Below are 60948 nucleotides of genomic sequence, written 5' to 3'. Positions count from 1 at the left end.
ATTATTATAATATAAGCAAATTGTATATTACAGTTATTCTTTAAACATATTTATTAACAAAATTTATCATGTATGATTTTGATTATATATAAGAGATTTAAAAATGGTTTTTAAGAAACAGAAATATAAATATAGGAAAAGGTATATATAATATTTTGTAGTTATTAAGAAGATCACATAAAATTTATTACATAAAATATTTTTAAAATTATTTAGGATTTGAAGGGTAAGAGTGGAGTGCATAAACATACATACAAAACAAGTGAGTGAGTGTTATGTTTGGTGAGAAAAAACGAGAGGTTGAGTAGATTGAAGGAAAAGTAAGAGTAAGATTTAAACATAGGAAGAAGTTTTGAAGTTTTAATTACAAAATCCAAGTTAAGAAAGTTAATTTTCATGTGATTGTGGGATGAGTATCGATGTGTATTGTCATGTTTTGTGTTATAATGATTAGACAAGTTTGAGTATATATCAATGGGTACTCCTAAATGTTTGAATATGTCCCCATGACTGTTACCGTTTTTGCAAGTCTTCATGACTGTTACAGTTTGGACAGGTTCCCATGATTGCTAAGGTTTGGGTAGGTCCCCATAACTACTACGGTTTGAGTAGTTTCCATAACTGTTATAAATTGGACAAATTCTCATGACTGTTATGGATCGGACAGGTCCTCATGATTGCTACGTTTTGAATAAACCCCTATGATTGGTACAATCTACGCAGGTTCCCATGATTGTTACTGATGGCGCTGGTTCCCATGACTGCTATTGATTTGGCAAGTCACCATGACTACTACTAATTGGACTGGTTTTTAAGACCGTTACGGGTTGGGCAGGTCTGTTATTGAATGATTTGTTGCGTGATATATGTGAGATGATGCTTATTATATGGATGATCCATCCCTTTATCAATCCATAGTTGGTGCTTTATAGTATATCATTATTACCATGCCATAGTGTGCATAAAGTTTGTCAATTTATGGCTCAATCTCTCATTGAACATTGGAAGGCAGTCTAGGGTATTCTACTCTATCCAAAAGATCTATCTCTTATGGTTTGCACATTCAACATATTTCAATTGTTCTCAACAGATACACTATCCACGCATATTGTGATGCAAATTGTGTGGTGAAGCTGTGCGGTTGCAATCTCTTCTTCAAGTCCTGAAGCCAAATACCACAACCTTGGGAGTAATGTTGCTGAAACTGTGTGGTTGTGATCTCTTCTTCAAGAACTTGAACTCAAGTGCAATACCCCTATTGTTTACTGTGACAATCAAAGTGTCGTAGCTTTTAGTCATAATCCAGTTCTACGCTCTAAAACAAAAGACATGGAACTTGACAATATTTTTGTTCGAGAAAGAATGCTAAATCACTCCTGACTTGTTTGTCATGTCCATGTTGCTGAACAAGTTACAAATAGTGACCAAATCCCTCTCTCAAGTCTTATTTTCTTCTCTAAGACACAAACTCGTGATTGAAAAGAATCGATCACATTGAGTTTAAGGATGACGGTTATTATCATATATATATATATATATATATATATGATAATATTGTATTTTGCTTTCTTTTTCGTATGATATGATGTGATAATACAAAATATTATGCAGTGATCTCTCTTCTTTAATTACCAGTTCCTTAATCTACCAATCAAGGTTATAAGTTTAATGTGAATCTCACATTAGAAATAACTTCAATAGCAAGACGAGTTCAGTGAATTAAAAAAAGAATCATTATTCATGCTTCTCAACATTTAGAAAAACAAATAATGATTTTAGAACTTCTAAATGGGAACAGAATAAGCGAATTGCTTGCAATAAAAAACTAGAACAAGAATAAGCTTTCCTCAACAGCGTAAGAGACATGGTGTACATGCACTGATTCAAACCTTGGTGCAATAATTAAACTGTTCTGGGACGCCATATCTTATTCTGCAAACAAAAACCGCTACACTACTTTTTAGACACTACTACCACCAACATTAGGGTTCAACAAAATTATTCCCAATAAGCAGGTTTGCATACTTAACCGACACAAAGGAAACTTAAAACGCGGCAGCACTAATCATCACAACTTATTGTTGTACCAAAATACACCTTTGTTCTCAGTACCGTGATCTGGCTCCACGTAAAGACACTCTCTTGCCTCTCTCCACATTGCCTTCACAAATGGAGTCTCGTCAAGTCGATAATACTCTCCCAAAATGGGCCTAATTGCTTTTGTAGCCTCCATTGCATGATAATGCGGCATTGTGGAGAACAAGTGATGTGCCACATGAGTGTCTGTAATATTATGGAAGACCTTGTTCAGAATTCCATAATCTCTGTCAATTGTTGCCAAAGCTCCTCTCAACCAGTCCCACTCAGAGGAATTGTAGTGCGGCAATGCAGGGTGAGTGTGCTGCAAGAATGTAATCAACACCAGAAATCCATTGACAATTAGCAAAGGAACTCCATAAACACACACCACCCAGGCAAACCCTTTTGTCATGGCAAGATGGTAAAGGCCATAGCATACTGCAACTATTCCAGCATCTGATATATAAATTTGAAGTCGTTCACGATCGGTGTAAATAGGACCATAAGGATCATAGTGGCAAGCAAACCTTGGATAAGGCCTGCCTGACACATTAAAAGCCAGGTACATGGGCCAACCAAGAGTGAGGGTGACGAGTAGTGTGAGGACTCTGCCTGGTGGATTGTTAAGGTATTTAGAGAACCACTGCATACCGGACTTCTGCTTTGGCACAAATACTTCATCCCGCTCAAGAGAACCGGTGTTGGAGTGATGACGGCGATGGCTGTATTTCCATGAAAAGTATGGGACTAGGAGAGCAGAATGGAGAACAAGGCCAACGATATCATCAAGCAGCTGGTAGTCACTGAATGCATGGTGGCCACACTCATGAGCAATGACCCAAACGCCAGTGAGGATACAACCTTGGAAAGCCCAGTAGATTGGCCATGCAAGGAAAGACAGAGGATGGGGAAGGGTGTGAAAGTAATGGGTGGCAACATAATAGAGGCAGAAGGCTATGGTTAGATCGTAAATCACATAGGAGAATGAGCGGAGAACAGAGCGCTGGAAACAGTGAGGTGGGATGGCCTTCTTGATCTGGCTGAGGCTAAAAGGAGGTTTTTCACATGGCACCCGCTTTAGAGGGTCGACTTCTGATTTCCTGTTGGAAGGAGGAACAAAGGTTCGGCCACCAGCCCCCATCTTCACACAACCTGCAAAAGTCAACATCAGGGCATATTCTTACAACACTTTCCATGAACATGAACGAGACTCATATCTCAAGCCAAGAATTATCGGCAATACCTACCTAGTGGGTTCTAAAAGCACACAGCATTAGAATGGATAAAATGTGTGATCTTCAGAGCAAAAACATGCATTATTAAAATAGTGCATAGTGAACATTTCAACAAAAGTAGGTAACATGTTCCTCTCATTATCGTTTGTATTTCATACGTTTCATCTCTATACTCCTATTTGATATGGGGGGAGATAATCCTACTTCTAATACTAATAATAATATGCAGATTAAAAGCGAATAGAGAAACACGCACTTACCTATACAGGAATAGAGATTGCTGGCAATACACTCTAATACTTTTAGTAACAGAAGATGTGGTAGATAAAACATGCTAACAGAGTATGTTGAAACCACTAATCACCCTGTTATATTTTTATTTTCTTCTTACAATGGACTTCAGCATGGACCAACCATGGTATAGATGTACACCATGGACACAAAACAAAAATGAAATGGGCAGGGTGATGTCTAAGCTATGATTTTATAATTAAAAGAGAAAAAGCAATCCACACGCAAAAGTAAACGTAAAAAAGATTCATTCACAATTCAGAAGAATAAACATGCAACATTATTCAAATCTATAAACAAATGGGAAGACTTTTCCAATGAGAAACAATAAGCATAAATAGCTAGATATGACACTACATTAGCTTTCCATAACTTTCCCCCTATGTCTCACTAGTGATGATCATCGTGACAAAAGGTAGAACCGTGTCAACTACTAAGCAAATGATACAGAAACTCAAATTGATTTGTAGAGTGTGTCATGCTTTACTGTTTGTTTTAGAGTGAAAATATTGCAATCGAAAACGAAATACAGTTATTTTCTATAATCATAATCCTGAGCTTCCTGTAAAAAAATACCAAGTCTAATGATATAAATTAAAAAAATATAAAAGGCCATATATCACTTTCTATACATATTAGCTTAAGAAAAACGAGCGGCCGCCATCCTTCAAGGAAGTTCGACGTAAGTTAGGTAGGTCAGATTTTCAACCATTAAACAAAACAGGTGTTTATATCTCAACCAGAGAAACTTATTTACTGTAGGAGTTTTGATTACAAGTTGTGTACATTGCATCAAAAGAATTTATCATAAATAAATACAACTCAACCGGCTTCAAGTTGTCCCATCTTTAAACAAAATTATTAAGACAAATACAATTTGCAAAATCGTCAATCAATCTAACTGATGTATACATTTTGTTGGTATTATCTACAACAACGATGAGTCAGGGGGGACCCACCATAAACATGGCAATATATGTATAAATGATAAATGCGGTCGCGAATAAAGTATCGTGGACAAATGGGATTTAATTATTCCAGTCGCTTTCACTATATAGACATTAATGAACATTGAATGCAAGAAAAATCATTTGAAATAAAAATTACTAATACGACATGTTTAAAAATTTCATAACAAAAATCATTGTAAGTCCAAAAGAAAATATTTTTACTAAGTTCTTATTCTTTTATAAGGTCAAATTAAACATAATAACAACTTGTTCATTAAAAAGTTTAAAAACTTAATACAAAAGCAAAATTTAAACATAATATATTAACTAACAATTTAAGCTAAATATAAAAATTGAAGTTTACAATTATTTAACATTAATTAAAATCATAATAAACAATAAATAACCGAGTAACATAGTAACACGTACATAATTCTTTAATATATACTATTTATTAATTTCAAAATATCTGAAAATAAAAACTTGGTAAAAAATCATAATAAAATTTATCGAACCAACTTTCATTCAGCTCTAATAAATTCTATTTGTCTCTTCATTTTGTCGTTCCAAAAGGAGATTAATTTAAATAAAAACGAGAAAGCTTATAGCGAGGAAAATGTTTTAAAAAATCACTTTCTCGAGTTTTTGTAATATTAAAAACTTATACTAGTTATATACGCATATATATATAACTAATATAGCAATTAATAAGAAAATAATATTCACACTTAATACTAATACATTAAAAACAATTATATATATTACATAGCAATAAACGACTACAGTCTTTGAAAACATAGATACACCCCTCTTCATAGGCGTTAAATTTAATTATGATAGAGAAAGTATGCAATAAACCGATATCATATAAAAACATAAATTTCCCCCATGTTTTTTTTTTTGAGATTTGATTTAAGAAATTTTCTATATAGCAAAGTATACAATAAATTATTTCAGTTTTATTAAAATATTTATAAGACTTTAATTTACACTTTTTTTTTTCTTCATCAAAATAAATAAATGTATACATAGACATAAATTGATAAAAATTTAAACATATAAAATATAATATTGTAATCGATATGATTTTCAATTCAACTTCCAAATAGCAGTTAATAAAAATAAAAAATAAGACCTGTCTAGCTATACTTTTATTATTTTCTTCAAATAAATAGGAAAAAAAAAAGAAGCATAATGAATAAGTCACATTGAAACGTAGTCTATTTAATTTTCATAAACATAATATTTATTAAATCAGGTTCCCTAGTACTATAAATAATCAATGGAAGTGAGGATTCCAATTTTATAATGATATGTTTACCCATTGAAATTAAGATAAAGCGACTCCTACTTTGTTAAGATCGCATATCCATACATAATTACACTCAAACAAGAAGCATAGACAATCAAATCCAAAATCTCGAAAAGAAATTACTAGTACATATTACTCAAAACAAATGATTAACAAAATTTAAATGAAGAAAAATATACAAATATTACATATTTTAATCAAAAAATTATTAAATAATATCAGAAAAAGTCCGTCTTATATAACAGAGTACTAAATAATGATCCTACATAAATAAATAGGCCTAATAGGACTGGAACACAAAAACGCTATGAATTTTTACATTATCAGTTAACACATGTGAAATAAAACTTAATAAACTTATCAATTCAATAATAATAATAATAATAATAATAATAATAATAATCTATGTAAATTAAAATTATTTGAAATACAGAGAAAAAAAATCAAAACTAAGTAGAAAGGTTAAACGAAATTTTAAAATTGATAATAACTCAAATTTTATTCTTCCTTGTACGGTACTAAAACCAAAGCCAAGACGAAGAGATATAAGATTGAATGAATAGTGAACTCTACCATCAATAACACGTTTTAAATTAAATAACTAGCAACATATACAGGCAAATAGACATTGTCCAAGCATTCATAACTATTAATTATTTGAAAGTAATATAACTTTTGGGAGGTTTGGTATATATTTAAAATAAAGGAAAGAAAAGTGCAATTTAAGAAAAGAACATGAAGAAGAAATTTCCTTCCTCCAAACAACAGCAAAATTTATCGTCTTCGAGAGTTGCAGAGATTTTTTAACCCAAGTTGGGCAACGAATCGGAATATTCTAACTCACCAACCATCCAATTGGTCAACCAAACTATTCATTAAGCACAACAGTAAATAAGCGCAGACACCAAGAAAAAATCAAAGAGGAACAACCAGTGAAATCCTAACTCCTGATAAGCCGTGTGTATCCAGCTCGACAACAACAAACACACAGATTAACACAAGCGAATAAACGAGATCTGAAAGAAAACAGAGGTGGCCGGTTACCTCGCGCAAAATTTGTTCCAGATTCACTATAGTCAGGCTTATTACAGAAGAGAAAAAACACAATGCTGTCGTTTCCCGGAGTATTAACACAAACCAGAAATACGACAAGCGACAGAGAGGTAAAAGAGGATTCCTCCTTAGATCCGATAAAGATGCGTCGTAAAACAGAGGTATAGAGAGGGATTTATATATACATATAGATAGCAGAGAAATAGAGTGAGAAAATCAAGCAGGACATGTAAGAATTGGCCACAATCAAATCACGTTGTACGAAAATCACGTAAAATAAAATAAGCGTGGAGTAGTTTAGAGTGAATCGAAGCGCGGAGAGCGGAAACAGTTAGATCGAGCGAGAATAGGGAAAGGAAAGTAAGAATAGGAGAGAGAAACTTACATAGATAGATAGCATTGGGAAAGAATATGAGAAGAAAGAGATAACGAGAGAGAAAGTTACCTGAAGGTGTGAGGGAGAAGGTTTGTTGGTGCGGTGAAGAATGTGTGAAGAGGAGGGAGTGAGAAAGGGGGCAAGGGTTAGAAGAATGCGGGGTGCTGTATTTAAAGTGTGTTTGGCACCGAGTAACAGTGGAGGTGCGGCCTCCGTCCAATGAAGGTAGGGCCCACTGGATTTTTTTACACGTTCTTCTGCTAATGCCAAAGCTTGTTTATGGCTCACCTTACCTCTTTCCTCCTTCATCTTTTTAAGGCCCACGGCCTATTGCATCTATCATGTTTAATATTCTTGTAAAAAAATGGTACAAGATGGTTACGGTGAAAATTTTGCACCACTCCCATGTTCACTAAATTTTAATTGTACCTCCGCCACTGGTTTGAATGTATTTAAAAATAGGATAGATATAAATTTTAAACGTGATTTGTGATTTATGAATATGTTTTGTATTTTTTTTTGAAACGTGATTTAAAAAAAAATTAAAATATTGCATTGAAAAGTCGGATTTTCCGATGTTTTTTAAGCTGGTGATGACCGTTCAATTAAGAATGAGAGGATAAGGTCTCACAATATGTATGGCACAAATACACATACTTTCATGTGAATATTTTGTGATATTATTTTAAGAGTGTGATGCAAGGGTTCAAGAGCTGTTATAGAAATGTGTAAAAAATATTATTTTTTTTTAACATGTGTCTGAAGTTCATGTTGAGAAGGATGAATGTGCATGTGAGAAAATTAACACCATCTTATAAATTAAACAATTAATTAATTGATATTATCTAGTTTTATCCATCTCATTTAAATTTATATTTTAAAATTTAAAATATGGTTCTTATACATATATAAGAAATTATTAAGATCACTATTACGCATAAAATAAAAGCTTATTAAATTAGTTGTTAGACGTAAAATTTCTTTCATCCTATCTTTATCACTATACTTTTACGTGCATTATTTTATTTTGATTTATATTTTTATATATATAATAACCAAATTAAAAAGGTTATAAATAAATAACGATGACCAAATTATTAAAATTTATATGATAAAGTCTTGTTTTATAAGTTTTTATTTGTACAAATAAAATTGAAAATTTTATACGGGAAACTAACTAAATATATCTTTCAATTCTTGAATTATCCTTCCTTAAAATTTGATATGAAAAAAGAATGCAGTTGAAAGTAGAATCCCAAGTAAATAAGAATGTTTTATAAAATAATGTCATTATATTTAAAAATAGGTGAGCTTTATTTGAATATTCGATATCAATATATTTTTATATTTATATTTGATATACCAAGATAGTAAAAATGTTAATACTATACTTACCTTTTTTTCTAAATTTAAAAAAAAAAATCATTCTTGAACTTAAATAGAAACAAATATTGATTTTCAATTCACAAGTTTTTTTGCTATTATAAATATGATAATAAATAAATAAATAATGCATTTAAGAGATTGTGTACAAAAAGAATATGTTGATAACACGTTTGTTTGTCATTAATGAAGTCTTTTGGATGAATGGACGGTGACCCCCTTGTTGATGCTTATAATATATGGTTAGTACCATATAAAAATGTTAAACCCGTTTTGATAAAAGATATAAAATAGCTTTACCAACTTTAATGTAATACAAGTGACTTTTCAACTTGCAATAGATATCTTCATTGTTTAATAATACCTACATTCAATAAACTTAGTCCTTTCTTTAACCAATCTATGCATTCACATGTTTACCCTCTCTACCGCATATTCTACCTTTTCCTACCCAAAATATCTGGGACTCTCACGTGGCTACCCTTATCTTATGGTCATCCATGTTCCAACGAGTCACCAACCGATTTAACTATGACCAAACGATTCAGAATCGTTTTTAGTCAGTCACAGAATATATATAATTATCAGCCACATGATTTAGAACCCTATGGTACAGTCTCCGTGTTTCTCTTAAACCACTTGTTTCGATACGGCTTGAGTTAAATGAGACAAGTCATGTGTGGACAATTTTTAATCAAGAATTTTTCCGAGATAAATTTAAAAATATACCAACAGTAAAAATCTGCAAAATAACATGATTTTGGAATACACTGAGAATCGTAATAGTTAAAATATGAGCTGGTAGTTTAGGTTTCATAAAATAGAAAATTATATAAATATAAAGACATGTGAATCCATTAATTTAATATTTTGAATTAAGAGTGATGTTAATATTTTATATGGTTAAACTCAGATTTAATTGATATTATATCTTTAATAAAACTCTTTTTATATACATAAACGATATTAACGTTGATGATTAAAATTGATTTAGATAAACATTGTAGATTGATGTATTTAAAGTCTTCCTAATAAACATTAAAATGAATAGTAACTCAAATCTATTAATATTGTATCCCCGGTGAAAATCACTCTACATAACTACGTCAACTTCTGAACAAACATCAATGTTCCATAAGAGAGTGAAAAGAAGCTAAGTTTGTTCTAAGAAATCTTCTTTATTTAAACCTTTTGAATTCACTTTTTTTTTTTCATCATAATGTATAAGATCTTGCAATTGGTTTGATGATGATAAAAAATAGTTTAAGAAAAACAAAATATGATAGTTGGTCGAAAATTTTAGCTTGATAAACTAGTTTATTTAATACAAAAACTAATACAGAATGGAACTTTAAGAGTTTAGATAGAAAAAATACAAAGAAACTATATTTATATAATATAATTAAGTAAGGCAGAGAAAAAAATTAATATATTAAAATCTTTTTAATATAAATAAAAAAAATAAATTTTCAAACTTCTTTTGAAAACCGAGTTTTTGAAGAAGACATCTTTATCATTAACTTTTGTTTTAGAAGTGTCTAGTAGATCTGGTCCAGAGTGTTTTGACATTGATGGATGAACCCAAATCCTGACCTGGGAGACCAGCTAATTGTTCTACCAAAAATTTTCAATGTGATTGACTAGATTGGATGGATACAAGAAAAAAAAAAGTAAGAAAAAAAGTTATTTCTACTATGAATAAAATAAATGCAAATTTTAAATTAGTTGTAATGATATAAAAATAAATACATATATTATTTTAAAAGTTTTTAATATTTTGAAAAGAATTTTTTTCATTCTTGTTTATAGACTTGTCTAGAGTAATAAATTTGTACGTCACTCAATAACTCATTTTTATTTTAGATTTTTAGTGATAATATTACTTATCCAATGATTTTTCTATTTTTATTTTATTTTACTCACTCGCTGAAATAACTTTTGCAACAATTACATCATATACTTAATTTGTATAAATTAATAAATATATCAATTTGGTATTATTAGATTCTACTTATATTATTCTCCTTTTAACTTTTCTATATAGATATTGCCTATTTCTAAAATTACTTATTTTAAGTCAAATAATTTCAAACTCACAATTGTCATATCATCTAGACCATCATTTAGAGCTTCCTTTACACAATTACAAAAAATTCTTTAACTATCAATTGGTTCATATGATACATTTAGGTATTTTTATCCATTCTTTATAAAAAAAAATTCATTCAGTTTATAATATATATATATATATATATATATATATATATATATATATATATATATATATAACATAATCAATTGGATCAACTAATATATATATTTTAATAACTTAAACTCAAAATAGTTTAAAAATCTCCTAAAAATTAATTTTTAGACAAGAAACTTTCAAACCAAATCATCTATTTCGTCAAATCAACCACAACAACAAACATGCAACATTATCACATCTCATCACAAAAATAAAAATCACACAACATCAAGAGAATCAAACTCATAAATAACAATTAAACAATTAACTTTCTTTACATGAACTTAAACTTATTTCTTTTCAAACTCCACCAATTAGGACTCTCACAAGAAGTTCTACTATACACAAGAAACATCTATCATTTAGAGTTTCCTTTGCACAATTAAAGAAAATTCTTTAACTATATCAATTGATTCTTATGGTCTATTTATGTGTTTTTATCAATTCTTTATACTTAAATTGAATTTATTCGATTTTAAAAAATACATCTACAATATATTCAATTGATTCAACTGATATACTTTATGAACTTGAACTCAAAATAGTTCAAAAATCTCATAAAAATTATTTTGTTGACAATAAACCTTCAAACTAAGTCATGACTTTCACCAAATCAACCACAACAACCAACATGCAGCATCATCACATCTCATCACAAACATAAGAATCACACAACATTAATACAATCAAGCTCACAAATGACAATTAAACATTTAAATTTTCTTACATGGACTTAAGCTCCTTGCTTTTCAAACTTCACCAATTAGGACTCTCGCAAGATGTTCTATTATACCCAAGAAAAAATCTTAAAATCATCAATTTGAACATGCCTTAAAGATTATTTAATCATATCCAAACTCATTTTGAATTTGAAAGATTCACATGCAAGTAAGTCTTTCCAAAATGGAGACATATAACTAAAGTGATTCAAAAGAATAGTGAAAGACGAACTTACTATAATTCAATAATTGATTAGTTTCAATAATAGCTTTCTATACCAAAACTCTTATGATCCACTATAATCAGACGAATAATTCAGACAAAACTCTAGAGATAAAGAAAATAAATATGTTTAAACAACAATAACGTTTATATGAAATTTAATTATTTAGTTTTTTATAACTCGAGTTTTTTAACAATAAAATTATCAAGTCTCACTCATATACTCTATTATATCTCATTTACACATATCATATATTTTATCTTTGTCTAAACCTAATACTTACTCTTACATTTAGTATTTTTCATGTCCTTACAAAAATGTTACTTAAAATTTAATAATTATTATTATTATTTAGACAATCTTATTTAAATATTTTTGTGAAAAATATATTTTTAAATAATTATTTATATTTATATATGTTATTATTCTAAATAATTTACTAAATTTAAATTTAAAATAAAATGTGTTGATTTATTAATTTTATTATTATTTAATAAAAAAGTAATATTCATGAAATTTGATTTATTTTTACTCGCCGTAAAACAAAAGGATAAATAGTAAAATATTTTTACCACAAAACTGAAACACATGCTTTGAGTACATAATTATAAAGTCAAACATAATTATATTCTCAACTATAGTTAATTATGTTATGTTTCAAACACTGAGTAATGTTATTTTTTTTTTCATGAATGAGATTAGTGTGCAAAACTTGATTTCTCTAGTTTTGTTTTCATTTTCACCAGAAATGATAGCATATATAATTATTAAATTTTATATATTCTAATTTATGCTTATTTTCTAGCTTCAGAAATTTAAAACCATATATTAAAACTTAATACTACAATATTAAAAAATATCAAAATTTAAAACTGTTATTAACATAAAAATAAAAGGTTATAATATTAACATGAAATATTAATAATTTTTGTATTGACCAATTCTATAACAGTAGGATTGATTTTTGTTAAAAAAAATAAAATATAATAACAATAAATAAATATTGTTGAATAATAATAAAATAAAATGATACCCCATTAATAAGAAATGCAAATTTGAAATACATAATTTTATTCGGTGAGAATTTTGTTACACGGTAAACGGTAAAAGAATAAGAAAAATTGAATGAAACAAATTCAAGGACCTATTCTTCTCTTTCTCGCACAACGACTTTTCGTCTCTCCCAGTCGGCATGAACAATAAATAAATATATAAAAACAGCATCATGTAAAGATTTGGTCAAACAAAATTAGGTTAAATTCACATCATTTTGACAAAGCGTTCTTCATTGTCATAAATAACAGTGGTACACATTTAAATGTATTCAGGCTAAAAGTTGGTACTTTTTATAACTTATTAATATTACTTATATTTGAATTAAATTATTGGCTTAAATACGTTTTTATTCTAATTTTCGTAGTGTTTGTTGTGGATGATTTTTACTTTGACATAATGTTTAAAATGATCGTCATTTTTATCGAATGTTTAAAATCGTCCTCATTTTCGCAATTCGTGTTTTATTTGGTTATTTTCTGTAACGCGGTTTAAATCATTAACGGAACATTGTACAGTTGCACGAAGTGAGCTAGGGTTTTGGTAAGGAATGTTTGGGCAGTTGGTAAGTTTTGACAATCTTGTTCCTCCATTTCCAATTGGTGTTGCTGTAATCTTCTTATTCCTGCAATCCCATTATATAGGTATGAACATCCATTTCTCGTTGAACCACCAACACGGTTGCCTCCAACGATTACAGTCATAGGTAAAGGAAGAAGGTTGGGACCGTAACATACCTATATAATGGAATTGTAGGAAAAAGAATATTGCAGCAACACTAATTGGGAATGGAGGAATAACATTGTCAAAACTCACCAACTTCCCAAACATTCCTTACTAAACTCACCCTAGCTCACTTATTTATCTCTAAATATCTAATTACCACACATATACAGTACACCTAACACACCCTAATACCAACCGTGTCACCTAGACAATGCTTCGTTAATGATTTAAACCGCGTCACAGAAAATGACCAAATAAAACACAAATTGCGAAAATGAGGACCATTTTAAACATTCGGTAAAAATGATGATCATTTTAAACATTATGTCAAAATGAGGACCATCCGCAGCAAACATTAGTAAACATTATGAGAATGATGACCAAAAATGTATTTAAGCCTGTACATGTTAATTGTGTAAATAAATAAAAAGAAACTATCTTAATAGCTATTACCTAAATAAATCCAATTTTAAGTAAGAATTTTCTTTTAACTCGTATACTACTATACAAAACACTTTTTTCTTGCATACTTTATGTAAAATTTTCCAGTAGAAAATATTTACGTTTTTTATGTGAAATATTTTCTATCATACATGCATATTTTTGTGAATTGTTTTCCACAGCAAATAAATATATGCCTTTTTTCTTGTAAAAAAATTATTTTACAGAAAATTATTGTCAAGTTTTATAAAATTACCCACCCTCTGGTAAATTTATTTTTCTTGCAAATAGAAAAATATTAAAATAAAATATTGTTTTTATATATTACATCTAAAACACAAACTATACAGTATTAAACTCCAATTTATAATTTAAATTTGATTCAAATAAATAAATATATATATATATATATATATATATATATATATATTGTATTTTTGTAATTATGACCGATCAATACCTAATTTTGGATGCTCTTAATATTAATCAAAAACAATAAATAAAAACAACTCTAAACACACTTTATAGGCTTTTTTTAGTATAAAATAGTCAGTTATCTAGTATGTAATACTTATTTATATAAATACTTATCATATAGTGAATAAAACAAGATATATTTCCATGAAAAGCAAGTCATTCCATTTTTATTAAAAAAAAAAAAGAGAAAAACTTGAAAATGCGACTTTAAGTATAACTAACACGTTCATTTTTAAATTATGACTAGTTATTTAAGCATTAGTTAGTTGATAAGGACACAAAATTGGAGGACTTGTCTTCTACTCTTGTATTACTCAAGTTGGTTCCTTTGATGATGGTTGATGCAATATTAGTACACAGTTTTTTTTTTTCATATATTGTAACTATTGTGTTTGCCCTTTTTCATTCCAATCCCAAAAAAGGTTTTCCTTTTCTTTTCTTTCAGAGAAAAAGTAACGATATTTTGACATATAAAATTTTAAAAAAATTTGATAAACTACATTTTTAGATAAAAAAGATACTACTTTATTATTTTATTTTTATTAAAAAATAAAAAATTTATTTATTTAATTTTATTTATAAAAAATTTGTCAAATTTCCAAAAAAAAAAAATTCAAAAAACAAATTCCTTTAAAGAACTGCCTAATCAGAAGAACATACAAGCATTAATAAATAAAATTCGACACGTTTCCTTTCCATATACCTTTTGCTACAACTTACTAAATTCTTCAATCACCGAGTACAACATGCTTTTTTTTTTTTTTAATTTGAAATGTGCATAGTTCATTATTAAATATTTGAATTTGTAAAATTATATACATATATATTGTAAGTGCTTCCTTTTAAGGGTTGTCCTACAGCAGTGGGCCTAAAGGCTGACCCATGAGATAAGAGCCATTCGTGTTGCCCTAACTTCCATTTCCATTCACTTTCAGAAACCAGTTGTCTTTTCCCCTTACTCTCACAGGACGCTCTGCTAGGGTTCCTTCCCAAGCCTTCTCGAACTAGCTCCGAACCAGTTCCTACTCCACCTCTTTAGTGCTTTTGTAGAGCTGTTGTGCTCCTTGGTTGTGTGTCGGAAGTCCTGTACGAACCCATTTCCAGGTAGGGAAACTCTAGCTCACTTTCATATTTCGTTTCTGTTATGTTATGAACTGTTGTTTTGAAGTTATGGGGCTGGTATGATGTTGTGATAAGCTGTGAATGTGTTAATATATGTGGGATGGGCTGGCGTGGATCACTGTTGCAGGAAAACAGTGGCGAGACCTGCTAATCTCGCCCAAGCCAGCCAGTCTCGCCTAGGCGAGACGAACAGGGACTCACCCAAACCCTTTTTCGCGAGAGGTCGCCCAGGCGACCCGCTCTTTATTTTGAGCGAGCGAGCATCTCGCCCAGGCGAGAGGGGTCTCACCTAAGCGAGATCCCGCGTTGCTTTCTTGGTGTTTTTGAGCCCTCGCCTAGGCGAAGGGGACTCACTTGAGCGAGACCCTTCAACCTGAGCGAGGGGTTGGGCGAGACAGTGCTGTGTTTTGGTTGTGTGTTTACTCTCGGATGATTGGAATTGTTTGGGTATGATTGGTATGATGAGATACATGTACATATGTATGGATATATGCCTAATGGAGTGCTATGTATGCATGACATGATTCATAAATGGTGAATGATGGGTATTGTGGGAACTTGACATATGAAATGAATGAGTGGATTGGAACTAAAGTAACATGGTATTGATATGAGATGAGGCCTTAGACTCATGGGGTGGTGATGACTAGTGGTATGGATTCAAAATGTGATACGTATGAGGAATTAATCCCAAGGGTTGGTATGAAATTGTAAATATGATTTAATGTTCTCGTATTGCTGATTTATGAATGTTGGTCCGTGTCAGCGTGTAATTCCTTGGGGTCTCTAGGTGAGACTTCCGGGGTTGCGCTTCAGTGGTCGGGACGTAATTCTATGGTCCTTGTTAGTGGGTGCCCATGGTGGTGCCCCATCTGTATAACTAGGTAAGGATTCAAGGTAAGGACTGCATCTTGACACTCTAAGGGGCCAGTTAGTCTCACTTAGAGCGGACTGACTCCTGTGGTGAGAGTAGCAGGAGGCCTGAAATTCATTAAGGGCTAACCTTGTGGTGAGGGAAATTGATTCAATGAAACACTTGTAACACATAGCTCGGGGGTGAGCAGAGGTATCCACCACAAGTGCAAGCGTCCGCTGAATCCAACCAAGTTATATATATATCCGGATGAGTCAAGTCGAGTCGTAGTGTATTGTTTGGAAGGTCGTAACATGCTTGTGTGACGTATGTATGTTGTACTGTGAAATGTATCTGAATCCATTGATGAAATGATTTTATGCTCTAGCTTACCCTACTTTTGTTGTTGTGTGTTCTGTTGTGTGGTACTCTCTTTTGCAATGATTATCAACTTGTTGGTGTGAGTAGAGACGAGGAACATCCGTGGACAACAAGAAGATGGTAATTCCGCTGCATAGTCTGCGTGGATTGGACTTTAGTTTCTGTTGGACTTTTCATTAGGGCTATGACCCATGTATTCGTTATTTTTGGATTTATATACTTTTAGTCAAATCGTTATCCTGTAATCTTTTAGCATCGTGGTGTACCTAGTTTGTAGGAGTTGGATTTAGGACCCCAAAATTTACTATATAGTATCATTTGTATGTAGCATTTCTTTAATTACATTGGGACGTTACATATATTATTACTTTACTTTTATCTATCTATCTATAAGTACCATTGGAGTAAAACAAATCTAACATTTGTTTTAGTGTATGTATCTATATAATTAAGTTCCATTACAGTACAATTAATCTAAAATATGTTTTAGAAGCATACATGTAGTACGTCTAACGTTTTAAGTGAAGTGACATGCTCTGTGTTTCCTAAGTGTATTTGTAATGTTAAGGTCACATTGTGCTGGCGTTTGCACCTAGGCACTGTCATCCAATACAACACATGTACTATATTGTTTAATGATTAAAACACATATTTTTAGTATTTAGCTGTAGCTGTAGGCTAAATTCGTTTGACAAGATAGATTTAAGGGAGACTCCTAAGATGTATCTGAGTTGATTTAAGTGAAAATATATGTATTTTTTTTATGAATTTAAGAAAAAAAATTAAATGATTAATAAATGAGTTAAAAGTATTAAAATTTTAAAATTAATATTAATTATTATACATATTTATATATATATATATATATATATATATATATATATATTTAAAGATTACTCAATTTTGTAAATAAAAATACGAATTACACCATTTGGTTAAAAAAACCTTTACCATAAAAAGAATCTTATGATCTTAACAATTTATAGTGTAATTAACTAGGACAAACATATGGTAGATCTATCTAGTTTTCCACTCTCACATCTTAAATTTGACATCATCCTTGAAAAAAATACTAATATCATTAATTCATTTCAACAAATAAATACATTATAATAATAAAAGAACTAAAATAAAATATTAGACAAACATTTGTTAAGTCATTATAATTTTCATATTTCTTTATTACTATCCCTTCAAATAATTTAAACAATTATAAAATTAATTTTTTTAATTGAATTCCAACTGTTAACTTTCTCTTTAATGGATGATGTATTATCTTGACGTATCACCTGTTCAGTTTCATCGCATATAATTTTATTATTTTATTATTTTAAAATTTCATAATTTATAATTTATTTTTTTATTAAAATAATATTATTAAAAATAATAATATATATTTATTAACAATGCAAATTGTTTACACATTCATATAAAATTTGTCTCAATAAATATTTATTTTATTCTTTACTTATTGGCTATAATGCACCGATACTTCAACTTCAGTCACGTATTTGTATCCGACATGTATCGTGTGTGATACTTTAGGATACTTTAAAGATATTTATCAATGAAGTATTTAATTTATAAAGTAGTACTACACTACAATAAAATCTTTGAATAATGACAAAAATTAGTGACAAAAAATAATTAGTCACTATATAGTGACCAAATTGACAACTAAAATAGTTCTAACAAATTATAATTGGTTTCTAAATTGATAATTAAAATAGTTTCAATGATGAATTGGTTTTTAAATTGGTCACTAACATTAGTTACAAAGTTTTGACTACTAAAATAATTGGTTTCTAATTAGAAAATTTGGATTCATACATTAACAATCATATATTTATTATGTTTGTAAGAATTATTGTACACTTTTCATTGTTCATATATGCGTATCTATCACGTATCATATCTTATTATTTTAAAAATTAATCTATCGACGTATCGGATATGTGTCGTATCCGATACACGTATCGTATATGTGCATCATAACATATTGGATTTATTTTTGATCTGATTTACCGTAAATTAAATTTAAAAAATATATTTTGTTTTTATTTCTTAAAGAAATATTATTTAAAAATAATATATATATATATATATATATATATATATATATATATATATATCCGTTAATAATATAAATTATTTTCTGTATAAAAGTTGTTATATAATAATTTTATTGAAAAACATTATCAATACAAAGTTATATTTATTATTTTTAGATTAAAGTATTATATAAATAATTTTATTGTTGTATATCTTTATATTTTTATTATGTTAAAATTAAACAAATATTATTTAATAAAAATTAATTATGTAAAATTTTAAAAAATTATATTTATAACAAAATAAACTATAAATTGGGTTAACACTTCATTTTAAAGATTTAAAATATACTATTTATAATAAAAAAATCACATTAATTAATATTATATATTTTTATATTCATTTAATTTATAGTTTATAATATTAAAAAATAATTTGACTTATGATTATATTTAATAAGATTAAATCATTAAATCAGATTTAAAATAAAACTTAACAAAAATAAAGATATATTATATTATTTTTAAAAATAAAAATAACAATAATATTTATAATAATAAATTTGAGAAAAAATAAACAATGAAACTAGATACTTCTTAAAATAAATTAAGAAAAGTCCAATATATTTTAAGATAAAAGTTTAAAAAATCTGAAAATTTAAAGAAAAATTATTCTACTTTTTTATAAAAATTAAGAGCAAAAAACATATTTAATTTTGTGAAGATAAAACTGAGATTACCTATGGATAAAATCGAATTTCATTACAGATTATAAAAATATACAGCCACGTGTCCCTAACACTGGAAACTCAGTGTTGAAGGTCGTAGCTAACTTACACGTGGCAATTACGTGTGAGAAGATGAATCAAACTAGGCCGAGAAACGTGCCACGCGTGCTACTACATGTGCAGGTGTGGGAAAAAGACCGTAGCACCTAAATCTATTTATACGTGTGCGGTGTTCGAGTCTGATATAGCGAGCTGAAGAAAAAACTTATCTGAGAAAGAAAGGAAGAAAGAAAGTAATATCAATCGTTGAAAATGCAGGGAGGAAAGAAAGCAGGAGAATCCGTGAAGGAAACGGCTTCAAACATTGGTGCTTCTGCCAAAGCTGGCATGGAGAAGACCAAGGCCACTCTCCAAGAGAAGGTATCCATCATTTATTTTTCAATCATTATATTAATACTATTTCTACTATCACTTTATAAATGTGTTTCTGCTATAACCAGGCAGAAAGAATGACAGCACGTGATCCGGTGCAAAAGGAATTAGCAACCCAGAAGAAGGAATCTAAGATCAATCAGGCTGAACTGGACAAACAGGCGGCGCGTCAACATAATGCAGCGGCGAGTGAGTATAACTCGGCGGCGAAGCAGGCGAGCACGTACTCCACCACTGGGGAGCATGGTCATCCCACGGGGTTCCACCAGACGTCGGCGATGCCAGGTCACGGAACTGGGCAGCCCACAGGCCACGTGACTGAGGGAGTGGTGGGCTCCCATCCCGTTGGGACCAATCGAGGACCGGGAGGGACAGCTACGGCCCATAATACCCGTGCGGGTGGAAACCCAAATGATTATGGGTATGGGACTGGCGGTACTTACAGTTAAATAATGATGATGATTATAATATCATATAGTTATTAGCATCGGTTTAATAAAAACGGTGTAGTTGTTTTGTTGTTCATGCTTTTTTTTTTCTTGCTTGTTCCCTTTTCCCTCCCTCCATTTTTATCATGGAGAGTGGAGAGTGGATGGGGTGTTGTTACTGGTTACTGTAGAAGTGCTTTCACTTGTACTGTACCGTTATGTATTATTTCCGTTTCAATAAATAAACAAGATCCTGGTGGTGTATTATGACGATTATTATATTTTTAAAATGAAAAATCAAAGAATGAAAGAATGAAGAAAATAAAAGGCATATATAAATTTCCAATGTTTTTTATCTAATGAGTAAACAAATTTCAAAATCTCTTCAAGATGAAGATATCAAGTCATGAAGTGTTTAGTTATCTCAGTGGTACGTTTCTACTCAATAACAAATTTCATATCAATTTCAATCATAAACCGCCATTTGTGATCACAGTATATTTTTCAACAGACAGTAGTTAAACTCAAATAAACTTCCTAATATCTATATTCTACGTCTATAATGACTTGTGTGTAATGACTCTTCCATACTGACTCTTTGTCAGTATCAAATACATTTGTTATATAATTACTTAATAAAAATAAAATTAAATATAAAATTTTTGTACAAACGAGAAAAATTAAAGACAACATCTTATTTTACATACTAAATAAAAAATAAAATAGACATTATTTTGGTTTATAACTCGCTAATATCTTACCCTAAAAAGTAAATTACGTTCGACCCTAAAACATAAAAAATTTGGTGACATACTTTAACTAAGATCTGAAAAACTAATTTAAGATGAGAAATAAATTCGTTTTTTGAGAATCATCTGATATGGAATATCTATAAGATATGGAATATGTATAGAGATGCACGTATCCTTAATATAATATTCATATATATATATATATATATATATATATATATATATATATATATATATATATGAAAATTTTTTTACTTAGAAGAATATGCATAGAGATGTATATATCCTACAATAATATTCATCCTTTTCATATTCTATTTCTATCTAAACTATAAAAATATTTATAATTAATTCTTACCATATTTTTTAAATTATTAAAATAATAAGTAATTGTATATATTTTATATTATATATATATATTTTAGTTTTTGTTATGTAATTTGTAAGAAAACTCATGCATCTTTAAAATATTTTTATTAATGTTGAAATGATGTACGTCAAATAAAAAAATTTATATTTTATATTTTATATTTTTATTATTTTATAATATTTTTATTTATTATATATTTTCTTAATAATATAAATATTTCATTTACTAAATAGTATAGAAAAATATTTATATTTGTTTTATTATTTATTATATCATTAATTATACATTTTTTTTATTTTTTTAATAATTTTTTATATTTTTTTTATATTTTTCAATAATTTTTTAAATTATTTATATAATGCATAATTTTTTAATATTTTTATTTATTGTTTATTTTTATCATATATAATATTATTTAGATATATTTTATTTAATTACTTTTTATCTTTTAACTTATTATCAATCATATTTTAATTTTTTATTATATTATATAAATAATTTTTATTTATTACAATACAAAAATTTAATGTAATTGTTATGAATGTTTTTTTATCACCGGCTAACATATATTAAAGTTCAAAAATACAAGATTTATGTTAAAGTTTTATTATTTGTTCTTGTGTCATTTTGATCGAGTGATATATTATAATTTTTATTAATGTATAAAAAAATTAATTAGAATTTTAAAAAAAATTAAAGTAAACAAACATTTAAAATGTTTATAAATTTTATATTTTTTTGTAAATATTTTTAAATTTTATAAAATTTTATAATTATAAAATTATAAAATTATAAAATTATATATTTTATTTTATATTTCGTAATTTTATAATTTTATAATTTATATTTTTTAACTTTATATTTTATAAATTTATAATTTTTATTAGCTTTAATAATAATTTTAGGTAAATATAGCAGCAAATCCTCGAGAGATCTGTGTTATTATGGTAGTTAGTTTGCAATAATATGTTATGTGACAATATATAAGCAGAATGACAATACAAGATAATTGTCATGTCATATAGGTAACAAAAGGAAATCTAACATTCAACGAAAAGATTCTAAAATTTTAAAGATTCAATAGACCACAAAAATTTAATAAAGACTCAAATGAACCGAAAGTTTCCAATTTTATTAGGAATCTAAAATATAATTAAACCATTTATGTAAGATTGACAAAATTATTTAATGTAATTTAAAAATAAATAAATAAATTATTATACTATTATTAATGTGATGAATATTTTTCAAAATAATTATTAAGTAAAATAAAAAATTATTGATAGAGCGAATGCAAATAATTCATAAGTTTAAGAATACTTTAAGAATTATTTTATACATCTTTAGTAATTTGGAATTTTCCTACAAAGATAAACAAACTTTAAACAAACAAAACATCTTTCAAAAAAGTTATGAGCAGAAGAACTAAAAATTCCACATTATACATCTTTACTATTGCCTCCCTTCAAAGGTGGTCGACTCTTATTCCATCATATGTTCACATCATTGTTGAGAATTCATATGTGAGTTTAAGTCCTACATTCGATAGAAATGAGAAAGTGAAGTACCACCATATGAGGATGAAAACCCATAAATCCATTGTCTTAAAAATTTGAGTTAGTGTCAATACCTTATATGTGGTTGGACTCATGTCTCATTGATGTTTGTTCTTCCTAGTGAAACCCCATATGTAAACCTAAAGTGATCATTGCGAAAGAAGAAAATTTCAAGAAAAAAACTCAAACAAAAAAAAGATAAGCTTAATGTACAAATAATTTGTCATAGAGTCTCACAAATAAGTCAATCCAATAATACAATCTTAGAAAACCAGTAACATAATAGAAGACTTCTATAAACTCAATCATTCAGATAACACAAATTAATGTTGAACTACAAAGAAGTTTTAGCACTTATAATGGATAACTTCCACTCATAAGATTAATTTCATAAGGTCATTAAGACTTCAAAAAGTTCCTTTCACCAAGACTTGGGCCACTCTTTAACCCTTAGTCCATTTGTCTCTATATAAGTTTGAATGACTAGTAGAACATTGTTATAATCTATGTGTATGTTTACCTTATTAATTGATTTTGTAGGATTGACTTAGATTTAAATTCTATTTATTAACAAGAATGGAGAATATTATATTATTTTCTAAAAATAATATACCTATATATAATGATATACATATTTTGATATACACAATTTTTATTTCAATTTTACTTTTATTATACAATTATAAACTAACTTTAAAAAAAATATAATTATAACTGATTTTTTTAGAAATAGCCATTATTTTGATATAAATACCATTGTTTTGAAATATTTGATACAAAATTGTCACATATATATATTTTTATTATATTTATAATTTTTACTACTGACATTTAAATACTTTTTATTACTTTCATTATGCTTTTCTTATATATTAATTTAATCGACTTACGTATATTATTAACTTATAATATAATATAACTATTTATAAAATCCGAACATAGACACGGACACGATTATCGCTCGCATGTAATAATAATAAATTTTAGAAAAATTAAACAATAGAAATCAATATTTTTCAAATAAATTAAGAAAAATCCAAATTATTTGAAGAAAGTAACTACAGATAAAACAGGGATCGTGAATGGATAAAATCGAATTTCATTACAGATTATAGAAAAGTGACAGGCACGTGCCCCTAACACTGGAAACCTCCACCACTGTTGAAGGTGGTAGCTGACTGACACGCGGCAATTACGTGTAAGAAGATGAATGAAACTAAGCCGAGAAAGCTGCCACGCGTACTACTACAGGTGCAGGTGTGGGAAACATAGAGTAGCACCTAAATCTATTTATTGGGTGTGCGATGTTAGAGTGTGATACAGCGTGCTGAAGAAAACCTAATCTGAGAAAGAAAGAAAGAAAAGAATAGAATCAATAGTTGAAAATGCAGGGAGGAAAGAATGCAGGAGAATCCATGAAGGAAAAGGCTTCCAACATTGGTGCATCTGCTAAAGCTGGCATGGAAAAGACCAAGGCCACTGTCCAAGAGAAGGTATCAATCATTCTATCTTCTATACCATCATATTTCTCATAAAATATTCATCAAATGTCACCTTATAAATCTTCTTCTTCTATAACCAGGCAGAAAGAATGACAACACGTGATCCGTTGCAAAAGGATTTAGCAACCCAGAAGAAGGAATCTAAGGTAGACCAGGCGGAGCTGGACAAGCGGGCGGCGCGTGATCAGAACGCTGCAGCGCGTGAGCATAATGCGGCGGCGAAACAGGGGGCCCCCTACTCCACCACCGGGGAGCATGGTCATACCACGGGATTCCACCATGGGACTGGAGGTACTTACAGTTAAATAATGATGATGATTATATAATATCATCAAAAGTTATCAGCATAAAAACGGTGTAGTTGTTTTTTTGTTCATGCTCTTTTTTCTTTTCTTGTTTGTTCCCTTTTCCCTCCCTCCATTTTTATCATGGAGAGTGGATTGGGTGTTGTTGCTGGTTACTGTAAAAGTGTTTTCACTGTACTTTACCGTTGTGTATCACTTCCGTTTCAATAAATAAACAATATCCTGGTATTGTATGTATTATGTATTATGACGATTATTATATTTTGAAAATGGAAAATCAATATTACAATAATCCACGAGTCTCAAATGATGAATTAATCAAATGGTGGAGTTATGAAGTGTTTAGTAATTTCAGTGCTACATTTCTACTCAATAACAAACTTTTAATCATAAATCGTCATTTATGATCGACCACACTATAAAACTATTGCAGTTTAACATAGTGTAGTTCTAAACAAACTGAAAACAAACTCAAATAAACTTCCTAATATCTACATTGTCTTCATATTCTTTGTCTCTAACGACTCTATCTGTATGACTCATAATGACTCTTTGTCGAACGTATTAACTTGTTTAAACTACTAAATAAACAAAAGGTCCAAATACTATCAAGTTCACATAATATAATTTGTTATATAATTACTTAATAAAAATAAAATCAAATTTTAAATAAAAATAAAATAGAGTTTTTTTTGGTTTAGAAATTCATTAAAAGGATTCTAACTAGTTAAACAAAATAAAAGAATAAATCTTAGATTAAGAAAAGCATAATCCAATTTTCGAGAATAAAGAATTAAATAAGAATTTTTGAGTTTTAATAATAAAAGGGGAACCGAAGCCTAAATCATTATAAGCATAGATTCTGAAGGCACCGATTTTGAAAGAATAGTTCGGTTTCTTGATAACCAAAGAATAGTTTTATTTTTTTAATAAAGTTCACAAAAATTATAAAAATATTGGTAAAATTATTTTAATAACCGAGGCAGAAATTGTAAAAATATGTTAAAAGATAAATTTTGTTCCTAATATTCTACTAATGTTTTTTTATTAGAACTGTCAATTTGATTTATGTACGGATTAATCCAACTATTCCTAAATAAAGTCTATATTTTATTGACCTACAAATGAAGGGTTTATAAAATCCCAACAAAACCCAACTCCTAAATTTCTCTTCAATTGCGTTATGATTAAACTTAAAGTAAGTTTGATCCCATTATAATATTTTAATTAATTTTTAAATACAAAATATTAAGTTGGAATTAAAGATTGATATTCGACGACTTTAATTAAAGTTCGAATTGTCGGTCATTTGTCTGGATGTTAGATCTAAGTTTCTCTTCTGAAGACATTTACAACAATTAAGAAGTAAATTTTACGGTGAAGAATATGTATGTAAAAATCTTAAAAGAAGTTTAAACTGGAAGTAACTTTTGAATAATCTTCACATTAGGGAAACTTAAATAATTTGTCAACACATGAATGGAAGTTGTCATTAAGATAAGTTAATATAAATATATTTGTAAATTTTCTTTTCTTCATGTGTTTTTTATTATCAAAATTAACTTTAGATTGTGATTTTTTGCTTATGAAAATATAGTTTTTAAATACTACTCTTTGTTGTTTTTACCATTCATTTACACATTTGATTGATTGAATTTAATTTTTCTTTACTTAAAAACTACAAATAATACTTATGGGAAGAAGCTCTTAAAAAATTTTAAGAACATAATACAATCCCTTTGCATATACTTCTTTCCAACAAGGAAAAAGTGGAGATACATAAAAAAAAAAAAAAACATGTAAAACAAATAATAAATATAAACAATAAATCCTACCTTTAACTTTCCAAGTATAAATGGAAGATTTGTTAAATATATTATTTTAATATTTAACTTTTCAAGTATAAATGGAAGATTTGTTAAATATGTTATTTTAATATTAAATTTAAATATGTTTTTAATTTTTAAATTTTGACGTATAAATAAATATAATTTTTTAATTAAGTTATGTTCAATTATACCCGACATGTTCTCATAAGTATGAAAACGTGTGTCGTGTGAAAATGTGTGTGATATATGGAACAAAAGATTAATCTAATTAGATTAGAAAAACTATATACATCCATTTCAAAAGTATATACATCCATTTTAAAGTGGATCAAAATATATCAAAGTTTTAAAAAATTCAAAGACTACAAACATATTAATCCCTTAGTATTATTATTCTAAAATATAACTTTTTAGTTGTCAAGATTTCATAATAATTTGTACTTTAATTTAAATTTTATTTCAACTCTAATTTTTACTTTTGAAAATATATCAAATTATTTTTTAAAAATTATTTTGTAAATTATTTTATTTATACAATAAAATTATTCTATCACACCACATTAATAAAATTATTCATTTTTTCATTCTATTTTTCTTAACTATTTATATCCGTGATTTTTAAAATTATAATATATTTATTAAATATAAATAAGTTTATAAAAATATAATTACAATTTAATATAAGTATTTTATTTTGTAAGTCCAATTTTTCAGTCTTATAAGTATAATGGGCTTATGGAACTGGTCTTTTCGTGGACCTAAGATCAGTCTACTGAAGGACCCTAATACTCCTCTCCAGCTTCTAACTCCTCCACTCCGTCTCACTTTGTAATAAATAGTTTTCTTTCCCTTCTCTTGTCTCCAGCAAAGAGCTTTGGTAGGGCACAGAGATCCTTCCAACTTCGAGCTAGCTAAAAACATTCTACCTCCAAGTAAGTCGAACTTTGAAACTTCTTGGTCCTTTCTTCCCCATTTTTTCTTTTTGGGCTTTTACGTTTGTTTTGTCCTGGTGTTCCTGTTTTCAATTCACTGTTTGATTTTTAGAGTTGTGGTACTCCTTAGTTTCGTACCTGGTTGCGTTTGCTAGCATTTAAGCAGGTAAGGGAAGCTAGGGTTACGTTTTCAAGACATTTTGCCTGCTTTTCTTGTCTGTTTTCATAGATTTGATGCTCGAATGAGATTATTGTTGCATGAAACTGTACGACGTGTGGGTGTGCATGGTTGAGTGAGGTATTGTAGGTGCGAACAAGTGAGAACCTACTAATCTCGCCCAAGCGGGTGACCTTCGTCTAAGTGAGAGTAGTAGGAACTCATCCCTGGTTCCAGCACGAGTTGTCGCCTAGGCGACTAAGTGTGTTTTTTAGCGAGAAGTGGTCTTGCTAGGCTTAAGCTCACTTCTAACATGGTATTAGAGCCAAGTTAGAGCCTATCCTAGCGAATTTTCTTGGATATTCTGTTTCACCTGATATCGAGCCACTAATGGACCACCTACTAATTTCTTATCCCACGCACGAGATGAATATACGTCGATGTGAGGAGGTGTGTTGGAAGTCCCACATCAACTAAAGATAAGGCCAATTCACAATATATAAGTGGGTGCAATCCTCACTTTACAAGCCGATTTTGTGGGGTTGAGTTAGGCTTAAGCCCACTTCTAACAATAAGCGAAACGCTTACGCCTGAGCGAGAACTCGCTAGAACCCTACAACACTCACTGTCGAGTTCTTGCCTAGGTGAGAAGGGTTCGCTTGAGCGAAAGGACTCCTTTTACATGAGCAAGAACCTTTAGCTTGGACGAAGGCTCTGGCAGGAGGTGTTGTGTTGGCTGCTGATTGTTCCATAACTGCTTTCTTTACTATTCCTTGCTCGATATATGTGATCATGCTTGTTATGTATGCTTGGATGAGACTGAAATGAATGTGTTGTTATGTAATGAGCCATGATTTGGTTGGGTTGGACATTGATATTCATTTATAAAGCATGAGATTGAATGAGATCTTGTTATTTTGTGCATGAAATGGAAAACATAACTGTATGGTTGTTGGTGGTTTGGCATGAGAATTGGATGATTGATATGGCATGTGGATTTTGTTAGTAAAAGAGTTTCAAGGGAAACTCTTGGTGATGGTGGTTAGTGTATACCTTGACATGGAAGATATCTAGATAAAGAAATGTATTCTGAACTCTAATAATTATTCACGCTCACATAGAGTAGGATAATTTATGTCTTGAGAGTGGCAGGAGGTCCTAGTCTTGGGACATATTGGACCCAAGACATTAGAGGATTAACCATGTGTGGGGTTGGATGCTAACCCCTTGCATCTAGACTCTACAGAGTTTAGAAACCAGTACATGTGCATACTTCTTTTAGAATTCTATATCAAGAGCATGATCCAGATATTGAGTCTAAGAGTCCTGTAATTGTTTACTGTCACATGATTTGGGTGCCTACTGCTTGCTTATTTATAACCTGTTGTATCTTTTGCTTGCTCAATAATGTGTTAAAAATATTTTCTCTAGCTTAACCTTGCTTTTGGTGTATGTTTCTTTGCTTGTTTTTTTTTTTTGCGATGATCACCAATTAATTGGTGTGAGCAGATGTGGAAACTCCCGGAGGTTCTCAGGGTGGTGACGATGCTATGGTGTAGGGTGGTTCTCGTGCATCTGGGTTGTGGCTCACTATTGAGTCCTTTTTGAAGAACTATGTGTTTAGTTTTAAATTCCTTGCTTTATGAGCTGTCTTTTGCATGACAATTGTACTCTTATGTTTTGTTTAAGGCATTGTGGCATGCCTAAGTTTTATTTCTAGTGTATCCATGGATGACTATAATGGTGAATCCTTTTATGTACTGTTCATCTGATTGCTCTTTTATTATTATAATTATGTGATGTTTTATTAAGTAGATTTATTCTATTAAAAATGGGATGTCACATATTTCATAAGATTAAATAATATTTTTATCACTTTTATCTTTTAAGTTACTTATATATATTTTTAATAAAATATATTATATATAATAATTTTAAATAATATATTAAGATTGAGAAACCAGAATTTAAATTCAATTCAATTTTAAATGAACATCGTCTTGTACCATTTTCACCTGTTCACATTGATATTAGTATCTAATTGCCACATGTATTATTGGCTTAGCTTAAGTTTTCTTTTTTAATGTGGTGTCAGTGATCGTGGATTTAGTTTAGTGATGTCAATGATTTTAGTGTAATAGTGATTATGATGGTAGTAGTTGTAGGATGATAGTAGTAATTTTAGTTTGGTGGTGGTGGTGTGATAGTGACACCGATGAAGGATTATGAAATGGAAGGTGAAGGTGATCAAGGAGTGATGTGATAGTCACGATAGAATGGAGATTGAAGGTAATAAAGCAGAGGAGGATGAGACAAAATTGAATAAATTTAACTAAAATAATAACTTATTTGAATACAACACAAATAATCATAATTAAAATCGTCCATGTAATATGATCATTCGCTATATGTCGTTATCAATTTAAACTGAGTCAACATAAAAAAAAATTAAACTTAATTTAACAAAACAAAAAACAAATTGAGCACGAAAAAAAAAACCAAAATAAAAATAAAAACAAGGATAAAAAAAATAAGAATAAAACATTATTTAAACTTTTTTAAAAATATTAAAAGTTTAAATTTCACTTATTTTTTTTAATCTTTTTAGGCTTGGTTTAATCAGAAGGTCTAAGACTAGTCCACTTGTCTTCCCAAAATCTTGTGATTAATTGAGTGATAACGCCTTGTGACTAGACTATGCAGAATTTAGAAATCAACATAAGAGCATGCTACCTTAGAATTTTATATCAAGGCACATAGTCCAAATATTGAGTCAAGAGTCAATTGGGTTTTAATTGAGTGAAAATTTTGTAAGTTAATGTTTCTTTTCTCTATGTATGTGTTTCTTGGATTATATACTTATGTAACTATATTTACGCATAAATGCTTAAATACACTAATTTACCCTTCTTTTTCCTGTGTTTGTTTTCGTGTTGTTGTGTAGTTTAGACTCGTTGGTTATTACTCTTTTGAATATTTTTTGAAAAACTAGTCCAATGTTGAGCAATCTTTTGTCAATCTTTTGAGTCCATGGTACTTTTTTTTTCAAAGTATATTTGAAATAACAATAATGGTCAAATTATATATACTTTCTACTATTAGCTCTATTTTATTATCATGTGATGTTTTATTTATTAAAGTTAATCTATTAAATGGGATATCACAAAAAGAGATAATACAGATATCGAGATACTACTTTTACATTCATTTAAAAATAATTATTTTTAGAACAAAACAATTTCGTAGATAAATTAAATAATAATAAAGCAATTACATTTCCTTTACCATACTACAGATAATTATTCTCCAACCCCAAGGTAAGGACAAGAAAAGAACCATGATTTCCAACTAAGTGAGTCACCTAAAGCGAACACAAAAGCAGAAGCTGCATTTGATAAAGAAAACAAGCTAAATAAAACGCAACTCAACAACAAAACTAACATTCAGTACTGCTAAAGTGGCAATGCACAACAATAATAATAGCTCTGCCTAATGTACCTCACAAACACAAACTTCATACTGATTTACGCAATTCGGCAGCTCCATGAGCAAAGTGGCATCTCTCTCCAAATGTGCAAGACCCTTTGGAAAAATTCTCGCACAGCTTCGTCTTAAAATTGCTTCCATGCTCTCGAGTAGGTGCACCAGGAACACCTGGGTTAGCTTTTGATGCAGACATTTGCAGGGTCAGTAGCAAATCCTTCACCATATTACTAGCTTCCTTGATTTGCTCAAAATTTCCCTCTAGTTCAATGTTTCTAATATTAGGATCCGATTCATGCTCCCTGATCGAAAGTTTGGCTCCAGTTTGGCGGCATATCTGTTTTGAGTTCACACCACCCTTCCCAATGATTGCACCAGCAAGGGATGCTTCTACGCTGATCTTGGCAGTGGCATGGGAACCAAAACTTGTAGCAGGACCAGGAGAAGGCTCCATTCGACCACCAAAACGACCTGCTGCAGTGGGCCCCAACGCTCGATGGTCATCAAATGATGGAGCAATTTGCTTCCCAAGTTCCCATTCACCATGGGCAAAGTGGCATTTGTCACCAAATTTGCAACCTTCTGCAGTATTAAATTTGTTGCATATGCGGGTCTTTACAGCAGCTGGTGCAGACCCATTTGGCACAGGTGGCAGAGCTGCTACATTTCTTGATGCTGGAGGTGCTGCAGGTGTTAGATTCATTATATGGGCAACAGCATTATAGCCACCAGGAACGTAATGCAGGAAGTGGCAACCCTCACCAAACGGACAACCAGAAGTGCTGCAACACAATTCACAATCAGGTTACACCAAACTCATTTCCACTTCTTTAAGTATACAATGTAACGTCAAGAAATTATTGGCTTATTTAGAAGGAGTTTTAAAATAGGACAAACAAGTAATAAGCTGAAATGCTTAAAGGTCACAAACTTTCAGAATGGTTCCTCCAAATTGAAAAGGAAACAATACAGATAGAGCACTAAGCCAAACAGGAGAAAGACAAAGTCATACAGGCAGATCTCCGATCAAGACCCACTTCTTAGGATCAACCAGGTCAGAGCAACAAGTATAACAGACAGCCTAAAAAACTTAATATAAATGAGTATAGCTTCTAGTTTTACCCATCCAAAATAATAATTTAATGTCATCTATACTCAATCTGAAATATAATCACAGTAGAGACAGACACCAATAAAAAAAAAAAATCAGGAACAAGCAACCAAAGAACTTAAGCATAAATATACAACTGCAAATAATAAACGAATATATATATATATTAGATTGCCGACTGGTAACCAAACAGTATTGTCAACGGAAAGTTAGTAGAATATAGAGGAATGCCGATACTCTGCCATAAAATGTCATTGCAGCCCAGAACTGCCATACCAATTGAAGTACGAATCCACCAAAATTTTATATGTAGTTTTGAAAACATACCTGACCCAATCAATTGAAGTTCAATTAATAATATTAGCTTGTTAATAGCTTACCAATTGAAAGGTGGGTTCAAATGCAATAGAACCCATTAATGGCTGAAAATTGATGGTAAACATAATTACGAGGGAAACAGACTAAGATGAAAGGTAAACATTAAGTGGGAAATGATCAATTTATCACCAATAAAGTGATCTTGGTGCCAACTATATTGCATCCACTTGTTATCTTTTTCTACCCTGTTAAGTTACAACTTGTTTAGACAAAGAACAGTATGTACCTGTATAAAAGCTTTGAACGCCAGTTAATTCGACAAAATTGCCCAATTAAGTTTTAAAGCAACTAAACAATTAATTCTTAAACTAATTATAACAAAACACCATTAAGAATAGATTGGCAGTTCAAAAATATTTATTAGGTAGGAATAGATTAGAACCTGAAAAACTTGGTACAAGGCTTCGATTTGCTTCCTACACCAGTTGATAAGGACTCCATTTCTGTTGCAAAACATTATTACTTATTCTCAGTTAATATACCTTTTGCTTATTATTCTAGTAAATTTTATTCCAATGTTATTAGTATTAACCAACAACATTATAATATAACTACTTTTGAGTGAAAACATTTTAGATTTTTTCGTACTTTCTGAGTTCATTAGACAGGGAAATCAGAGGTTAAGTTTTCCACTGTCTAAATTACTGAAAAATAGACCAATCTGAATTAATTCTACCACAGCAAACGCTATAAGCGCTAGAGAGAATTTTTACCCTTAAAGGACACCCCACAAAGCACAAAGCAAAGAAAACAAAGGCAAACAACTTTTGAAGCCCAATAAACCAAAGCGAAGAAAAATACCAAAACCAAGGAAACCAAAAAGGCCAAAACCAAACCTTGCTTGGATTTCTTAAATCCACCATTGGAGTTGAAACTGAGTTCGAGCCTTCCCCTCTTGCGAGTATCCATTGAACGAGATCTGGCAGAAATGGCGAGTTATAGGTATATAAGATTGCAGAGAAAACCTAAGCTTACAGACGATTAGGGAAATACAAACACGGAGAAGAATCGATAGAAACTGATTGAGGAAAAACCCTAACCCTAGGAGGAGTGGTGATCTGAAAGAGGGGTTTTGCAACAATGAGGCTAGAGAAAGAAAAGATTTTGATATGGCTATAAACGAATAAAATGATAAAGATTGGGAAAATATAATTTTTCTTTTATCTCGTGTGATGATATATATAAATATATTAATTTGATGATGTCATCAATTAGGTTTAAATCTGGGTTGGATTTGTTCTGACATTTTATTTACTTGCTTCCACACCCATAATCGACTATTGACGCTGTCACGGAAATTATATTTTATTTAGTTTTATATATTTATATAATTATACATGCGTTTAAGATATTATAACATATATTTAAGATATTTATTGACATGTCTTATATATTAATTTATATAACAATTTCTTAATATATTCGTGAAATATAAATAATAAACAATGTCATATTATGATAATTAAGCTTTTTAACAAATTACAAAACGTAACTAAGTATAAATAGATATATAACTACATATTTTTAGTGCAAAGATTAAAATTTTATATTCAAATTTCTTTTATTTTAATTTCAAAAAAATTATATTTACATATGTTCAAAATTTATAAATAATATTTAAAAAAAATCATGTACCACAAACACTCAATTATTTAAAATTAATAAACCTTATTAAATAAAATTGTAAATATTTTCAAGATATTATAAAATATCTACATATGTTCTTATTCCAAATTGGTCGAATGACATCGATAGGATTAATCATTGCATCCGAAATATTATCCATTATAAAGCGTGAAACGTTGTCATAACTTTGTTATTCAAAAACATCTCTAGAGAATAAGGGTTTGAGTTCAACCACTAAAACAAGTCATGACTTGAATTTTGTCAACTGTTCAAAGATCCTTGCTCTATATCTCAGTAAGAACAACAAATAATATCTTATGATATAATAACTTATTATTAGATTCTATTGTATCTCCAAAATATTATGATATAATAATAGAATATCTAATATCTCCAAAATATTATGATATAATAATTTATTATCTAATATCTTCAAAATATAATACTTAATTTTTTTCAAGTTACAATATGGTTAATATGTTTGTTTACTCATGACCTAAGAAGTCTATAAATACAACATCCCACCATAGGGGTGTATAGACTCATTTGTAGATACTAGACTATATACTCAATTCTTTCATTCAATGTTACTCATACAAATTTCCTCTATTTTTTTTTTCCAAAGTTCACAAAAGACAACAAGTTGGCTTTTGAGAGTTTACATCAATCTCAAAGATATCTTAGCCGTATTTGTTAAGAACATTTATATATCGTATTTTAATAGTATATAAATTTGATGTAAAAAATAAGATTTTGCTTTTAAATAATCTTCATTTCTTTCAAAAGTGGAGAGGTCTTTTTCATATGAATGTTTAATCTCTCACTAGAAGAGTGTTGTAATGCAAAAACTTATTATCATGTTCTATTATATCTCTAATATATTATGATATAAAATTTGATTATCTAATATTTCCATGATATTATGATATAATATTTGTTATTTAAAAATTTTAAGATATAATACTTGATCATGTTCAAGTAACATAATCTATTTAATATATTTGGCTACTCATGGTCTAAGAAGTTTATAAATATAATATCTTATGATCGGAGTAGAGACTCAATTGTTGATACTCAACTATATACCAAATTATCTCATTCAATTTACTTATAGAGAATCTTTAAACTATTACTCACTTAAATATCATATAGTTTTTTGCATGTAGATCTCCCATCTAATTTTCTTCAAAATTTAGAGCTATCTTCATAGAAGGTAACAACTTGACTTTTGAGAGTCTACCTCCACGTGGGATATCTTAGCCAAATTTGGTAAAAACATTTATATGTCATATTTTAACATTATATTTATTTATTTGATGTAAACTTAAGATTTTTTTTTGATAGGAGACTAGATTAATTGAATTAAATGTCTCTTTCAAAGCTTTACACATAACATTTAAGTAAATATTATTCTTTGTGGTTTTTACCTTCTATTTACACATTTGATTTATTGAATTTGAAACACTATTTAGCAAGTCATTAATATAAATACATATTCCATGACTTTGCTAAAAAAAATTAAGTCATTTACAATTACTAAAAATGTCCATCAAATAATGTTCATAAATATGACCATACAAATTAATAATATATCTCCTAAATAATAATAAAATAAAAAGTCATATAATATCTGAATATCCGGTGATGGATCTTCAACCAATATGTTGGTGGTGTCAAAATTTTGATTAAATTATTCTTTTTGTCGTTTTTTTTCATTCAAAAATATTAAGTTGGTCCTCTAGTTTTTTCTAGTTTAAATTTAGTCCTGATTTTTTAAAAATTAATGCAATTTAGTCTTCTTTTGTTAAATTTCTTGAAATGGAACATTGATTTTGCATCAAAATTGACACTAGGATTATGTCAATTACACCAACAAAACAAATCATTCTTATTCACAACTCCAATTAAGATGAAAAAACTTTTATCCGATTCAAGAAATTTAACAAAAAATGACTAAACAACATTATTTTTTTAAAAATCGAGACCAAATTGAGACTTTAAAAAATTCGATAACCAATTTGATATTAATTATATAAAAAATATTAAACTTTTAAAAAATATATTTAAATTTTATATTAATTATATAAATTTTAAAAAATTTGGGAGGACTACTCGTCCTTGGTAATTATAAAGATCTGTCCTGTCAATATCCTTTGAAGTTAGAGCATGAAGATATTGAATACCTAACTTGCGTAAAAGAAACTCAATTATGATTATCTCAAGGTGTTTGTAAAAATGTATGGTAGTTGTAACTTGGCAGGAACACATATGAGGTAAAAAGATAAAATTATAGTGAAATGAAACAATGTGCAGGTATCATGAACCACTCTAGTATACATATTTTTTAGGAAATTCTAGTGAAAAATGCTAAAGGGACTAAACCCTTAGGAATTCCAAAAGGCACTGCTAAAGCTAGAAGATGATTGTCTTGTCTTGCTACAAATAAAAATCAGTGCAGGAAGGAAAGCAATGAGCAGGCTCAGGCTGATGAGAACAACATAAGCGTGCATATTTTATGAAAGATATATCGTTTACCATTAGAAGTGAAAATGGTTTTGAAGTGGTTACAATTACTGTGTGTATAAAGATAAAAAAGACGATACACTTCTCTTCAACTTCCCCCGACAAATCACACACAGAGAAAACTGTGCATAATGGAAGTTTTACAGAATCACACACCAGATAACTTGTCAAAGTTCATTTGTTTAATTATCATTCACACAGGTGCAAATGAAATGTGTTTTGTGACAACAGAACAAGTTGGACAATTTCTATATTAATAAAATAACAGTTTCAGTTAACCAATAGTTAACTGAACTTAATCTCTAGGGTTCAGTTTTTAAATTGAACTGTATAATAGTTCAGTGATTTTGTTATAGGCTAGGAAGCTCCGACACAACTTTGGAGAGAGGGAAGGCAATAGGATGGGACGAGTACGGATTTCGCTATCTCATATTAATTTTTGTAGAAAAAATTTATCATCATCCTCATACCCAAACTCAACGGGTATCAAACTTTTGTCTCATCTCATCTCTACCGGGTAACAGGTATAATCTCGTACTCATACCCGTTTTACTACTTCAATATTATTTTTTATAAAATAATAAAAATTACGGTAAAGGAAACATAATATTATCAAATATTTAATATTAGGAAGATGTTTGTTTCTTCGATATCAAATACTTTGAAATAAATTATAATTATTTACATTTTAGATTAGAATACCATATAAAATTTTATGAGAACCAAAACATTTATTAAATTTGCAAACATTAATGAAACATAGTTGATAAATTTTAAAAATACTTTTAAAAAAATATAAAAGAAAAATAAATATTCAAATTATAATATATTTTAAATGTTTTTTTACTTCAAATTTTTAAATTCTAATGAATCTCTTTTTTATACACTAATAAAAGTTATAATACATTACTTGATCAAAATGATGCAAAGAACAAATAATAAATATAATAAAATTTTGACTTAGATCTTGTATTTTTTGAACTCCAATATATATTTAATGGTGATAAAAAATATTCACGGAAATTATATTAAATTTTTATATTGTAGTAAATAAAAGTTATTTATACAATTATAGTGAAAAAAGAATACAATATGATTGATAATGAGTTAGAAAATATAAAATAATTAGATAAAATGTATCGAAATAATATTTTATATGATGAAAATAAACAAAAAATAAAAATATTAAAAAATTAACAAATGTGTATCTTAGAAACAATTTTGGAAACTATTGAAAGAAATCTTACAAAGAAAAATAAATGTATAGTTAAGGGTATGATAAGATGAAAAATACCTTAGAGATCTAAGAAAACTTTTCAAATATCAACTATATACTCAATGGTTGAGAAATAACGAAAATTATTTTATCGAATGAAACAAAAATTATTAATAATAAGTAAATATTTTTTTTTTCATATTACCTATTAAATGAAAGGGTTTATGTTATTAAACACTTAAATTGAGAGTATTAAATATTTTCATGTAAAAGAAAAATATACAATAAATAAAAATATTAAAAAATAATACAAATATTCAAATGTGAGACATAAACTTTTTTTAATTGACATACATTATTTCAACATAATTACATAAAGGTAATGATAAGATGAAAAATATATTGAAGATACGAGTGAGTTTCATGACAAACCAAATAATTAGAAAAAAATAAGAATACAAAATAGAAAGTATATATATATATATATATATATATATATATATATATATATATATATATATATATATGGTTACTTAATTAATTGTGAATATTTTAATAATTTAAACGAGACGGAGATATATGGTGGGGACGAGTATTATGGTGGGATATGTACATCCTCATACCCATCTTCATACCCAATTAAAAAAATACCCAATTGAAAAAGTCGGAGATTTTCCATACTCATACTTATACCCGGTCAATGCGGGAATTTCCCGTCAAAATGGGAACGAATTTATTTGCCATCTCTAATTGGAGATGTGCTTCCCCGTTTCGGAGGCACACCGGACACAGACACATGCCGGCGTACGACGCCAGACACTATTATTTGGGCCAGACACGGTCTGTTCTCTGGACGCGCGAAAAAGACACGTTTGCGTTGCTGCAAAAAGGTGGAATGCGGACGCCATTGCAAAGTTGCCATCGTTTACCATCGCAGCCAAAATAGAGATTCGACATAGAAGAGAAGATAGTAAAGGGAAAGTTAGGTGAAAGAAAAAAAAATCTGAAAAAATAATCATATTCTTATTAATTTAATAATTTAGTTATTTTATATAATAAACTTGTTTTAATTTCACGATCCTAAAATAAATATTTTCAGTTATCACATTCTCACTTTCTCTGTATTTTCTTCCTTCTTAATATAATATTTTATTTAAAGAAATTTTAATTTATTTTATTAGTATATAATATATTATATACTAATAAAATAAATTTTATTTTTTATATTTAAATAATTTAATTTCTATTACATTAATTTATATGATTATATAATTAATATATTTTACTAGATACATGTACCGTATTTCAAATAAATATAAATGAATTATAAGTTTTATATATTGAATTTAATTTTATAAATATATTATGTATAAAAATTATTTAAATTATACACTTTTGTTTTATCTTTTAAATTATAAATATTAAGTAAATTTTGTATTTTCAATTTATTTTATTATAGGAAATTAAGATGAGTAGACCTAATCAAGCTATTGAACAAGAAGATGAAACAAACCTCTTTGGAGATATTTTACAAAGATAAAAAAACTCTCGATGGTGGAAACTATATGGTCAACTGTAGTTTGTGTGATTTTGAATTTAATGAATCTTACACTCGAGTGAGAGCTCATCTATTAAAAATTAAGGGAAAAGGGGTTAGAGTTTGTCCAAGGTGAATCTGTCAAAACTTGTTGAGCTTAAAAGATTGGATAATGAAGCAACTTTGAAACTAGAAAATTCAAAGAAGAAAAAGGTCTCTCTACCATCTGTATCTGAGGAAAGAAAGCAGACAAGCAGTGGTGGTGTTCACAAAAAACTCAAAGGTCCTCTAGAAGCTTCTTTCAACCTTCAAGCTAGAGATGCTCTTGATTGTGAAATTGCAAGGATGTTTTATTCTTCAGGATTAGCATTTTATCTCGCAATAAGTCCTTATTATAGGAGTGTCTTTTCTTACGTTGCCAATAGTGGATATGTATCACCATCAGATAATAAATTGAGAGGTCCACTACTTGAAAAAGAAAGAACTCATGTAGAAAATCTTCTGCAACCTATAAAAGATTCATGGAAGCAAAAAGGTGTGACAATTGTTAGAGATGGGTGGAGCGACCCTCAAAGAAGACCTCTTATCAATTTTATGGCTATCAATGAGAGTAGACCAATGATTTTGAAAGCAATAGATGGATCTAGTGAGACAAAAGACAAGGATTTTATTGCCAAACACATGAGAGATGTAATTATGGAAATTGAACAAAAAAATGTGGTACAAATTATCACAGACAATGCAGCACTATGTAAGGCAGCAGGTATGATCATAGAATCAAAATTTTCTTCAATCTATTGGACTCCTTGTGTAGTTCACATCTTGAATCTTGCATTGAAAAATATTTATGCGGCAAAAAATACAAAAAGAAATAGTGATCTTTATGAAGAATTTTATTGAATTTCACAAATTGTCGATGATGTTACATTTATTAAAAACTTTATTATGGGGCACTCTATGAGATTATCAATGTTTAATAACTTCAATTCATTGAAGTTTATTTCTATTGCTCCAACCAAATTTGCTTCAACCATTATCATGCTTAAAAGATTTAGAAGTTTGAAAAGAAGACTCCAAGAGATGGTAATTAACAATGAATGGTCTGATTACAAAGAGGATAATGTTGATAATGCACGGACAGTCAAAGAAACTTTATTGAATGATAATTGGTGGATGAAGGTTGACTATATACTTGCTTTTATCGCCCTTATTTATAATGTTCTTAGAAAAACATATACGAATATGGCTACTCTTCATTTAGTGTATGAGATGTGAAATTCAATGATTAAAGATGTGAGAAAGATCATATACGAAGCACAAGTTGAACATTCAACTTTTTTTGAGACAGTAAACTCGGTATTAATTTATCGTTGGACTAAGAGTAGCACATCTCTTCTTGTCTTGCTCATTCTTTAAATCCAAGGTAATATATTATTAAATTATTTTATTATTATATACTTTTTTGTATATATCTTATCTATAATATATAATATTATGTTAATTTATGCTTATGTTCTTTAATATATTATAGTGATGAATGGTTAAGTGAAGATTCACAAAGACTTGCCTCACATGAAAATGCAGAACTTACTCTTGAAAGAAAAAATATATTTTATGAAATACTTTGATGATGTGGATATAAGGAGACAAGCAAATTTAGAGTTTGCAAACTTTTCAATAAAAGAGAAGATTTTGCAGATGTCGACGCTATAAGGGATATAACTAAAATGGATACAAAATCATGGTGGATTGTTCATGGATCTCAGGCACCAACACTTCAAAAGATAGCTCTTAAGCTATTCAAACAACCTTCTTTTTCTTGTTGTTGTGAAAGAAATTGGAGTACCTACTCTTTTATACATTCTTTGAAAAGAAATAAGATGACTCCTAAAAGGGCGAAAGATTTAGTATTTGTCTATAGTAATCTTCGTCTTCTCTCAAGAAATTCCTCAAAGTACAAAGAAGAGGAAACTAAATTGTGAAATATTGGAGGAGATGACTTTTCATTAGAAGACAGCAGAATTCTTCAAATTGCTAGCCTATCTCTTGATAAATCAGAATTAGAAAAAACATTTTTCAATAAAGATGAATAAATATAAGAGCTAAACATTATGATTTACATACGTTTTATTGTTTTTCTTTTATTAAACTTTGTTTTTTTTATAATTGTTTATCTTGATTTTTGTTAGATCATGAATTATAATTGGTTGTTTTTTATATAAATATTAATTTTCAATTTTTTAGACTATAATTGTTTTAATTCTTATATATATCGCTGTGTCCATGTTTGTGTCGTGTCTGGGCTGTTCATAGGTTATAGGTAGTTCAATTATTTTAGTTTAATTGAATAAAATTAATTTGTAATTTAGTATCTAATTAACTTTGTCAAGTCCTAGTGGTGGTTGTAAGTTTAATTTGATAGTTTCGGTGATTTTAATTTGGTGATAGTGACCACGACAAGTAACAGTGATCAAGTGGAGAATGAGACTAAGTTAAATAAATTTAACTAAAATATAATAAAACACAAACAATCATTAACTAATGATTGGTGTTTGTTTATATGCTCTATCATATTCAATTTAAATGGAATCAACATAAAGAACAATATTAATCATAATTTAACAAAACAAAAAATAAATTGAATACAAAAAGAAATGAGAACAAACTAAACCAAAAAGACATCTAAAACAAAACAAAGATCAAAACTATATTTAAACATTTTTTTTAAATATTAAAAGAGAGGATACTACTTTTTTTTCATGCTCATTTTAACATAATTTTACGAATATAAATTTTAAATTTTTACATAGAATAAAACTAATTTCACAGTTTAAAGAGATGGAGATAGAACTTTCGAATTCATCGAAAAAAAAGAAATTAGAAGAAAATAATATCGTAGATAAATTAATCAATAATAAAGCAATTACATTTACTTTACCATACTACATAAAAAAGAACCATGATTTCCAACTAAGTGGGTCACCTAAAGCGAACACGAAAGCAGAAGCTGCAATTGATAAAGAAAACAAGCTAAATAAAACGCAACTCAACAACAAAACTAACATTCAGTACTGCTAAAGTGGCAATGCACAACAATAATAATAGCTCTGCCTAATGTACCTCACAAACACAAACTTCATACTGATTTACGCAATTCGGCAGCTCCATGAGCAAAGTGGCATCTCTCTCCAAATGTGCAAGACCCTTTGGAAAAATTCTCGCACAGCTTCGTCTTAAAATTGCTTCCATGCTCTCGAGTAGGTGCACCAGGAACACCTGGGTTAGCTTTTGATGCAGACATTTGCAGGGTCAGTAGCAAATCCTTCACCATATTACTAGCTTCCTTGATTTGCTCAAAATTTCCCTCTAGTTCAATGTTTCTAATATTAGGATCCGATTCATGCTCCCTGATCGAAAGTTTGGCTCCAGTTTGGCGGCATATCTGTTTTGAGTTCACACCACCCTTCCCAATGATTGCACCAGCAAGGGATGCTTCTACGCTGATCTTGGCAGTGGCATGGGAACCAAAACTTGTAGCAGGACCAGGAGAAGGCTCCATTCGACCACCAAAACGACCTGCTGCAGTGGGCCCCAACGCTCGATGGTCATCAAATGATGGAGCAATTTGCTTCCCAAGTTCCCATTCACCATGGGCAAAGTGGCATTTGTCACCAAATTTGCAACCTTCTGCAGTATTAAATTTGTTGCATATGCGGGTCTTTACAGCAGCTGGTGCAGACCCATTTGGCACAGGTGGCAGAGCTGCTACATTTCTTGATGCTGGAGGTGCTGCAGGTGTTAGATTCATTATATGGGCAACAGCATTATAGCCACCAGGAACGTAATGCAGGAAGTGGCAACCCTCACCAAACGGACAACCAGAAGTGCTGCAACACAATTCACAATCAGGTTACACCAAACTCATTTCCACTTCTTTAAGTATACAATGTAACGTCAAGAAATTATTGGCTTATTTAGAAGGAGTTTTAAAATAGGACAAACAAGTAATAAGCTGAAATGCTTAAAGGTCACAAACTTTCAGAATGGTTCCTCCAAATTGAAAAGGAAACAATACAGATAGAGCACTAAGCCAAACAGGAGAAAGACAAAGTCATACAGGCAGATCTCCGATCAAGACCCACTTCTTAGGATCAACCAGGTCAGAGCAACAAGTATAACAGACAGCCTAAAAAACTTAATATAAATGAGTATAGCTTCTAGTTTTACCCATCCAAAATAATAATTTAATGTCATCTCTACTCAATCTGAAATATAATCACAGTAGAGACAGACACCAATAAAAAAAAAATCAGGAACAAGCAACCAAAGAACTTAAGCATAAATATACAACTGCAAATAAATGAATATATATATTTTAGATTGCCAACTGGTAACCAAACAGCATTGTCAACGGAAAGTTTGTGGAATATAGAGGAATCTCCTTGTCTCAGCACAAGAGGCCCAATCACTGTCACTATAGGCTTTCAATTGAAGGTCACAATCAGATGGGAAAAATAATCCTAGGCCTAGTGCAGTTTTCTTATGTAGCGTGGGATCCTTAGGACAGCATTGTGATGGACGATTGTCAGCTTAGAAAGGAATTGTGCGAGATGGTGCACAACATAGGTTATATATGGTCGTGTGTTTGAGATACATGAGTCTTCCTATGAAACGTCTATAGCTTATAAAATCATCAAGCTCCTAAGTCTATTGAAATCTTCTTGGTATCATCAATCGGTATAGATGTTTTTTGCAACCCGAAAAAACCTTGGTCACTTGGTAATTCCAATGCATATTATCGGGGGCTCATCAGCATACCTTTTTGTCCACGCCACTTCAAAACCAAGAAAAATCCATAATTCCCCCAAGTCTTTAATGCGGAAGGAATCATGATGGGCTTGTACTATTTCTTGATCAATATTTCTTGCCAAAATCATATCATCCACGTATACTAAAACTGTTGTGAAAGAGTTATTAGATGACTAACAAATACAGAATAATAATGCATATACTGAGTATAGCCAGTAGAGAGGAGATATAAGGAGAGTTTAGCGAACAATTCCTTGATGGCTTGTTTAAGACCATATAATACCTTCGTTGTTTACTCAGTCCTGGCAAGACTTTATTCAATCCAGGAGGGGAAATCATGTGAACTTTTGCAGTGTTCATTTCAGTTGAAACATTGGTTTCAGGTGTAGTGGTTTCAGGTGTTCGACGGGAGTTCGTTTCTTCTGAAACGGATGTAGGATAGGTTGAGCTTGAGGACAGTTGTGTTTGGAACAATTTTGGGGTCAAGAGGTTGACTAACATCAGTAGGAATATGAACTTGAGGATCATGGGTTAAGGAGACTAGATATTCACCATTAGGGAAAGTACATATGTCAGCCTCACTACCTTCGGTCTCTATTTCGCAATATGGAAACACCCTTTCAAATGAAAAGATGTCTGGAAACAAAGAGCTCTGTAGTGTGAATATTCAATAAGATGTACCCTTTTGTGTCAATTTCATATCCTAAGAAAACACATTTACAAGCCTAAGGATCAAACTTGGTTCAATGAACAGGTGAGGTACTGGCAAAACAAAAAGACTTGAAAACCTTTAGTCGAGAAAATTTTGGTTCAACTTTATGCAAAACCTTATGTGGAGAAGAAATTTTCAAAACGGGTGTAGGCACATGTTGATGATAAAAGCAGCATGTGACATAGCAAAAGACCAGTATATTCTTGGTAAATTAGATTGTATCACCAACGCTCTTGCTACATTCAAAAGGTACCAATGTTTTCTCTCAACAATGTTATTTTGTTCAAGTGTGTTAACATGAGGTTTGATGCATTATCCCTTCATTAGCATAAAAATCAGTCATGAAAAAATCTATTCCATTGTCACTCCTTATGGTTTTTATCATTGAGTTAAATTGAGTTTGTATAAAGGTGACAAAATTCTGAAATATTTTTGCAGATTCAAACTATTGTTTTAAAGAAAAAAATCCAAGTATAACGTGAGTGATCATCAATGATTATGAGAAAATATTTATGTTCATGAATAGATGGAATAGAATAAGGTCCCAATAAATTAGTGTGTATAAGATCAAAATATTTAGTGGAGATTGAACTGCTAATGGGAAAGAGGAGCCTCTTTTGTGTAGATAAATGACAAACACCACAAATGTAGGATTCATTACTTTTGACGTTTGTAGGAAACATGACCAGGACGAAAATGCCAAAGGGTATCAGTACTTAGAGTGGCTAAACTTCCGACTGTGATATGCTGGTAGGAGGTTCGACATGTGAGAAGGTTTGACAAGAAGGCACCCTGAGTATGTAAAGGGTATCAACCAATCATCTTCAAGGAGTTTTTGTCCTGGATTTTACAATGAATGGAATCAAAAATGAGAAGACATGAGAGACTTCTAACCATTTCTGAAACAGATTAAAAAATTAAAACAAGGAATGTAAAGCACATTATGCAGAACGTGATTTCGGGTTAGAAAAACAATCCCTAACTATTTGGCAGCAACTTTATTTCCATTTGGTAAGGTGACACGTATGGGCTTAATCTAATGAAATGATGCAAAATGGAAAAGACAAGAAAAATGATCAACCTCAACACTGTCTAGTATCCATGTACTGAAAGAGGGAAAGGTTTAACTAGTGTGTGTTGCTGAATCTGATGGGATGGAAGTTACATACACTTGGTTGGAAAGATGACTGTTGGTGAAGATTTGTGACTATTGTAGAAGAGTTATCAAGCCTTGGTTTCGTGAAACCAAACTGTTGTTGCCCCTGATTTTCCTTCAAAGAATCAGATTCATGTTGCTTGCCATCGATTTCATCTTTACAAAAATCTGCATTCATGTAAGAATGCTTGAGGTTTTGCTTAGTGAACTTGAAGTGCAGCGAGAAGTCATGTTGTAGCAAGAAGCCACAGTGTGACCCATCTTACCGCGGTGGCTGCAAACCTTATTACCATTGTCACGTCCAGGGTCTCCCACCATGACAAAAAAAAATTGCACCCTCTTCCTCTTCCTGTACCTACAGCAGCTATAACTTTGGAAATGTTCCGCAATTTACCCAAAAAATTATATCTCTTACTGAACAACCAAGGAGAAAACATGACTTAAAGGAGGTAGGGAATCCATCAACATGATTTGGGACTCCAAAACGTAATACATGTCATTCAATCTTCAAAAACTTTTTATCACTTGTTCTTGGGTTTTATATTTTTCAGCGTTCAACGAGGCTTTGCATGAACACCAGGTGCAAACCGAGATCGGACGAAACACCTCCAGTTTTTAATTCAGTGAAATAGATGGTGACACTCTCGCGAGAACCACTCTTCAAGGTCAGACCAGATGCTTGAAGCGGTATCTCTCCATATGACACTCTGGGCTATGGAAAGACATAGGGAAAGGAGAAGCCATGACAAGACCATCATGTTTGCTCTCTCCCACGCCAGTATATGCGCATGGTGCATGCTGGAGCAGAGATAGTGCCATCAACAAAACCCAACTTATACTTGGAGACCAAGCTCATCCGAAAGGAACGTGACCATTGGTGGTAGTTTGGTCCGTCGAGAATGGAAGAAAAGAGAACCAAAGATGGGTTAGCATATGAGTGGAATTAATATTGTGACGAGTGTTCCTGAGATGGGTCAATCTCCACAGCGAATGTAGCAAACCAGAGTTCTGATACCATAATAGGAAAAGAAAAGGATAGATGTTGTGTTCCTGAAATGCACATAGTGCTATATTTTTCTTATTGCTATGAAGGAAAACCAATAGAGGAAATAAATAGGTACAATGCAAACACTAACAGAGAAAGGGCACCTTGGTTAACATCATACCGTTTTGCGGCTATGCAAAGTAGAAAAGAAAAATAGAACAGCAAATCAGAATTCGGGTGCTTAAGTTCTCTTAAGGTGATGCGTCTTTGGGTCCTTTAGGTGAACTGCGTTCGCTTTATTTGATAAAGTACAAAACCACCAAAATTTTAAACATAGTTTTGACACCATACCTAACCCAACCAATTGAAGTTCAATTGTTAATAGCTTACCAATTGAAAGGTGGGTTCAAAAGCAATAGAACACATTAAAGGCTAAAAAATTGAAGTTAAACATAATTATAAGGGAAACAGATTAATTAAGCTGAAAGGTAAACATTAAGTGGGAAATGATCAATCTATCACCAATAAAGTGATCTTGAAACCAACGATATTGCATCCACTTGTTATCGTTTTTTACCCTGCTATTTCTGTTTCAACTTGTTTAGACAAAGAACGGTATGTACCTGTATAAAAGCTTTGAATGCCCAGTTAATTCGCAAAATTACCCAATTAAGTTTTAAAGCAACAAAACAATTAATTCTTACACTAATTATAATAAAACACCATTAAGAATGGATTGGCAGTTCCAAAATACTTATTAGATAGGAATAGATTAGAACCTGAAAAACTTGGTACAAGGCTTCGATTTGCTTCCTACACCAGTTGATAAGGACTCCATTTCTGTTGCAAAACATTATTACTTATTCTCAGTTATTCCCTTCGCTTATTTATTCTAGTAAATTTTATTCCAAAGCTATTAGTATTAACCAACAACATTATAATATAATTACTTTTGAGCGACAACATTTTAGAATTTTTCGTACGTTCTGAGTTCATTAGACAGGGAAATCATAGGTTAGGTTTTCCACAGCCCAAACTACTGAAAAACAGACAAATCTGAAAACAATTATAACACAGCAAAAGCTATGCTCATAAGCGCGAGAGAAAATTTTCTCCCCTCAAAGTGCACCCCACAAAACACAAACGAAGAAAACAAAGGCAAACAACTTTTGAAGCCCAACAAACCAAAGCAAAGAAAAATACCAAAACCAAGGAAACCAAAAATGCTCAAAATCAAACCTTGCTTGGATTTCTTAAATCCACCATTGGAGTTAAAACCGAGTTCCAGCCTTCCCCTCTTGCGAGTATCCATGGAACGAGATCCGGGAGAAATGGCCGAGTTCTAGTTATATAAGATAGCAGAAAAAACCTAAGCTTACAAACCTATGGTTACCAACCTAAGCTTACAATCGGTGAGAGGAAATGAAGAGACGAAGAAGAATGGATAGAAACTGAATGAGGAAAAACCCTAACCCTAGGAGTGGTGATCCTGAAAGAGGGGTTTTGCAACAACGAGCGTAGAGAAAGGAAAGAGTTTGATGAGGCTATAAATGAATAAAAATGATAAAGATTGAGAAAAGATAATCTTTATTTTATTTCTCGTGATGATATGTATAAATATATTAATATTAATTTGATGATGTTATTTAAATCTGGGTTGGATTTGTTATGACATTTTTATGCTGTTTCCTTCTCTCATCACATGATGATTATTGATGTTGTCATATAAAGTATATTTTATTTTATTTTAATTTTATTTATATTTATATAATTCTACATATACTTAATATATTATAAAATATTTTTAAGATACCTATAAATATATCTTGTAATGTTATAATTTGGTTTAGTTAAATTTGATGTTTATGATAAATTTAAAATTTTACTTAAGTTTCTATTAATTTTTTTATTCTTAGATTTCCTCTTTAGTTAGGTGTATGTTGTTAAATATTTTCTTTTATTCTTATATTTCCTTCTTAATTAGGTGTTAGTTGTTAGCTGGGTAATGAAACTGTTATCTTCTCAATTTTGTTTAGTTTTTGTAATATCTAATTTTATGATTTTTAAATTTTATAATTTCATAGTTTATTAATATAAAATTTAAAAATTTTAAATTTTATAAATTAGTAATTTTGTAATTTTATAGTTTAACAATTTAACAATTTTTGAAATTTTTTAATTATATAATTTCATAACTTCATAATTTTGTAGTCTATTGATTAGACAAATTTTACTACCTCTTGTCTCATGTTTTATATACCTCTTTAACAAACGATGTTTTCTCATATATCACAGTATCTAAAATTCGCATTCAACTAGGGGTGGCAATTAGGGCTTGACTCGTTGGGCTGGTCCGCAGGCCTGCGAAAAAAACACGAGGTGGGTCAGTGTAGTGAGCCCGTAGGCCTGTAGTGGCCCTTCTCGCATAAGGCCGCGGCCCGCATAAAATTAAAAAAAAAAACTTGCACTTGTGTATATTAATTACTTTTTTCATAGACTCTTGCATCAACGTTTCAAATTCTTGTATAACTGGAAAACACAAGTATTATGTATTTTTTAATTTGCTAAATGTAAATAATACATTGTGTATGTCATAGTATGAATATGATGAAAATGTTGAATTATCAATTTATCATCTAATTCCTCAAAGTCTTTACTTAATTTTGTGAACTTCTTAAAAGTTTCACAATTTTTAAACATTTAAAGTTTGATCATTAAATTTTAAAAAAAATTAAAAAAAAGTGGGCTAAGGAATATGTGGGGCGAAGCGAGCCTTATGTGGGTCGGGCCTAAACGGATCGGCCTGGCCTGCATTGTCACCCATACTTTCAACTCATCAACTTCTCCCACAACAAATTCAGTGGAGAAATACTTGACTCTGTTTGCAGAATCCGCAATATCTTTGGTTTAACTTCAACCATATCCATGAAACCTTACATTTGTTATTCTGAATTATTCTTTTATTATGCACCTCACCGTAAAGGATAACACTCTGACCATATTTATTTCTCTCACTACGGGAACCATGTTGAAGTTTTAGAGGCGTTTTGCTTAAAGAACCAACTTTTTAATTTGGTCCAACCATAATGTGCACATGTGAAATGTAAAACTCATGTCGGTTACATTACTTTAAAGGGTTTTCTTTGTTGTAATTTAAACTCATACTGACTTGAGCATTATAGTGTATTTTGCATGTGGATTTGTCCTCTATTTTCTTCAAAGTTTAAAGATTTCTTCATAGAAGGCAACAACTTGGGGTTTTGAGAGTCTACATCCACCTCAAAGATATCTTAGCCAAATTTGGTAAAAACATTTATATATCTATTTAGGTTAAGTATATTTTTAATCCCTGAACTTTGACGCAATATTCTAATTCGTCATTATCTGAATCTTTGATACATTTTAGTTCTCAAACTTTTAAAATATTAACTGTTAGAAATATTTCAATATAATTTAAAAAATAAATAATAAAAATAAAAAAATTTGTTGTTACTCGTGTTTTTATAGACCTTTAATTTATGAGTTAATGTTTTTTATGACTACCGACTATATTCTTATTACAATTTACTATTTGTCCCAATTTTCTACCTATAAATACCACCTAGGTGCACGGGAAAAAATACAACAACAGAGACAACAAAAACACTAGAGTTTTTTCAAAAGTGTTCTTCTTTTCTTCTCTATACTATCTCTTAAAACTTAAAACAGTGGTGTTCATAAGGTTTGGAGATCCTTCAATGCACTCAATCGATTTGACAGGTTGTTGTATCTTTAGAGAGAAACACATATGATTTGAAACATATATGATTATGTATTTGTTTAGCCATGTGCAGAATGAGTGTTTTTTCTCTAAAGATAGCGCTATGCGTGCCTCAACCTAGATTATTTGAGTAATATTTTTCTAACATTAACTACTTGTCAACATAGAAAATTATAAAACTACTCTCCGAGGTAGAAAAAAAAATTATACCCGCTAAGGTAAAACAATATTAAGTGTCCACCGACTCAAATAACTAAATACACATACTTTAATTCAACTCGATTGTCTCAAACCAAACTTTTAGGCCTATTTGCTCAACTCCAGGGCTCCAAACTTTGAGAGCTTAAGGACTTCCCTTCCATGTTAGAAAATAATATTAAATCAATAAAATTATTCACATAATATCATGCAATATCTGATATTATTCTCATAATAAATACAAAATATAGTATATTAAAAAATAGGTTAAAATATTCCATTGGTCCTCATTTTTGCACCAAAATATCACATAGGTCTCCATATTTTGTTTGTCCACATTTTTTAAATTGTGTAACAATTAGGTAATTTCAGATAGTATGGTACTAACAACATTATGTATGTCTTACGTGTCAGCTTCTCATTTTTTTTTTAAACATTATTTTTGTCATGTGTCACGTCAGTATCGTGTCACGTCACAAGTCAGTATAGTGACACGTGTCAAATTATTATCTAAATATCAATTTGGTCCTTATATTTGTTATTTTGATACCATTTCAGTCTCAAATTAAAAAAAATTGATAAATTTGAGATATTTCAATTGAGTTCCTCGTAAAATTTTGTAGTCTATTGACTAATAAAAATTTTTCAATTGAGTCTCTGTAGTTAACTTTTTCTATTATTTGGGTAATGTGTTTGTTAAGAGGTTCATGTGATCATTATTTTATCATGTAATGTTGATTACTGAGTTCTCATCACATGTCATTTTATTATTTTATTATTTTAAAATTTTAGGTTAAATTACTCTTTTGGTCTTTCTATTTGTCAAATAATATCAGTTTGGTCCTCAAGTTTTTTTTTTGTCTTAATTTGGTCCCAAATTTCTTTAAAATGATTCAATTTGGTCATTGCCATTAATTTTGACCAAACAATGTTAAAATCAATGCCACATGTCAATTTATGTTTTTTTTTGTTTTTTTTTGAATTTTTATGAATTGTTTTTTATTATTTTTTTATTTTTTTTGAACTTTTTATTTTTATTTTTTACACATGTCACTCCATAGTTGTGTCACGTATCAAAATGATTCAATTTGGTTCCTATATTTGTTTTTTGTTTCAATTTAGTCCAAATTTTTGTAAAAATGAAGAAATATTGTCCCTCCTTAAATTGACACTCAATCTAGTTTTTGTATAAATCTTATGATGATATTCATACTAAAATTGACATTTTTGTTAAATATTTTTAAACAAGTTTTTTATTTTAAATTTTATTATTAAATAAAGTTAAACCCTAAACTTAATTTCAACAATTAACAATTTTGTCATCGTATATAAAGCCATGAAGTGTATCATATTATACAAACTTAATGAAGATTAATAATCAAATAACTTGTCACACATAAGTTTAGGAACTAAATTCAAAACAAAACCAAAATTTAATGATTTGTATTGAATTTAAAGTTAATTTAAAATATTTCTAGAAATATTTAATAAAAACATTAATTTTAATAAGAATATAACCATAAGATTTACAAAAGATTAAATTGAGTGTCAATTTAAAGAGCAACAATATTGCTTCATTTCTACAAAAATTGAGACTAAATTGAAACTAAAAACAAATATAAGGACCAAATTGAATCATCTTGACATATGATACAACTGTGAAGTGACACTTGTAAAAAATAAAAAAAATTCAAAAAATTCAAAAAAATTCAAAAACTCAAAAAACAAAATTCAGAAATTGATACGTGGCGTTAACTTTAACACTGTCTGGTCAAATTAACGATAAAGACTAAATTGAATCATTTTTAAGAAAATGAGAACCAATTTGAGACAAAAAAAACTTGAGGACATATTACTTGATAAATAGAATAACCAAAAGAGTAATTTAATCATAATTTTTTAATTTTTTAATTTTTATAATTTTATTATTTGAATTCAAAATTGTATAATAATAAAATTATGATTTTATTATTTAAATAAAAATTAAAAATATATCATAATTTTATATTTCGTAAAATCATAATTTTATAATTATATAATTTTAAATTAAAATATTATAATTATAAAATTAAAAAAATATTAAATTATACAATTTTTAAAATTATAAATTATATATTATAAAATTTTAAAATAATAAATTAATAAAATGACATGTAGTAAGAACAATTCAAGATAACATTCACATCACCCACTAAACAAGAAAAAAAAACTAAAAAAAGTTAACCGCGATGACACAAATGAAAAAATAAATTTTTGGAGTTTGTAATACACAAAACTTTTTTATTAGAGACTAAATTAAAAGTTTTCAAATCTAGAATGAACTTAAAAATAATAATAATTAAATCTATTTAAATTTATATTAAATTTTATTTATATTTTGTTTTAAAATTTTAAATATAGTTATTTAATTTTGTTATAAAATTGTCTTAAAATTTTATATTTGAATTTATAAAATTGTTATTAACAAAGTTTATTATAAAAATTATTAATATATAATATTATATAATTATTTAAAATATAAATTATCCATCTATATATTTAAAATTTTAAAATAAAATTTAAATAGTTTAATGTAAAATTTAAATTTAAATAAATTGAATATTACTGTTTTTGTAATATTTTTTATAAAATTAAAATTAATTAAGTATATATATTTTTATCAAATTTATTATTTGTGTAAATGTTATATTAATATTTTTTATTAAAAATGACTTTTTAACTTATAATTTTATTAATTATTTTTTATTAAGTATATATATTTTTATCAAATTTATTATTTGTGTGAATGTTATATTAATATTTTTTATTAAAAATGACTTTTTAACTTATAATTTTATTAATTATTTTTTAACTTATAATTTTATTAATTATTTTTTATCAAGTACTCATATTTTATTAATTATATATTTTTTTAAAACAAAACAATATTATCTTTCACAAAATTTAAATCATAAAATTTAAATCAAAATTTTTATTTGTTATGCTAATATTTTTTTTATTTAACCAACTTAATAAAATGACTTATAGTACTAATGTTTATACTTAATTAATTTTAATTTTATAAAAGTAATTTTTAATTATTAAAAATAATTAGGTCAAAAATTCAATCAAGATACATAAATAAAGATTTCAATTTGGTAATGATAGAAACTAAATTGAAATTATTTTGATAATGAAAAGATGACATTATTACATGACACTGGCCACATGTCACTCTAAAAACCTGACATGTGATACTTTTGTTTCTTTTACAAAAATAAAATAAAAAATTAAGAAAAATTAAATAAAATTTAAAAAAAAAATTAAAAAACCAAATAGTAACAGATAACATAACATTGAAACTTTTTTTCAAAAAATAAGTGCAATTAACACTTTTTGAAAAATAAGTACCAAATTGATATACATCTACAAAAATGAGTTAATTAAACCTAATTTTTTCTAAAAACATAATATTCATCAATAATAACTATTAAAAATAAACTTATAAGTTGCATTCCATTCTCAATTAAAATATGAAAAGATTTTATTACGATAATTGTTTTTTTAATATATTTAATCATTTTTTTCATGCTCAATAAATATTTCATTTTAACGTAATTTTACAAATATTAATTTTACATTTTTAAATAGAATAAAACTATATTTCAAAGTTTAAAGAGATGGAGATAGAATTTTCGAATTCATCGAAAAAAAGAAATTAGAAGAAAATAATATCGTAGATAAATTAATCAATAATAAAGCAATTACATTTACTTTACCATACTACATAAAAAAGAACCATGATTTCCAACTAAGTGGGTCACCTAAAGCGAACACGAAAGCAGAAGCTGCAATTGATAAAGAAAACAAGCTAAATAAAACGCAACTCAACAACAAAACTAACATTCAGTACTGCTAAAGTGGCAATGCACAACAATAATAATAGCTCTGCCTAATGTACCTCACAAACACAAACTTCATACTGATTTACGCAATTCGGCAGCTCCATGAGCAAAGTGGCATCTCTCTCCAAATGTGCAAGACCCTTTGGAAAAATTCTCGCACAGCTTCGTCTTAAAATTGCTTCCATGCTCTCGAGTAGGTGCACCAGGAACACCTGGGTTAGCTTTTGATGCAGACATTTGCAGGGTCAGTAGCAAATCCTTCACCATATTACTAGCTTCCTTGATTTGCTCAAAATTTCCCTCTAGTTCAATGTTTCTAATATTAGGATCCGATTCATGCTCCCTGATCGAAAGTTTGGCTCCAGTTTGGCGGCATATCTGTTTTGAGTTCACACCACCCTTCCCAATGATTGCACCAGCAAGGGATGCTTCTACGCTGATCTTGGCAGTGGCATGGGAACCAAAACTTGTAGCAGGACCAGGAGAAGGCTCCATTCGACCACCAAAACGACCTGCTGCAGTGGGCCCCAACGCTCGATGGTCATCAAATGATGGAGCAATTTGCTTCCCAAGTTCCCATTCACCATGGGCAAAGTGGCATTTGTCACCAAATTTGCAACCTTCTGCAGTATTAAATTTGTTGCATATGCGGGTCTTTACAGCAGCTGGTGCAGACCCATTTGGCACAGGTGGCAGAGCTGCTACATTTCTTGATGCTGGAGGTGCTGCAGGTGTTAGATTCATTATATGGGCAACAGCATTATAGCCACCAGGAACGTAATGCAGGAAGTGGCAACCCTCACCAAACGGACAACCAGAAGTGCTGCAACACAATTCACAATCAGGTTACACCAAACTCATTTCCACTTCTTTAAGTATACAATGTAACGTCAAGAAATTATTGGCTTATTTAGAAGGAGTTTTAAAATAGGACAAACAAGTAATAAGCTGAAATGCTTAAAGGTCACAAACTTTCAGAATGGTTCCTCCAAATTGAAAAGGAAACAATACAGATAGAGCACTAAGCCAAACAGGAGAAAGACAAAGTCATACAGGCAGATCTCCGATCAAGACCCACTTCTTAGGATCAACCAGGTCAGAGCAACAAGTATAACAGACAGCCTAAAAAACTTAATATAAATGAGTATAGCTTCTAGTTTTACCCATCCAAAATAATAATTTAATGTCATCTATACTCAATCTGAAATATAATCACAGTAGAGACAGACACCAATAAAAAAAAAAAATCAGGAACAAGCAACCAAAGAACTTAAGCATAAATATACAACTGCAAATAATAAACGAATATATATATATATTAGATTGCCGACTGGTAACCAAACAGTATTGTCAACGGAAAGTTAGTAGAATATAGAGGAATGCCGATACTCTGCCATAAAATGTCATTGCAGCCCAGAACTGCCATACCAATTGAAGTACGAATCCACCAAAATTTTATATGTAGTTTTGAAAACATACCTGACCCAACCAATTGAAGTTCAATTAATAATATTAGCTTGTTAATAGCTTACCAATTGAAAGGTGGGTTCAAATGCAATAGAACCCATTAATGGCTGAAAATTGATGGTAAACATAATTACGAGGGAAACAGACTAAGATGAAAGGTAAACATTAAGTGGGAAATGATCAATTTATCACCAATAAAGTGATCTTGGTGCCAACTATATTGCATCCACTTGTTATCTTTTTCTACCCTGTTAAGTTACAACTTGTTTAGACAAAGAACAGTATGTACCTGTATAAAAGCTTTGAACGCCAGTTAATTCGAAAAATTGCCCAATTAAGTTTTAAAGCAACTAAACAATTAATTCTTAAACTAATTATAACAAAACACCATTAAGAATAGATTGGCAGTTCAAAAATATTTATTAGGTAGGAATAGATTAGAACCTGAAAAACTTGGTACAAGGCTTCGATTTGCTTCCTACACCAGTTGATAAGGACTCCATTTCTGTTGCAAAACATTATTACTTATTCTCAGTTAATATACCTTTTGCTTATTATTCTAGTAAATTTTATTCCAATGTTATTAGTATTAACCAACAACATTATAATATAACTACTTTTGAGTGAAAACATTTTAGATTTTTTCGTACTTTCTGAGTTCATTAGACAGGGAAATCAGAGGTTAAGTTTTCCACTGTCTAAATTACTGAAAAATAGACCAATCTGAATTAATTCTACCACAGCAAACGCTATAAGCGCTAGAGAGAATTTTTACCCTTAAAGGACACCCCACAAAGCACAAAGCAAAGAAAACAAAGGCAAACAACTTTTGAAGCCCAATAAACCAAAGCGAAGAAAAATACCAAAACCAAGGAAACCAAAAAAACTCAAAATCAAACCTTGCTTGGATTTCTTAAATCCACCATTGGAGTTGAAACCGAGTTCCAGCCTTCCCCTCTTGCGAGTATCCATCGAACGAGATCCGGCAGAAATGGCGAGTTCTAGGTATATAAGATTGCAGAGAAAACCTAAGCTTACAAACGATTAGGGAAATACAAACGCGAAGAAGAATCGATAGAAACTGATTGACGAAAAACCCTAACCCTAGGAGGAGTGGTGATCTGAAAGAGGGGTTTTGCAACAATGAGCCTAGAGAAAGTAAAGAGTTAGATATGGCTATAAACGAATAAAATGATAAAGATCGAGAAAATATAAATTTTCTTTTTTCTCGTGTGATGATATATATAAATATATTAATTTGATGATGTTATCAATTAGGTTTAGATCTTGGTTGGATTTTTTCTGACATTTTCATGCTGCTTACTTCTATTATCACATGACATTATTGATTGACACGTTAATTATATTTTATTTAATTTTACATATTGTTAAGATATTATAAAATATATTTAAGATATTTATTGATATTTATATATTGTGATATAATAATTTTTTTACTAGATTAGATTATTTAATCAAGTGAAATATGAATAATAAACAATGTGATATTATGATAATTAAGGCTTTTAAAAAATTACATACGTAACTAAGTTTAAATAGAAATATGAATACATATTTTTTGTACAAAGATTAAGATCTTATGTTTTATTTCATATTTAAGTTTTTATTTAAATTTTATATGATATGTTTGTAAGTACTATGATATTCATGAAAATCCTGCATCAAATAATAATATTATAGCAAAAGAATAATCATGAACGATGAAAACCAAATTATTTAAAAATTATCAATAAATTTGGTCATACTTCTAAAAAATTATAAAATATCCTTAGATAATATCTTATGTTATAGTAATTTATTATTAGATTTTATTATACCATGATATAGTAATTAATTGTCTAATATCTTCAAAATATTATAAATAAAAATTGATTATCTTTATATTATTTTATAATGTTATCTAATAATATTTAAAAAGTTAAAATGTTATATATATATATATATATATATATATATTCTTGTAAATGTTAAGAAAAAAAAGGTAAAAAATAATAATAAGTATTACTATTAATATAAAATAACTTAGATATAAAAAGTGAAAAAAAAATCTTTACATTGATTTTGGGTTCATAGTAAACTAAAAATTATAAAAGTTAGACACCGATAAATAAGAAATAAGATTATGCACAATAATAAATACTTCATGCCTAATTTAATTAACATTTATTTTTTTTGTCCTAATAAAATTTTTTTGTAATGGTTTGTTTTATTATTGTAACATCTCATTCTTTTTCTTTCTCCGGATATATAGTTACCCGGATATATAGTTACATGAATAATTCTATTTAAAATAATTACTTTTTCTTATAAAATTTTCACTATTTTATTAAAATTCAAATAGAGAAGAATCTTGTATCCTACATCACGATATTTTTATTTATTAAGTTGACAAAATTGTAAAATTAAGGTTTAAATGATAGAAAATATATTATTTTTTACTAATTAAGTCAATTAAAAATATTCTCCTTTAATAATTCTAATAAAATATTTGTGATTAGGATTAGTAAATATTTTCTAATTATGCATAACATAATTATATATTTTTTTATATCATCCTGTTGTGTATAAATACTCATTTTCGATGCATGGTAAGATAAACATTCAAATCATCTTTCTTTCTTATAATAAATACTATTTTGGTTCACTTTGTCCAATTTGTTTTTTCACCTTCAATTTGGTCCTATTTTGTTAAATTATGTTCAGTTTCGTTGACGTCATTTAAATTGATAATAACGAAGTGTACAAGTGGACACAAATCATATTACATAGATTGTTTTAATTGTGATTGTTTGTGTTTTGTTCAAATAAGTCCTTATTTTATTTAATTTTGTTCAATTTAATCACACCCCCCACTTCATCACCAATTCTCTATTTCATGACCCTTCACCATTGTCACCACTAGTGTCGCCACCACCAAACTAAAACCATCACTACCACCCTACAACCATCACCACCATAACCATAACCACAATCACTCTACAACCACCATCATCACCACTACCACACTAAAACCATATTCACCACCATCACACTAAAACTTCTATCACCGTTAGTGTTGTTGGGTTTAGTGTAATGGTGGTGCATATGATTTTAGTATAATGGTTGGGGTGGTAGTGATAGTGGTGATTTTATTGAGGTGATGGTAGTTGTAAGGGGTGATTATGGTTGTTGTTTTAATCTGGTGGTGGTGGTTGTGAGTTTAGTATGGTGGCAACGATGATTTTAGTGTGGTAGTGGTGGTTGTGGTAAAGGTGGCGGCAGCGACAGTGGTGGTGGTAGTGGCAGTGGTGAAGGGGGCAATGGTGAAGGGTCAAGAAATGGGGAGTGAAGGTGAGACTAAATTGAACAAATTTAACTAAAATGGGGGCTTATTTGAACAAAACAAAAACTGTAATAATTTAAATAGTTCACGTAGTGTGAGAAGTGCTAACTTGTACACCTTGTTGTTATCAAATTAAATGACGTCAACAAAAATGATGAAATTGAACTTAATTTAGCAAGACAGAGATCAAATTGGATGCACAAAAAAAAGACCAAATTGAACAAACTGAACCAAAGTAAAGACCAAAATAGTATTTAAACTTCAAATGAACAATGAAACAACATTCATAGGATTGTCCACAAATCTATTGATCCTACGCCAACTTTTATTCTTCATTATTATGCCTTTTTTTAACACCTATACCATTATTTGCTCCCATAAAAAAATATAATTATCGCAAGTGCAAATCACAACCATAAACCAAGGGTAAACTAACATGACAAAGTTAAAACCTCAAGTTTGAAAATGACATCACAAAGTATTTAAAATTCCAAAACATTTGAAAATGTAACTTTTCTTTCCAATAACCATTTTTCTTCGATTAAAGGTAAAACATATAGAAATGTCAAGTAGACTTTTAGGATAGAAATGTGAGTCATAACGGACAAGTTTAAAAATATTGTATTTCTCAGTTAGGGTTTTTCCTATATCACTTTTACACATCTGATTTATAACTTAAAAAATGAAATCACTTTCTAACTAATGTTTTTTCAACAAAAGTCCAACAAATTTGAGCAATGAAAACAAAACCAAGTAAATAAATCAAATATTCCACTCAAACTCTCTCTTAAAGAG

General features: G+C 29.4%; 6 protein-coding genes and 1 long non-coding RNA gene across 9 annotated transcripts; 3 read left to right on the top strand and 4 right to left on the bottom strand.

Moving 5' to 3' along the window:
* Positions 1-1812: 1812 nt before the first annotated feature.
* Positions 1813-7571, bottom strand: FAD2 (fatty acid desaturase 2). The gene is made up of 2 exons (XM_028059902.2): positions 7366-7571; positions 1813-3231 (listed from the first exon to the last, which is right to left on the bottom strand). Exon 2 carries the CDS (start codon positions 3218-3220, stop codon positions 2069-2071), a length of 1152 nt encoding a protein of 383 aa, XP_027915703.1. The 5' UTR covers positions 3221-3231; positions 7366-7571; the 3' UTR covers positions 1813-2068.
* A 12351-nt stretch (positions 7572-19922) lies between these two features.
* Positions 19923-20829, top strand: LOC114174883 (18 kDa seed maturation protein-like). The gene is made up of 2 exons (XM_028059620.2): positions 19923-20122; positions 20203-20829. Exons 1-2 carry the CDS (start codon positions 20015-20017, stop codon positions 20581-20583), a joined length of 489 nt encoding a protein of 162 aa, XP_027915421.1. The 5' UTR covers positions 19923-20014; the 3' UTR covers positions 20584-20829.
* A 3704-nt stretch (positions 20830-24533) lies between these two features.
* On the top strand, positions 24534-25287 carry LOC114180137 (18 kDa seed maturation protein-like). Its single transcript, XM_028066506.2, has 2 exons — positions 24534-24733; positions 24823-25287. The coding sequence occupies exons 1-2, from the start codon at positions 24626-24628 to the stop codon at positions 25045-25047; spliced, it is 333 nt and encodes a 110-aa protein (XP_027922307.2). The 5' UTR covers positions 24534-24625; the 3' UTR covers positions 25048-25287.
* A 2282-nt stretch (positions 25288-27569) lies between these two features.
* Positions 27570-29730, top strand: LOC114164225 (uncharacterized). Its single transcript, XR_003599510.2, has 2 exons — positions 27570-27808; positions 29475-29730. It is a non-coding gene; the product is annotated as an uncharacterized LOC114164225 (long non-coding RNA).
* A 1486-nt stretch (positions 29731-31216) lies between these two features.
* On the bottom strand, positions 31217-34033 carry LOC114194329 (zinc finger CCCH domain-containing protein 36-like). Its single transcript, XM_028084484.2, has 4 exons — positions 33978-34033; positions 33774-33856; positions 33320-33380; positions 31217-32230 (listed from the first exon to the last, which is right to left on the bottom strand). The coding sequence occupies exons 2-4, from the start codon at positions 33844-33846 to the stop codon at positions 31480-31482; spliced, it is 885 nt and encodes a 294-aa protein (XP_027940285.1). The 5' UTR covers positions 33847-33856; positions 33978-34033; the 3' UTR covers positions 31217-31479.
* An 8683-nt stretch (positions 34034-42716) lies between these two features.
* On the bottom strand, positions 42717-49050 carry LOC114184845 (zinc finger CCCH domain-containing protein 36-like). 3 transcript variants are annotated; one of them, XM_028072188.2, is made up of 4 exons: positions 48741-49050; positions 46530-47566; positions 44932-46200; positions 42717-43726 (listed from the first exon to the last, which is right to left on the bottom strand). In XM_028072188.2, the coding sequence occupies exons 3-4, from the start codon at positions 45174-45176 to the stop codon at positions 42976-42978; spliced, it is 996 nt and encodes a 331-aa protein (XP_027927989.1). In that variant the 5' UTR covers positions 45177-46200; positions 46530-47566; positions 48741-49050; the 3' UTR covers positions 42717-42975. The 3 variants fall into 3 exon arrangements, with proteins under 3 accessions (XP_027927989.1, XP_027927998.1, XP_027928007.1); XM_028072197.2 differs by lacking the exons at positions 44932-46200; positions 46530-47566 and adding an exon at positions 48281-48341 and having other exon boundaries at positions 48741-49045; XM_028072206.2 differs by lacking the exons at positions 44932-46200; positions 46530-47566; positions 48741-49050 and adding an exon at positions 44658-44877.
* Positions 49051-55156: 6106 nt separating this feature from the next.
* On the bottom strand, positions 55157-57993 carry LOC114194592 (zinc finger CCCH domain-containing protein 36-like). Its single transcript, XM_028084929.2, has 3 exons — positions 57710-57993; positions 57255-57315; positions 55157-56166 (listed from the first exon to the last, which is right to left on the bottom strand). Exons 1-3 carry the CDS (start codon positions 57780-57782, stop codon positions 55416-55418), a joined length of 885 nt encoding a protein of 294 aa, XP_027940730.1. The 5' UTR covers positions 57783-57993; the 3' UTR covers positions 55157-55415.
* Between the last annotated feature and the right edge of the window lie 2955 nt (positions 57994-60948).

Source organism: Vigna unguiculata, chromosome 1 (genome assembly GCF_037176805.1).
Source record: "Vigna unguiculata cultivar grain cowpea cultivar isolate G323 ecotype 2 chromosome 1, ASM3717680v1, whole genome shotgun sequence".
Classification (NCBI taxonomy): Eukaryota; Viridiplantae; Streptophyta; class Magnoliopsida; order Fabales; family Fabaceae; genus Vigna; species Vigna unguiculata.
Note: the sequence above shows the minus strand (reverse complement) of the source record. Positions and strands in the feature narration are given on the sequence as shown.

What these genes read in the sequence shown, in the direction of transcription:
- FAD2 (XM_028059902.2), bottom strand. Translation starts at nt 3,220, where the DNA reads ATGGGGGCTGGTGGCCGAACCTTTGTTCCTCCTTCCAACAGGAAATCA.
- LOC114174883 (XM_028059620.2), top strand. Translation starts at nt 20,015, where the DNA reads ATGCAGGGAGGAAAGAAAGCAGGAGAATCCGTGAAGGAAACGGCTTCA. An exon ending in AGGCCACTCTCCAAGAGAAG is followed by an intron (nt 20,123 to 20,202) that starts GTATCCATCATT and finishes TGCTATAACCAG; the next exon opens with GCAGAAAGAATGACAGCACG.
- LOC114180137 (XM_028066506.2), top strand. Translation starts at nt 24,626, where the DNA reads ATGCAGGGAGGAAAGAATGCAGGAGAATCCATGAAGGAAAAGGCTTCC. An exon ending in AGGCCACTGTCCAAGAGAAG is followed by an intron (nt 24,734 to 24,822) that starts GTATCAATCATT and finishes TTCTATAACCAG; the next exon opens with GCAGAAAGAATGACAACACG.
- LOC114194329 (XM_028084484.2), bottom strand. Translation starts at nt 33,846, where the DNA reads ATGGATACTCGCAAGAGGGGAAGGCTCGAACTCAGTTTCAACTCCAAT. An exon ending in ATTTAAGAAATCCAAGCAAG is followed by an intron (nt 33,381 to 33,773) that starts GTTTGGTTTTGG and finishes GTTTTGCAACAG; the next exon opens with AAATGGAGTCCTTATCAACT. An exon ending in CCTTGTACCAAGTTTTTCAG is followed by an intron (nt 32,231 to 33,319) that starts GTTCTAATCTAT and finishes ATTGTGTTGCAG; the next exon opens with CACTTCTGGTTGTCCGTTTG.
- LOC114184845 (XM_028072188.2), bottom strand. Translation starts at nt 45,176, where the DNA reads ATGATCCTCAAGTTCATATTCCTACTGATGTTAGTCAACCTCTTGACC. An exon ending in GGACTGAGTAAACAACGAAG is followed by an intron (nt 43,727 to 44,931) that starts GTATTATATGGT and finishes ATTGTGTTGCAG; the next exon opens with CACTTCTGGTTGTCCGTTTG.
- LOC114194592 (XM_028084929.2), bottom strand. Translation starts at nt 57,782, where the DNA reads ATGGATACTCGCAAGAGGGGAAGGCTGGAACTCGGTTTCAACTCCAAT. An exon ending in ATTTAAGAAATCCAAGCAAG is followed by an intron (nt 57,316 to 57,709) that starts GTTTGATTTTGA and finishes GTTTTGCAACAG; the next exon opens with AAATGGAGTCCTTATCAACT. An exon ending in CCTTGTACCAAGTTTTTCAG is followed by an intron (nt 56,167 to 57,254) that starts GTTCTAATCTAT and finishes ATTGTGTTGCAG; the next exon opens with CACTTCTGGTTGTCCGTTTG.